Below are 72,089 nucleotides of genomic sequence, written 5' to 3'. Positions count from 1 at the left end.
TTATAGACTTGTTCCTTCTTTATGTAATGCCATTTTTATTAGGAGTCTTGGGCAATGATAACTATCTCTTAATTCCACTTTCTTCACAAAATATGTTAAAATCTCTAGATATAAAACATCCACTTCTATCCGATCTGAAATATTTAATCTTTACACAAGATCATTGTCAGCTCTATTCTTGAATAACTTAAACATTTCAAATGCTTTAGTCTTTTCTTTAAAAAATGCTACCTACATCATTCTAGTGAAATCATCAACACAAATTATAAAGTACCTTTCATAGTAGAATCCTCATGTTCTAGTAGCAGCACTCAAATATGTATGAATAATCTCCAACTTCATTGTGGTGGCAAACTTCTTGTTGGGAAAATAAAATTTCTTTTTCTTAGCCATAATATATTCTTTGTAAATTTCATTAGTAGGCTTCACAATTCTGGGTAGATCTTTGACAAAAAATTTAATACTAGCCTTCACAATATTATCAAAGTTTATGTGATACACATTACATTTGGATATTGTACCAATTCCCATCTACCACATCTATTCTTGATAAGACATGTTCTCTATGAATTGAAACCAATAAAATTTATCAACCAATTGTCCAACACTTAATAGGCTATACTTCAATCCAATTTTTTTTTAAAAAGATCATCAATGTTAGTGTTTTGATGAAGAGTAATAGATCCTATTCCCTTCATATAAAAATTTGCATTGTTACCAACTTTGACAATTCCTCTATCATGATTACTCAAATTAACAAACTTACTCATGTCTATAGTCATATGATGTGAACATCCACTATCTATAATCCAATCAGATTTCTTTTTCAACATGTGAAACTAGAGCTTTTAATTCATTTATTTCTTTTTTAGGATTCTCTTCTTTTATGGCTACAAATCCTAATTCATCATATCTTTCACTCTAAACTCTTTCTTCAAACTCATCATCTTCATTTGCATATACCTAATCTCTAGCTCTTCTAGATTTTAAATTTTTCCTATTTTTCTCTCTTTTAGGGCACTTAGAAGTATAAAAAAAGAATTTATTGCAAGTAAAAATTTTAAAGATTCTCATACCATTTAGTTCTCTTATCACAAGTAGGGCTATTATTTCTTCAATTCTTCTATCTTCTTCAGATTTAGATCTACTATTGCTAGTATAGTCTCCATTAGTGCTTCCATTTATTGATAAAAAAGGATAAACACTCAATGCACTAAAAGTTATTTCCACTCTGGGAAATTCTCTTGATTATTTTAATCTCACTTCTTGATCTAGATTATATAGAAGATCATATGTTTGAAACTATTTTGTTCATGTTTTTCAAAAAAAAAATTCTAAGTCTTTTTAATTGGCTTTTTTGGAGGTCTTCTGCATAAAATTTCCAGTTGAAATTTTCATTGGTCCCTAAAAATGGGAACTCAAAGGCTCATTTTTTTATGGACTGAAATTAGGATTTTAGTTCATCTTTCTAATAGTATAATTGGTTTTGAATTCCAAGCTCTAGGTCAAAAATTATGAGCCAGAAAAGTTTGGGTAATTAAACACCTAGTTTTGTGTAGTTTAGTTAAATATTGTTGCTTTTATTATAGCCACATATAAATTTTAAATGCATGGCTATGGTGACTTTTGATGTTCTATCATTGTATATATTCTTTCATTTTTTAGTAATGTGATGGCTTTTGGTTTGCATAAAACTCCTTTGAGTTTTTTGCAAGCTTTTCCAAAAATTGAACATTGATATCGTAGGTATTTGATTTTCACCAGATATTGTGTTTCAACCCACTTCTTAAAATTAGATTAGTAGTATCAGAGAGGGAATGCTCCTGTATGCCAACTAACACAAGAACTTCCTATCTAATATTAGGATTGGCCACATGATATTTTTCTAAATACCTTCCTTTGTAGTGCACAAAACCAAAGATGTTAGAAAATTTGGAAGATTTTATGAAAAGAATGGTGGAAGAGGCTTTGGTTAGGCAATGAGAAGAGATGATGACTTAGTTTTCAAAAGTTTTGAAGACCTAAAAATTTCCCATTTTAGTAGCACCATTCCATGGAAACACTCCTTTTAAAGTATAGATGAATTTTGATATCCCAAATTTTGAAGGAAAAGTTGATGCTAATGTTGTTGATAATTGATTATGAAAGCTAGATTGGTACTTCTCTGTGAATCATTTCTTTGATGCATAAAAGATAAGATTTTCCCTCTTGAAAGTTGAAACCCATGTCAAACTAGCATGGGAGACAAAAATATTGAATAAAGAAAGCTAAACTGGAGAAGGGTTGGCAATACTCTCTTATAACAAACCCAATTGGGGAGACTTTGTGGAATACATAAAAGAAGCATACCTTCCTGAAGATATATAGATATGAAAAAAAAAAAAAAGGATGATAGTTGTTTTGAAAAAAGAGGGACCAATCTATACAAGGTTACACCAATACATTCCATGCACTCTTTGCAAAACTAGGTATAGAAGATTCATGAAGCATCAAATTTAGAAATATCATAGTGGGCTTCATAGATTTATTCAAAGTGAAATAGAATTCTTGAATATTGAATTATTGGAAACTGCTTTCAAATATGCTACAAAAATTGAATAAAAAATCAAATAGAAAGGAAAAAGAGATTACTCTTCAAAGAATAAGCGAAGGGGTGAAAGCAATAATAAATTTGGAGGAAAAATAGTGGGGAAGGACTTTCGCTAAAATCCACCCAAGAATACTTGGTGGGCTATTAAAAAGACAAAAACAGATACAAGCATGTGGTGTGAGATACATAAGAGCCCAACCCATAATACAAAGGAGTGTCGAAGTATTAAGAACTTGATGACAAAATTACACATCCAGATGAAGCAAAGCTTGAATCCACACCATTAGAAATTTATAACAAACAAAAGAATGACTTGGTGATAGAATTATACCCATATGCCATGTTGTAACTACAAAAGTAGCTCCACATGAAGATGAAGATAGATTGTTCCATTCATAGATATGGGTTAATGGGAAGCCTCTATATTTTATTTTTGATAGTGGTAGCCAAAAGAACTTAATTTCTATGGAGGCAACCAAGATATTAAGTTTTAAAATGACAAGACACTCACAATTATACTATATATGATGGGTTAATGAAGGGAAAGACATTTTGATAAATCAACATTGTTGCCTATAATAATTTATCAAACCATTCAAGGATGAAGTAATTTGTGATGTAGATCCTTTACATGTATATGATTTTTTGCTAGGGTATCCATAAATTTATCAAAGGCATGTGGTGTTTGAATCCAGACTATGTAGTGCCATAATCAAGCTTGATGAAAAGAGATATTGAATACTAGAGGTATACCTAACTCAACCATCTTCTTTAATTAGTGCTAAAAAATGTAAAGGTTTAATTTCTCAAATTAGAACTTTTTTTCTCTTCATGATTTGTTTAGAGAAAAAAAAGTCAATTTTTATTACCACACGCACTAAGGTGACCACAACAATAGACTAGCAAAAGGAGATGGATGAAATTTTGAAAGAATACCATACTGTGTTTAAATCACCAATAGGGTTCTTGAGACATTGTCAAGTCAATAATTATATTGATTTAGTTCCAGGAACACTATAACCACATGAGCCAATATATAGGAAGTCATTTATGGAAAATGATTAAATTAAGAGAGAAATTCAAGAATTGATTGAAAAGGGACACATTAGGCCAAGTGCTTCACCTTGTGGGAGTCCTATTATTTTGGAAAGAAAGAAAGATGGGACATGGAGACTTTGTATTGATTATAGGGAACTTAATAAAATTACTACAAAAAATAGATATCTAATTCTTCAAAATTTTGATCTTTTGGATCAACCTAGGGGGGCTAAGTTCTTTACAAAAATTGACTTTAAATTTGGATGTCACCAAGCACCAATTAATCCAATGGATGTATGGAAGACTACATTCAAGTCCAAGAAAGGTTTGTTTGAATGGTTGGATATGGCTTTTGGCTTCACAAATGCTCCTACTACATTTATGAGGTTGATGAATGATGTGATTAGACCATTCATTGATTATTTTTTAGTTATTTATTTGGATGATATCCTCATTCTTAGAAAAACTGTGTTTGAACATTTGTAACATCTTGAACAAGTGCTTTTGAGTTTGTAGAAACATAAACTTTATGCCAACAAAAAAAAGTTCTATTTTGACATGCAAAGAATTTAGTACTTAGGGTACATAATTGATAGAGAGGGTGTTCATGTGGATCCTGCAAATGTAAAAATAATTAGAGATTGGTCACCTCCTAAAAATTTCACAGAACTTCACAATTTCTTGGGTCTAGCTAACTTCTATTGCAGATTTGTATTTGATTTTTCACATTTAACATGGCCTCTTAATCAATCACTTAAGGCTAGAGCATAAGAAAAAAATTAGTGGACAAAGGAAAAAAAAAAGTATTTGAGAAATTAAAAGGGTATGTGCAGGATCATGGTGTGCCAAAAAGTGGCGATCTGAAAAATATTTAGTTCTGAAATGCCTCAAAGAATTTCAAAATCTATTCCAACTTTTTTCCCACCCATCCTGATACTAAATGAAAACAATTAATACCTTTATAATTCCTACTATATCTTTCGATACCAACCTTATATGGTCATCTTTAAAACATCTTGAAAATGTGTTTTTGGCATGCTTTTATGTGTTTTTTACTTCAAGCATGTAGCTGACGACTTTTTTTAAACCAAAATTTGATGTAATGAAAAGGGTTTCTTAAGAATGTTCTTAACTTTTCATAAATCTAAGGTTTGTCAAGTTATGAGATGAGTAAGTAATTATTACTTATGTTCTAATGGAGTTAGCTACAAAGTGTTGATTGACATACTGGTTGAAAAATAGCTATAACTTTCAAACCATATAAGATTTGTGAAATCCAAAAGATGCGTCACATTCTATGCTTCGACTAGTATAAGAAAAAAAAAAACTTAATTTTGATTGTTTTTGAACTAGTTAAGGTGGTCAGACACGAGAGTTTTTTAATTCTAAAAATAGTATAGTAGGAAATTCATAATTAATTATTTATTTGGAATAAAAATTCCCACAAATATGTGTCACATTCAGGCATGAGTCTACTTTTTATATCTAAAATTATATTTAAAAATATTATCATTTGATTATGATTAAGGTGGTCAGACATACACCTACTTTTTATTTTCGCCCTGAAATTTTTGTAGTATCGCATTAAAATCCAAACTTTTGACCAATCAAATAATTTTTTATCTAGATATGGCCTTGTAGTTTAGAAACTAGATTCAATTTCCTACAGATTATTTTCTTACAAATTTTTGATATAAAGTCTAGAACCACTTTAAAATTATGTGTCAAGTTGACATAACCCTAATTTGCTAGTTTTTCATTGCAACTTAAGGCCATAGTATGGTACATCATGATCCTGCACATACCCAATTTAACTAAGACTATATTTAGCTTTAGTATTGGTCCTTCCAAATTTGCAACAATAATATGAAGTAGAAATAGATGCATCAAATTATGCTCTTGATGTTGTACTCATGCAACATGGGCACCACATTGCATATCATAGTGAGACATTTTCTAATATAGTTCGAAGGTACCCCACCTATGACGAGTTGTATGTCATTTTTTGGGCTTGTAAATAGTGGAAGCACTATATTTGGGGAAAGGAAATTGTGATACATATAGGTCATAAACCTCATCAATTCTTACAAACACAAGAGAAGTTACAAAATAATAGGCATCAAAGGTGGTCAACTTATTTGTAGCAATTTTACCTCAACAATTCTTATAAATAGGGAAGTAGTAATAAAGTAACAGAGTGTTTGAGTAGGCCTTTAATCATAGGCTTGACAATGGTGTTGGATTCTTGCGGCTATCAAACAAAACCTTGAGCTCAACTATATAGTAATGATCCTAATTTTTGTGACATTTATAATGTAGTCTTAGAAGGGAAGCATGTTCTTGAATGTTATATACATGATGGGTTACTTTTTCATATTGGTCACATATGTGTCCCAGAAAGAGAGAAATTGATATGAGAAGCACACTATAGCCAAGTGGCAGAACATTTTGGTATTGGTAAGACTACTACAATTTTCCAAAAGTTTTCTATTGTCAAAAGATGAAACATGATATCATTTTATATATAAAATCCAGTGTTGCATGTGCAATTATAGAGCCTTCAAATAATAAATTGGGCCTCTATCTATGATTACCTATCGATGATAAACCATGGCATTTTATTTCAATCAATTTTATGTCTAGACTTGCAAGTAGTAGAAGGGGAAATCATTGTATATATGTGGTGGTAGATAGATTTTCTAAAACAGCTATCATGGTGTCCTACAAAAGAATGATTTTAGAAAAGGGGACTACCAAGTTATTTTTCGAACATGTTTGAGCTCATTTTGGGTTGCCAAAATTTTTTTTTTTTTTAGAGGGATAATATGTTCCTCAGTAATTTTTGGTATTACATATGGGCTAGATTGGACACAATGTGGATAGAGTCTATAACATTTTGTCCCAAAATAGATGCCCAGGAAGAGGTAGTCAATAGAATGATTATCCATATTCTTCAAATCTACCACTCCAAACACCCATGTACATGGGATTAGAGCATGCCTTATGTGAAACATAGCTACAACTATGCACTTCAAACTACTCTAGGACAAAATCCATTTGAGGTTTGTCTTGGGTATAAACCATTGGAACCTATAGATGTAGCACTACCCATGTTGGTCTTAGAATGATTTTGACATTTGAGTGTCAATACACTTAACCAGTTTTTATATTGAAGCCGAGTACACTATGAATGCAAAGCTAAAGTATGTGCCGAGTCAAAATTCCAATAGGTGCCGAGTGACTTTAGGATCCGAGCATTATATAGGTTTCAAGTCACAATTGATTTTGAGCAAGTCAAAAAGCTTATGACCTCAAGTGAACTAGAATCATACATGTGTTGAGCAAGGCAGAATGCAATAGGTGCCAAGAAAAGAAGGATAGTATATGTGTCAAGCACTAGTAGTCCAATATGTGCCAAGTAACACAGAATTGGCATATGAGTTTGTGCCCTCACAAACTCAGATGTAAACCATTTTTGGAGCCAACATAGAAGGATTCTGAAGGATGATAAGGATAAGAATGAATCTTTTATATTTCCTAGATGCAACCAATCAAAAAAATGGAGAAGGAATGCAACCAATGAGAAAATGCAAGGAATGACCGAGAATTCAAGATTCAATATGGATTGTAGATCCATACGTAACCCTAAGTCTATAAAGTCTTTATAAGAAGGCTCAAACCCCATGATTTTGAGTTGCTGAAGAGAAGTAAAAATGAAATTTCTAAGCAGATAAGAAAAATTGTAGAATAGGGAAAATAGCAGGGGTATTACAAGCTTAGTGAATTAAGCAGCAATTACACATCTAGTTGATCAGAACAGAACAAGGGCTACAAATAGATATTATATCAAGCAAGGATCATATCAAAATGAGTAGTCAAGTGCCTAAAATAAGCAATTGAAGATTGTAAGAAATCAAGTCAAAAGGTTTCTAATACTCTTTAGTCGTTGTATTAGATAATGAAAACCCTATGATGATAGGTTAGCTTAACAACTATTTTGTAGATCCTTTGAAGAGGTGTCTAAATCCTTTAATAGGGTGACACTTCATGTAAAGTGTTTGTAAATCCTTTAACCAGGCCACTATTGACACAATGTAAAGCTTTTAATAGGGCATGTCTTTCATAGGGCAGACCATCAGAAGTGATCAAAAAATTATTGTTGGAGTGATTTTTGTGGGTATCATCCCCAACCCAATTTTATCTTCTTATTCCTAGAGGGTTTTTGGGTTACCAAATTTGGAGTTATGTGTGTTGATGCATGTGTTTACTTTATGCTTATTTAATATGTTTACATGCATGCAGTTTACTTTTAGTTTTTTTTTTAAAGGAGTTAAAAAAAGTCAAAAGTGTGGTACTTTTGATTCACCCCCCCTTAGAAGTACTCTTCCCATTTTGAATATTTCAACAATTGCTATCAGTGCACAAGGTTCTCACAAGGAGAAGCCTAATAGATTAGATAAAAGATCTAAAGGTAGAAGTTTTCAAACTTGGGAAGATCATAGACAATCAGGTGGGTGATGTGCACCTTGCTCTACACAAATTGGAAGAAGCCAGAGAGGAATTGAAAAAGTCCTTAAAAAGAATGAAGGATATAGCCATAGCTGAAAATGACATACAGTACAAGGAGATTGATACCACACAAGTGTTTTCCAACGTTGATTCCAAAGAATTTGATGAAACAATAGCTGAATTGATGGAGAAAAATAGAGCACAAGCTGAAGAAATCATATTACTCAAGCTTGAACAAGAGTCACAAGCCATAATGCTTTGTGAAGTAACTGAACAAAAGAAGAAAACCATTGAAGACAAGGTCATGATAGAAGATGACAAGATAAATCTTACCAATAGACTGGAGAAGAAGATAAGAGTTTGAAAGAATCTCAAACATGCAGTTGGATACCTTAAGTCAGATGATGAATGCTCATCATGAACTAAATATGAAAGACATTGAGATTTCCACCTTGAGAATGCAAAATGAGCAATTGCAGAATGAATTGAAAAGAGAGAAGGTGATTGCAAAAAGCTTCAACAAACCTAATGAGGCTATCAAGTACTTTGAGCAATTACTAAAATCACCAATGGCTATCAATGATACTTTAGGACTTGGTTACACCAGGATTGAGTAAGGAGAATCATCCAAGACTTTAGAAGGAAGAAGTAATAAAGGCAATAATACTAAACCTACTTTTCATTTCTATCATAAAAAGGGACATACCTCTAATATATTGAGGAGAAAGAATAGTCATCAGCATGTTAAGCCTACAAATGCAAGCTTTTGTCACAAGTGCAAAAAGCAAGGACATCAAGCACATGAATGTAGAACCAAGACCATAAGGACACCAAGATTTGAAGGACACTGCTAGAACTGCAAAAAGTATGGACATAGAGCATTTGAATGTAGATCAAAGACTATGTGGACACCCAACCAACCTACAAAGGAAAAAAACCATGGTCATCACTACAATTGGGATTACAACACTAGGTATAGCTATCACTATTGTTAGGAGTATGGACACATTCCTGAAAATTGCATAAGGACACATTTTAGAGGGAATTACAACAACTGGTTAAGTCAAACTACATATTTCAGTTACATGAAGACTAGTCATATCAATAGGAATTGCCCAACAAAGTGAAAAGCACCCAAGATAGAAGTCAACAAAGGAAAAGAGAAGGTTGATATTGAATAGATTAGAGGGCAAATGAACAAAACTCGGAAAAGGAAAGATGATTGTAGCACATCAAATGGGGGGATCACTTCACCCAAAAGGTCAAGTGATCACATCTCATCCAGCTAAGCAAGAATAAGTGTACGAGATTGATATATAAAGCTATATCATACATCAATTCTAAGAGAAAGAAGCACTGCAAAATAGAAATCAGCATGAGCAAAGATACCAAGTCAAATATTGAAGTTTTTGCCAAACTGTCCTTAGATGCCAAGTAATGCTCTAATGGATGCCAAATTTCTAATAGTGACCAAGTTGATAGTTGAAGTTGAGTGAAGTAGAAAACTAGTGGAAGCCAAGTAAACAAAATACAATGGGAGCTGAGTCATAATGAAACCTTCAAGTGACGAGTTTATGGTTGTATGCACTAACCATTTAATGCAAGGTTTTGACAAGTATAAGGTTGAATTTTAATCATTTTCACACCACTTGAACATAGAGCAAAGACAAAAAAAGAGCAAGAGTGATCATACAACAACTTTGAAGCCATTTGCATTGATCACACTATTTTACATCTCTTGCTCTTTCATCCTGATGATGGATCACGTAGTGTGATTCAAAATGTTGATGGCAAAAATTGTTACACAATCTAATCTAGAAACTAAGTAATAAATCCAACATACATTTCGATGGTCTAAGGTATTTAACAAATGCTGAGCTATGCATTGTTAAAGTTCATAATACATTAAAACCATAGTTCGATATAATGGATTCTAGTTCAAGAAACCCAAAAGGAAAGGAAGGTCATGAGGTTAAACTAGTTAGTAATGAGGTAAAACAACCCAAATTTAGGCCAATCTCTTAAGTCACCTACAAAAATAATCCACCTGGAGCATTATCCATTATCCCACCAAAAGTTGTCATGGTACAAGATGTGAGGAAGTGTTATAACTACAAGATAGGTGTAGTAGGTGATCTTGAGATATTCCAAGCATATGATAAACTATGTGAATTTTTTTCTAAAGGATGAATTTCAAATAGTCAAGAAAAAGGGTTTGACTAATGCCCTAGTTTACCCTACAGGTTTCAAAACTAAATGGATATAGATTGTCCTCAGCAAAATTCACAATGGATGTTTGTGGTTGGAAATAGGACTAGTAAAGATTAAAAAAAGGGTAGTGCATAGGGTTACGAGTTTCCCAACCCTAGATTGGCCTAAGAACCTAGGCACTGATTCCAAAGAGATCATTGAAAGGAATATAGGAACCAAATGGAATAAGAGGGGTATGACTATTGATATTGTGACTGATCCTCTTCAAGATTTTGCAGTGAGAGTGATTTCTCATAAATTCTATCAATCTACTAGATTGAAAAATGTGCCATGTATAGCTATTGATGTAGCATACAAATTGGTAAAGAAAGATCACACATATGATCTGTCAGAACTAATGTTGCAACAAATAAATGAAAACCTAGGAGCAATAAGGAGATCAAAAGGTGCTTCATGCAAATTTGGTTCAGTTCTTATGTGTATATTCTTTTGTGTTATGGAAGAGTTTCCTTTTATTGGTAAGGTGAATTGGAACACCAACAAAACTACAATTACACAAATCAATGACTTCATTGATATGATGGGTGAAAATTTTGAGGCCCAAATGACAAGCTATTTTGAAGATTTTAAGAAAAGGGTAAGAATACCAATTTCCTTGGTGGAAAAACACATCAGTGATATGTGTTTTTTAGTTGACATTGATTATACCTACATACAAGCAGCTATTCTAAGAGTAAGATGGCTAAGGCCATTGGGATATGAGCTTGATATAAATGAAGCCTTAGCAGCAATCACAACATTGCTTGTAGAAGAAATAGATATGGTAGCACCTCACTTTGTCATATATGATGTTGTCAACTCAAAAGTTGAAACTAAATTGAAGACAACCTTTGTTATTAAGAGGAAATATAAATTAGTAAAGAAGATAAAGAAGAAATTTGGAGCAAATATTGAAGGAGAAGTAGGTAGTGAAGAAGAAGGAGAAGGAGAAGGAGAAAGTGAAGAAGAAGAAGAGCAAGGGAAAGGCCCAATAGAGTTGACCCAGGGCTTAGGAGAAGACAAGGAGGAAGGTGTCGAGGAAGAAGAAGCCAAGGAAGCACCTACACTAGCGAAGAAAAAGAAAAGAAAGGCTAAAATTCAGCATCCAACTTAGCCCAAACAAAAGAAGGTCACTAAGCCTGCACAAGCCAAGCCAACACCAACAACAAGAGCTACCACAAGGGCATCCACACAAGAGCCCAAAGAGGCAAAAAAATAGGAAAAGAAAGCAATTGAACAACCTGATGAAGTGCCAAAGAAGAGAAGAAAGTATGTGGCATAGCTGGATACAAATGATGAAGAAAGAATAGAATTAGAGGATATCAGCCAATTTAGAGTGGTAAGTCATCCTCCCAAATTTGCTATAGAAAAAATTTATGAAAATGTAAGGAATACAGATTTAAATGACCTGAAAAACATTGATTTCAATAAGATAAGTAGAGAAGATCAAAATAGAATAGAGGAATCAGTATATGCCATGATGGCTAAGTTTAAGAATACACCTCTAGAGCTAGACAATACCATGCCTAGAAAGCTATATAAGATAATTGAGAATAAATGGCATTATTGTCTAAAAATGGAAAAGAAGATCAGAGAATCTATGTTAGCTCAATTAAAGCTTAACCTAACAAGAGGTCAAATAACAATGGCCAATAAGAAACATGGTGGAAATTTTGTACCTAAGTATAGAGCCTTCAACATCCTACAAAACAAGATTGAGAATGTAGTAAATAAATCCACACAATTGTGGAAAATGATTTATAAGATAATTGATGATAAGGAAGAGGAAGCAAATAAGGAAAAGGCTAGTAGTAAGGAAAAGATAGAGGAAAAGAAAACATAAGAGAAGAAAGGAGAGGAACAAAAGTAAGAGGAAGCAATAGCACAAGAAGATGAAGAAAATAATAAAGAGAAGGAAAATAAGAAAGTTAAAGAGGACAAAGAAAAAGGTGTGGAGAAAGAAACACAAAAGGAACAAGATATGTCAACAACTAAATAGTAGTAAGAAGAGGAATAGAGTGTGCAAGACACACAAATGCTACCTCCTAACGCTCCTCATGCAACCATCAAACCTACAGACACAATAACTATAAAAGATGTTCCTCACAATTCAGCTCAGAACATCAATCCCCTAATTGTAGAGGATCTTTCCAAGATTCTTCACCAATCCACTCTACAGGCATAGTTATGCACAAACCCTCTATTAGTGAGTGTAGATGAGCAAAGGCAGTAGCAGAACCAAAACAAGACAAGGTGAAACTAAAGGAACCACCTTTCTCCTATATAGCTAATAGCACTAAAATTTTGATGTGTCCACCACCTACAACAGCAGGTGATACTTCACAAAAGATAAGTACAAAAGAAAGGAAATTTGATGAGAAGGAGGATCCATCAAACAAAAAGGAGTAGGCCACTATATAGACATTGGTAGAACTACCAACGATAGGTACTCCTAAAAAAACTCTTCAGAAGCTGAGCACTGAAGCCATTCCTTTGTAGATCTCCACACTATGCTCAAGCTCAACTAGAGTGGCTAGGGTTCTTCACTATGGAGACCCTAAGCTAGATGAAGACATTGTAATACTTGCTTATGACTCCAAAACTATCACAATGGAGCAAATTACATAAATGCAAGATGCTTTAAAATTAAGGAAGAGGCAGGAAATACTCAGAAAAGAGTATAAACACAACCAAGCAGTACATGAGATTAAGGACATCTTTATGGATGCCTTCAGCTTGTAGTCACCAGATGAAGCAAAGCCCATAATAGAACAACTATCTGATATAGTTGACTAGGTGACTAGTGAAGACCAGGAAACAAATGTTAAACTTATAGATTGACTGAAAGGAAATTTTAGGGGAAGGTGAATGAGAAAATATCAAGTGGTATAGCACTTGAATAGGTAGAGTTAGCCAAGAAAATTGACAAGGTCAAAGCTGTACTTGAGAACATTTTCTCATTGTACAAAAAGTTGTGTGATTTTTCCAACTTCACACAAGAAACAAGTCAAAGAATATTGATTTTGGAGAGAAATTTGAAGATTTCTAGCATGCTACTGCCAAGAGATCCAGCTAAAAGTGATAAGCATTTTGCCCAATTTCTTCACACTCAAAGAGAGTTAGTTACATTTGCTAGTGAAGTGGCCAATATAAAGGCCAGACTAATGCAGATACAATCCTCCGTAACCCCACATTTGGAGGTCCTCCATAAAGAAAAGGTCTATGCTGAAACTATCTTAGAGAAAGATCCAAATCTTTCTACATTATATGGAGTTGTACATCTTGCTACAGAGATTGCCATCCAACACAAGTCACTAGACATTGCTTTGGAGAATTGGGATGCAGCTCTAAAAATGATAATGGAACTAAACAACACATTTTCGGTGAAATATGGTATTACTCCTTAGAACCCTTTGACATGAGTGTCAAAAAGGGGGATAAATAATAATAAAAGGAGATAGGGGGAGAAATAATAGTAAGGAAGTTATATCTAAGCGGGAGAATACTAAGTTTTGATTACATTTTATTCATTCTTTTGGAGAATAAAAGAATTAATTATAGATAGTGAAAAAAGGGGAGACAAGTCATAATTTGTATGGGGGAGATATAATGTTTTGGGGGAGATATGAACAAAATCAGCTAGTACAGATAGAGTAGACAAAATAGTTCAGCACATAGGTACAAGGTGAAGTCAAAGAGTATCAAATACATTAGCACAAGAATTTTGGTTACAAGAATGTCAGGGCACAATCAGCTCATAGGGGAGTTATAAGGTATTTTGAACAAATTTTGAAATTTTGTTGATAAGGTACTCATAAGGATAGATGAATAAATTTCTAGATTAAGTGTTTTTGACACTCATGTCAAAGGGGGAGATTGTTGGTCTTAGAATGGTTTTGACATTTGAGTGTCAATATACTTAACCACTTTTTATATTAAAGTTGAGTACACTATGAATGCCAAGCTAAAGTATGTGTCGAGTCAAAATTCCAATAGGTGTCAAGTGGTTTTAGGTGTCGAGCATTATATAGGTGCTAAGTGATATATGGGTGACCGCAAGAAGTTGGTTCACAATTTCATGGAAGTCAGATCTGCCAAATTGTACTTCTCAAAAATGGGTACCCAATTTTTAAAAAATCAGGTACCCGTTTCTAAAATTAAGCTTCGGGCACCCAAGCCAAATTTTTAAAATTGGGTACCCAATATTGAAAACCAGATCAGGTGCCCAAGCCACTCAAATATCAGGTGCCCACCTTTTTACAAATCAGGTACCCGATTTGTAAAAGTTTATTTAACCTCTTTTTTGGCATTTTTGAGGTCATTTTCCTGACCTAAAAAATGGGAGCCCGATTAGAGACGCATATGGGAGCCCGATTTTCAGCCCTGTCGACTACCCCCTTGCTGCTAGTTTTTGATACACCAGGTATTTTATTATGTTTTATACTATTTTACTTTTTTTTTTCAATTTTCAATTTAATATGTATGTTAATTTATTGTTTTTTTACTTTTAATATACATAAAATTGTAAATTCACATTGTTAATGAACTTAGATGTTTAAATTTTTGTATTTGTTAATTAAAATATAGTTTCGTAAATGTTTATTTAAAAAATTATTATTTTAGATGTTTTGAAATGTATTTAATTTATGTATTTATTACAATTTTGAATGATTATATTAGATGTAAATTCATTGTTTAAACATGTAATTTTACAAATAAATATAACCTCGACCTAAAACCATATAACCTCGACCTTGTTTTAACTATAACCTTGACCTAAATTTATTGGTTAAACTATAATCTCGACCTAACCATATAAATAATACCCTAAACATATATAACTAAGTACTTAATCACATAACAGCCTGCTAAGGGATCCAAACAAAAAACTTATAGTGTTTAAAATGATTTTACTTAAATTGTATTGTACTTTATTTCATGGATAAAAAATGGATGATGTAAACTATTTTATAAATGTATATTCTTTCGGCCTTTCATACCCCGTGACATGTACAGTGGATGATTGTGCATTCCAAATTAATTTGCCAAGTGGCATTCAGAACAAATGTATATAAATTATTTAAATGGATTGAACTAAAGTAGTTAATATTCTTTCATGTGGGTATGTTATTTATTTTACTTTTAGTACTTATAATTATTTTAAAATGAAATGTAAATGTTAGGGTGCACTAATTTCTATTTATCTTGGGTTGGAAGTGCCTAAAAGTTTGTTTTGGAGACTGGAGATTCCCCTATTTGTTTCCTATTTTCCTGTATGGGTAGCCTAAATGTTTATTGCCTTTGCAGAATGGAAGGCCACATAACAAAATATTTCCTTATTCTATAAAAAGAAATACCCACCCCCTAGTGATATATATAGTAAGATCTTTTTCCTAATTTTACTATCAACTTTTTTGGTTAGAAGATGATGATAGTTCAAAATAATTTAGAAGATAGGGATAAAATGAGAACCATCATTCCTAGAATGAAGATGCATTATTCAAAGTGATAAACCCATTTCTGTCATATAAATCAACTCCTCCATCCAAAAAATTAGTAATGAGAAATCCCTACATCAAGTAATCAATGGAGGGCTCATAAAATTGATCAAGTGATCAATGGAGGGCTCCTAAAATCCCTAGGTCAAGTAATCAATTGATCCCCAAGGGGAGATAAGAATCTCATTGAAAATTAGAGACAGGACACTCCTAAATACATATCATACAAAAAAATTATTGCCAAGGTCTTAGCCTCTAGACTAGAAGATATCCTATCCAAGATCATTAACCCTACACAAAAGTGTTTTGTTAAGGATATTTATGCATATTGGAGAACTTGATAACCTATTGGAAGACTTTGGATTGAGAAACATTTCTAGGATAGAGTGTAGGCATGCTCAAGTAATTGATTATGAAAATGTCTACAAAAGGGTGGAATGGAGTTTCACTATGATGATGTTGCAAGCCCTCCATCCACTATTAAATGTCAAATGGTGTCCTCTCTTATGATTGGTTTTAGGGTTTTAGTAAAGAAATTAATGGGGTTAGATCATAATTTTTAGGACTCTCTAGATCAATTATGAAAGGGTGTCCTCTTGCGTCCTCTTTATTTTTTATTGTTGAACATTGACTCATTAAATTATCTCCTTAGAGATAACCAGTTGTCTCTAAAAGTTAGAGGATCTACTCTCCAAATAATTAATAAGTATCTAGCATACATAGTTTTTTGATAATATATTTGTATTATTTTTAAGCTAGAAGAGTGCAACATGAGTCATTTAATGATCAAATTGGACCTCTTTTCTTTGTATCGGGTAGTAAGATTTATGTCTCTACATCTATCTTATTGGGGCTGAATATTGAGTCCCCTATCTTGTGTAGTAAATATGGTATTGGATGGAGATTTCATAATTAAGTGGTTAGGTACCTAGGGATTCCATTTGTAGTAAACCCTAACATATAAATGAAATGTTTCTTTATATCAACGAGAAAATCTTTGGAAAACTCAACAACTGGAACTCTAATTATCTCACTTTGGTTGGTAGAATCCAAGTATGTTAAAAGATTCTCTCCTTGAATATTAGGTGTAAGTTTCTCTTCTTCCTGCTCATTTTATTTAAATCAATTTTGTCTTCTATATAAATCTATTAGGAACATTTTGTGGATAGCCAAGGGATTACTCTGGCAATAAAATGGATAGCCAAAGCTTCATAAGGTAATGAATTATGGATTATGATTCGAATTAGGATTATTATATGATTAGGGATAGGGTTCACATGTATTAGTTCATTACCTTACATGATCTACACTTATAGTTTGCATTAAAAAGTGGATAATAGTTAGGATTCAAACTACAAGCATAAATATTTTTTAATCAAATCATAATTCTATCTCTAAGCTTTCATTAGATAATTGTAACCTTAACTCTTGTCTTAATGCCATCTAATATATATCCTTCCTATAAACAATAGGACCATAATAAATATCTGAAACCTAAATATAATTCTAACTAAAACCATAATCCTAGGTAAGTTCCCTAACATTAAAGGATCACAATCATTATAATAATCTTAAGCTTAGCCATCATGAAAACTGTTAACATAACAAAATTGTAAACCATAACCTTGTCATAATCTTAACTTTGTTTCATCCTAAGATGAACATGTATAATCCATAATGAGTTCATACAATCCCCTAGTGTCACAAAATAAGTGTACATGAAAGAAAAATTAGCTTGGTGGCCCCTATTTTAAGAAAAGAAACCTTGAACTAACCTAGATATATTTTTTTGGACTATTATTTTATGAATAGACTTAAAAATTTAGTATTTAATGTTTAATTTGACTTAAGTGTTTAACTTTATTTATTTAATTGATATGATTTTAATAAAGATGTGCGCATTTATATAGATCTAGTTGATAAATTTTAGATTTAAATTTTATTAAATAGTAATTTTGTCATGTTTTATGTTGTGATGTATTTTTGTCATGTTTTATGTTTTATGCTATTTAAACATATATGCAAATTATATTTGATGGACCCACCGCCACCCCTTCCCCCTCCCATACCCCCACCTCTGCCCCCTCCATCTCCACCTCCACCTCCACCACCCACCACAGATGAGCTTCGTGAGACCATGAGGCGTAACCTCAATGACCTCATGAGTAATATAGAGGATATCCGACGTGAGAGGCATCCACCCCACCCTCACCTACTACATCTTTCAGATAGCATGCAAGGCCTGGTTGACTCCATCCATCATTTTGATTGAGACATTGATTCATTTAGATCATGGAGGGAAAGCATGCATGCCTTCTACTTTGATGGCTTATCATATAGAAAGGTTTATAACCTGCATATAGGTAAAGGGAATTTTCAACATTATTTTGTAAACCCTAAGATGGGTGAACCAATTAGTGATAAGAAGCCTTGCATTTATATTAGGTGGTGTACACATCCACACATAGCGGCACATTTTTGGGAGTAGTGGTGGATGGTATTTGACCATCCACCACACGCTAACCATGAGGTGCCCATGTAGTTCCTTAGGAATTTATGGACTGAGTTTGAGTTGGGTTTGAAACCCAACTATTTTGATATGAAAGCATTTTAGGGGGTTGGTAAAGGGATGCCTCAGGATAGGCCTGGGGCAAAGCTGAGTGATAGAAGGAGAAACCACAGGCAAGCTAAGCCCCTTGTACCTCTTCCTGTGCCTATTGTGCCTGCTCCTCACCATCATCATGTAGTTTCATCTGCTTTTACCCATTTGAGTGCCCTTTCGGGCAATTTAGTATAGCAATGGACATAGGTGATACATGCTCCTCCACTTGGACATGTTTGTACTAGCTATGGAGGCATATGCATAGGCCCCTAGAGCGATCTTGGTGCAGCACACGATGGCCATTATGCTAAGGGTGAAAATTTTGATGATGATGTATACGCTGCCCATGTTGATGGTAGTGACAAGATAGACGTATCATCATTTTTTGACCTCATGCAGCAAGGAGAGCCTGGAGAGAGTCAAGAGCAACAAGTAAAATTTTAATTTCAATATAAATATAAAATGCACATAATTATTTACTTTCTACATACATGTGTAATTGTATTAACTATATTAATTTGTACTTTTCAAATAACAGAAGATGGATGATACCGTTCCTTTTAGGAGGCAGTATAGTCTTTTTTCGAGACCTACTGACATTGGCATCCCTTATATGGTATGCACTTTGAATTACACTATAAAAATGTACATTCAAATTTGAATTTAATAACATATTCTCATATGTTCTTTTTATTTGATTTTGTAGGGATTGTCTGCATCTATACATATTGATGTTAGTACAAGTCCTACTCTAATTACCACTAAGGCATAGCCTCAAATACATGTGGTATGAACTTTTGACTGAAGACAAATAATTTGTATTATTTTTATGTATGTACATTATTATTAACTTATAATCTGAACAATTTTGACTCACATGTATATATATTTTATGTGTTTTGATTTTACGAACAGGAGCCATATCATACTCATCCATACAGGCCTCGGTATAGTCTATTTTTGACTCCATCTTATGATTATCATGCTAGCATACCTGTAGACACATCTATGACATTTGCTACCACTCAAGTATGATATGTACATTATATATACATGTTAAATTTATAGTGTATAAAAAATGTAGTGTACAAATTATGTACTTTGTAATTATTCATGTATATTTAATTTTGACTAAACGTTTATGTATCCATAATTTTAGGACTACGTCAGCATTAGTGTTGCTGAGAGCACAGGACTTAGCTAGATGGAGGTACCTACATCATCATTTGAGGTCAGTATTGTGATTTATGTACATAATGTATAGTTCATTATGCTCTAAAATCAAATTTAAAAATGTATGTATTGTAAATTACAGGACCTCACCACTGGTGCATTTGGTAGTTTGATAGTGTACCTCCTCCTGTTACTGAGGGACACCCATCTCATGTGGTATAATTTATTTTATTATGTAGTGAATATTTAATTTATTTGCAAGCTAGATTTTGAGACTCATTTCAATTAAGCATGTACATGATGAGACGTGCCTCATGTTACATAGGGTGATACATCTACCTCATAGGGTGTCCGACATGACAAGACGACTCATATTATACATGATGATCCATATGAGTCCTCTTGCATGAAGAAAAGAGGACATTCGATCAGATAGATTAGGTCTTATTGAGACCTACAGATTGTGTTTTTATGATGTATATTATTTATGATGTATACACTTTGTGTTAGGATAGTTAAAACTGTATGTTAGACCATGTACTATTTTTTTATGAATTCTTATCATGCTTGTGTATGTAGTACATATATTATTATGTTTCACCATGTTTTAAGTATATTCAAACCATTTTCTTTATTCTGACATATTTTATTCATGAACATATGACACATTTTGTAATTATATATGCAAGATGAACAATAATTTTAACTATCTATAGAGCATTATTGGATAAATATCACATCAAATTTATGCATTGAGATTCATACAAATAAAATTGACCTACTAGATTATAAAATGTATTGATAAGGTACCTAACAATGTATCATAAGTGATCTTAATGTGTTGTTTGGTAATGTAAGACTCATTATTGCCTAATAAGACCTATTATGTGGTAGTAAACATATGAATACCTATCATAACCTATAACATACATAATGACCTATTTGGACTCCCATGTCCCCTTAAGACACACATGTATGGATAACATACCTAACAATGTATCATAAGTGATCTTAATGTGTTTTTTGGTAATGTAAGATATAATCAATACAATGAATACAATGAGTAATGATCTTTAAATTATCATGTGCAAGTGACTTGTTTTTAATATTACAATCAATAGTAATTTGAAACTTCAAACAAACATTAATTTAAACATGCTTGAATGTAAAAGTAATGGAACAAAATAGGAGATCATTACTTAAATTGACAATTAATTTATAATTTGTCAAGTGCACATACCTTTAACTTTCAAATAGAAGTAAACTCTCATTTTTGAATTAGTTTGTACAACATATTTCACAATATATGTAAGACAATGTCAATGATATATTTATAGTTCAATGAACTCATTTGAAACATAAAATTGGTTGAACACATCTCTTCAAATGAGGTCCTATAAAATAAAAATGTAAAACAAAAACACACATGTTAATAAACACATAAATTAATATTCAAGTTATCTGAACTATGTAAATATATGTGTAATTTGTATGTACTTACTATGTGAAATTGCACAAGATGTTGATGTTTGATCCACTTTAACATTTAAATTTGCATAAATTGTAATTGAGACCTGAATAAGAGGTATATAAGTTCTCTAAATTGGTATTGACAACACAAACATATATGTAATTAAATCATATAAGTACATATATATAAAAATAATACAATAATGAAAAAACTTACATGTGTTTGATTTAAATATAGTCATCCCACTATACCATCTGCATCCTCTCTTTTTTGCAATGCATCTATGATTGTCTCGTGCTCGTCCATTGAAATTGTCCATAATACCTTATTGGTGAGTCTCCGTTTGTATCTTTCTAATTTGATATTTGTTGCCACAACCAAATGAGAATAGTGTAAAATCTTATTTTCAGTTTGGTAGTCTTCAAATGCTGGCAAACCATTTCTTCTTGTTAGGTATCTATGTAGCCAAGTGCCAGCTACAACAATAGACCCGATTGGATACTCAAAACCATCATCGTCTACTTGATGACATGTCAATTTTTTCTTAGGTTCCACACATCTAGGTAGCCAATACTCAGTCTGTTCATCATTATCACTAGGTGCAATAATAGCATAAACATGTCCTATAAGATAAAATAAAGTATAGAAACACTTTAATCACATGAGTGTACATATGAAAATTATATAAATTGAAGCATGAAATTGCAAAAAAATCTAATTAAATTGTGCATACCAGGTTCTATGAGGTCTGAAATACGATCATAGTCTTTTGATGCAAAAGTAACATTCTGGCTTTCATTTACTATATCATCTTCAAAATGCATGTTAGTAGGTGCTAATGATCTTTGTTTCCAATTTTCAACCCATTATATATTCTCACATTCTTTCCATTCACCTGCAAGACAAAATTGACAAAAACAAGCAAGCTCCCTAATCCATATAGTCCAAGTGTTAGAATCTAAACTCCTAAATGAATGCCATTTAGCTGACCCACTAATTGTATCACAATCATATCTTGAAGGGATATTATTTTCTTCAACTAGGTAGAAGAATCATTTGATTGTAGAGTTTTGACTTGATCCTTTTTATAAATATTTGTTACACCATTCGACAATCTCATGTGCATTTTTGAATTTAGCTTTTTCCTCAAATTTTAATTGCTCTCTACAAAGAGCTCGCTTCACACATGCACCAGCACCATCATGTTCTCCTTTACCATGTCCAGCCTCAAAAAAACTCCGCACATGTTGGATGTTAGTTTGCTTATGTGTCCTACTCAACCAATAGAACATTCTAGCATTCTTGAATTGTCTTGTAAAAATTATCTGGCCATATCCAATGTTGTATCATTTGAATTTGTCTCTCTTTTAAATTATCATAAAAGACCTTGAAACAATATTGGACAAACTCAGATGAATGGAGTTTATTATCACTTAAATAAAAATGGTACTCTCTTAATAGTTTTTGATCCTCCTGTATACTATCAGGTGCATGCCTATAAACTATATGAGCATAAATTGTTACTTGCACTGAATTGTTATATTGTGGTTGTACCTCTTCTTGTGGTGCAAGCATGTAGTTCTCTACAAAGTCACCAACTGAAAGTATAGTATGAATTGGAAATGTATTCTTACATATGTGAAATTGTCCATCAAGCCATCTAGAATATTGAGAGTGTTTAACATATTTTGGTATGATCACACTCTTAAACTCATCCATAAATGCATGACAACTAACTTTATCTGTAACTAGATCACACCTTCTTCCAATCTTCCCATCCTTCAATGGATATTAAATAGTTTTGAATCTTTTTACCTCAACTAATTGTTGTCCAAAAGTAGTCAAAGCATTTTCATGCAAACATTCATCTAACAAAGAAAGATTGTTGCACATATCACATGTACTAGAAAGACATGCATTGAAAAGAAAGTATTGATCATTAGGTGGCTTACAAAACAAACCTGATATGAAATCTTTTATAGTTTGAGGTGGTATTTTTATACCACATTCTTGCAAAAAAAATTTACTATGCATGGTACCATGTATAGATTGAAATACATCATAATAGTAACGAAATTGAATATGAGTTTTACAACAACATGTGATTCTTTCCTTGTTAATCCTTACATACCATGGTTTACACTTTTCAAAAGATCTTTGACTAATGGTAATATTTAATACCTTACCATCTATAATTTTTTTAAATAATTCAGTTTGAGTCATGTCCAAAAGGTGTTTAGGATGTGGATCACGTATTTTTGACCCAATTCTCAATTTAAGAACATCTCTTGAATTAGGTGATACTCTTGTATTATCATGCCAAAAAATTTCAATCAAACTTTTGATTTCACTAGTAAGTTTCATATTACATCTTGGGAGTCTACCACTAGAAGTCCATAAAATATTTGCTGGATCACATTCAAAGTTAACCCTTCTCTTTACAGCTCTTTCTAAAGTCTTACAATTCACATTAAGATATCCACTTATGTTGGTAATAAATCTTTTGTCAGATGTTGATTTGTTAACTAAAGCTATTGTTATTGCTCATCATGCTATATTCTTATCTTTAGACTGACTTCTCTTTTCGATAACATCAAAGGCACTCGCAATAGTGGATACGACTTGTTTTAAAGACTCATTTTTATTCTTGGGTTTTGCATACATTCCAACCTTCTCATTACTTTTCGCATTTTAGACATTTTAATTAGTTGCAACATTAGCTGACATTGAAACCCAAATTTCTTATTATAAAAAAAATGCCTATACAATCTATTAGCATGTGTCCTAATTTGTCTCCATGAAACCAATCCCTCAAGATTATCTAACACATCATTAGGAATATGAAAATTATATTCAGACACTTTACTATCATCTTGACATTTTTGTTCAATAGTTGGTGTTTCTATGTCTACATTCATGCAATTTTTATTTTTAGACACTTTACTATTTTCACTGTTATTATGGATTTGAATATCATTTTCAAATTTTCTTGGTATTTCTTTCAGGGCAGGCATTTCAATTAGAGTTTTTTGTGCATGATCATTTGATAATTGCTTCTCATGAAGAAAATCTAAATCGTTTAAATCGTAACTTGCTTCTAAAAAATCACCAATTTGATCACGAGAGAAAATTCAAGGGTTTGGAGACACACATGTATTAAATGCATGACTAGAATGTGCACCTGAATTTTCTTGTATTGGGTTCTCTTCTCTGACCCCTTCATCCATCATGGTATCCTCAATGCCTTTCTCCTTTGAAACATTGTTCAAGTCTCTAATTCTCTATCTTCTCTCTCGTTGACATTATGCTTCATTCTCTTTATTTGTTGCAATCTCCTCATCTGTTGGAACTCTTGCTTTCTTCTTTCTTCGTATTTTTAATCCCATGTTTGCACCAATTTTGAATTTGAATCAGTAGCTTGCAAATTATATTAGAGGATAAGAAAATAGAATAAGCATGATGAAATTCAGTGCTGCAAATTGAAACTGTTCTTCAATCATTTCAATCATTGAAATTGGGTCGGTGCGGCAGCTTTTGGGGCCTAATGGGCACATTAAAAACGAGTACCTGATTGCTTAAAAATTGGGTACCCGATTCTTTAAAAATTGGGTACCTAACTTTTAAAAGAATTGGGTACCCGATTTTTTAAATCGGGTACAACGGTTCAAAGAAATCAGGCACCCGATTTTTAATTACAAATTAGGTGCCTAATTCTTGAGACATGAGCAGGAATTTTGTATGGCTCCCAAATTTTGCATGGGGTTTTGCCTTGGGGAAAGGCATGGCATAGGCTTGGTCCACCAAGCCATGCCTTTATGATCCTTCCTTTTTCTAAGACATTTAATCGACAATTTCTAGTATTGTCGTAATTTTTTTATAGTCATTCCCATTGAATTTTTTGACGAGACAAAAACCCATTATAGGTCTTACAGTTATAATTTCAAAAATGTAAATTTTATAGTGTTATTAGTTTATTTTCTATTTTTCCATTATTTATTAATCAAAACTATCTCCTAAACGTTAAAAAGTGACATTCACTAAAACTTTAATAACTTTTTTATTTTATAATTTTTTAAAAATTAATTTATATTTCATCAATCTACATACAATTCTTTTGATGTTAAATTTTTTTTTTGAAAAAAGTGAGATTTTGATCAAATTATGTGGTCTGTACACGAGAGGTTTTAAAATTTACCTTTATAGCCAATTAATAATTAATAATAATAAAATTATTCAATAAAAAATTAAGGAAAAATATTCTCATCAATCTTAGGTGTATTAGGTAACCCCCTTTAAAAGGATTTGCAAAAATTTATTTATTTGTGTCAAATTATGGTGTCCGTACATGAGCATGGTATGGTCCTGAAATAGGCATTTTGAAAAAGTGGTTTTTAAATATCCATACCAAAAAAATAATCTATCATATGGGTGCAAAAATAAATTACATATTCAAAAACTACATTTCAAATACTAAAAATTTTATTTTTGGAGTTTTTTAATATTCAATCTCTAAATACCTCAAATGTAATGTCCCGCCAAGGGATCCAAAGAATTTCACTAAGTTTACCAAACAATTTTATTTTTTATAACATGAAAGTAAAACCATTAATAACATTCGTAGAAGCAATAGTAAAATCCAATCTTTGAATCCAATACAATTCGATCCCAAACCCGATTTAAATCTAAATTATTTCCTAAATTGAAGTTAGGGTTTTTCTATTGTTTTCATCTCAACCAAATAGCATATCTAGATTCCAATTTAATTGTAGATTCAATCACAAAGAATATTCAGACACATATAACAAACATGATGAAGACAGGAAGAGAAGTAGTGCAAAGAGAGTATGCGAATATCATGAGTGCACCTAGACACTAATGCTAAATTTGTCATGCCTCAAAAGTCCATAGAAAATCCCTTCCTTCTCTATCATTCACAATTCCTCCAAGATCCAAGCCAACCAAATCCTCCAATTGACTAGAAGTGCTAGAAGAAGCATGAAAGCATATAGAAGCATATGAGTATGAAGAAGAATATGAGCATGTAAACTTGAAGCTTCCATTTTTAGCTTGAAGCTTTTAGCTTGTAGCTTGTAGCTTCCATTCAGCTTGTCCCAAACACACTAGGAGAGCCTCAATTTAAAGGCCTCTAAGATGCATCTAGAGTGTGTCTAGAAACAACTAGAAGATAAGCATGAAAACCAAGCATGGGTCTTCTCCAACCTTCTAGATGAGTCTTAAGGTTGTAGACACCATGTGCTCAAATAAAATGCTAACTTCTAAGTGTAGACAAATTGTGCATTCTTAGAGCGCAAACCCCAGTGCTGTCTACATGACAACTCTTGAGAATTTGCCAACTCCTATGTGAGAAAATATTAATATAATATTCAATTTACTCTTTCTAATTTTATTTATTTATTTATTAAATCTCATGCACTTACTTTAATAGTTTCACTTTTCAATATTAATATATTTATATTTTAATCACATGAGATTTAGAATCTTTTATTAATTTAAATATATTTTCCACTTTAAATTTCATTTTCCAAAACTTAATTTGCTAAAATATTTATTAGCTTTAATAATATTATTATTTAGTCATTTATTTAAAAATGAGCTCCAAATATATTATTATTAAAATAAATATTGTCACATTCCAACTTTTAAAGTTTAATTATTTTATTTTCAAATTTAATTATTTTATTTAATTAATTTCTCAATTAATTAAATAAAATAAATATTAAAATACCATATTAATTTCCATTTAATTATACCATTAATTAAATATTTTAATTAGGCTTAATTAATAGAAATACATCAACAACTCATAAGGTAAAAATATGAAAATCCATCATAGCCAAAATACATAGAAAATCAAACCAAGGGTTTAAATCACGAATTACATCATCTAACGTATTCAGAGGGTACTCAACTTGGATACTTGTCCTAATTTTCCAATTAGGACAAATGGCTTAAAGGGTTGGGATTTGGACTTGAGAATTTATCTCCTCTCTCTTATCATTGAGATAATATGATAGGGTACGCTCATCCTGCCAAATTCAGGGAAGTCGATACTCGGTACCTGCAACCTGCATAAAAACCATGCATGTACAAACACAATATATACTAAACTAAACAGGCAATGGTAGAAAGTGGTACATCGTGTAGATCCCGACTAGCAGGTGACTACAACTCCCTTCTTTAACCACATCAGACACGCCATACAAATGCAAGTATGGGGTAAGTATCCATAAGAAAACACATATGATAATAAACCATCTAACTAATCATCATTAATAACTGAAAGCAATGTAATCATCATCATCAATAATTGCGAAAATTAAAAATAATCATCATACATACATGAAATGTAGAGTCTAAGTAATCTCACCATATAATAAACTGAATCCATAGCACAATATTTGATAATCTCAAAACAATGTTACTAACCATCAACATAAAACTAGCTCTAAAAGAGTTCAGCAACGATAACAAAATGCGAACCAGGGGCAGGCACTACATCCACCCCCATAGGATTAGGCTTACTCCTGGAAGCCTACAAGAATGAAAAAATCAAGATACTCACTATGCGGGTCCCATTGATCCCTTTTCCTCCATAGGGAGACATGATTCCACTGAAGATATTACAACACCCTTAGAGCAATATGATTTTGGTTTAATGGTAAATTGAAAACCATATCGATCCAACATTCGTTCTTTTAACAACTACTAAAATAGATCCCCTAATACATTCTAAACAAGAGCAATCTAATGCTTGCAAAGATAATCAAAGGCATACTACCTTACAACATAGATAAAATATACATATTTTTGCAACTAGAATAAGTTTCAATTTTCAGTTTTGCCCATGTTTAGGTTCAAGTAGAGTTTTCAGTTTTGAAGGCTAAGTGTTGAAGCATGAAAAATATGCAAGTAACAGTTTTAAGTTCTATTTCAGTTCACCTAGTTTCAAGTTTTTAGTTTGAAAGAGATGCACATCATAGTTCAATATTTTCGATTTGTTCAACTAGTTAACAACTAGTGGCATTCCAATATACCTAGAGCTCCCAATATTGAAACTCAGGCTCTGATACCAAATGTAATGCCCCGACAAGGGATCCAAAGAATTTCACTAAGTTTACCAAACAATTTTTTTTTAAAACATGAAAGTAAAACCATTCATAACATTCGCAAAAGCAATAGTAAAATCCAATCTTTGAATCCAATACAATTTCAACCCAAACCCGATTCAAATCTAAATTCTTTCCTAAATTGAAGTTAGGGTTTTTCTATTGTTTTCATCTCAACCAAATAGCATATCTAGATTTCAATTTAATTGTAGATTTAATCACAAAGAGTATTCAGACACATATAACAAACATGATGAAGACAGGAAGAGAAATAGTGCAAAGAGAGTATGCAAATATCACGAGTGCACCTGGACACTAATGCTAAATTTGCCATGCCTTAGAAGTCCATAGAAAATCCCTTCCTTCTCTATCATTCACAATTCCTCCAAGATCCAAGCCAACCAAATCCTCCAAGTGACTAGAAGTGCTAGAAGAAGCATGGAAGCATATAGAAGCATATGAGCATGAAGAAGAATATGAGCATGTAAACTTGAAGCTTCCATTTTTAGCTTGAAGCTTTTAGCTTGTAGCTTGTAGCTTCCATTAAGCTTGTCCCAAACACACAAGGAGAGCCTCAATTTAAAGGCCTCTAAGATGCATCTAGAGTGTGTCTAGAAACAACTAGAAGATAAGCATGACAACCAAGCATGGGTCTTCTCCAACCTTCTAGATGAGTCTTATGGTTGTAGACACCATGTGCTCAAATAAAATGCTAACTTCTAAGTGTAGACAACTTGTGCATTCTTAGAGCACAAACCCCAGTGTTGTCTACATGACAACTCCCGAGAATTTGCCAACTCCTATGTGAGCAAATATTAATATAATATTTAATTTACTCTTTCTAATTTCATTAATTTATTTATTAAATCTCATGCACCTACTTTAATAATTTCACTTTTCAATCTTAATATATTTATATGTTAATCACATGGGATTTAGAATCTTTTATTAATTTAAATATATTTTCCACTTTAAATTTCATTTTCCAAAACTTAATTTGCTAAAATATTTATTAGCTTTAATAATATTATTATTTAGTCATTTATTTAAAAATGAGCTCCAAATATATTATTATTAAAATAAATATTTTCACATTCCAACTTTTAAAGTTTAATGATTTTATTTTCAAATTTAATTATTTTATTTAATTAATTTTTCAATTAATTAAATAAAATAAATAATAAAATACCATATTAATTTCCATTTAATTAACCCATTAATTAAATTTTTTAATTAGGCTTAATTAATAGAAAATACATCAATGACTCACAAGGTAAAAATATGAAAACCCATCATAACCAAAATACACACAAAATCAAACCAAGGGTTTAAATCATGAATTACATCATCTGACGTATTCAGAGGGTACTCAACTCGGATACTTGTCCTAATTTTCCAATTAGGACAAATGGTTTAAACGGTTGGGATTTGGACTTGAGAATTTATCTCCTCTCTCTTATCATTGAGATAATATGATAGGGTACGCTCATCCTGCCAAATTCAGGGAAGTCGATACCCGGTACCTACAACCTACATAAAAACCATGCATGTACAAACACAATATATACTAAACTAAATAGGCAATGGCAGGAAGTGATGCATCATGTAGATCTCGACTAGCAGGTGACTACGACTCCCTTCCTTAACCACATCAGACACGCCATACAAAAGCAAACACACAAAGCAAAGACCCACACCATACACATGCAAGTATGGGGTAAGTATCCATAAGAAAACACATATGATAATAAACCATCTAACTAATCATCATTAATAACTGAAAGCAATGTAATCATCATCATCAATAATTGCGAACATTAAAAATAATCATCATACATACATGAAATGTAGAGTCTAAGTAATCTCATCACATAATAAACTGAATCCATAGCACAATATATGATAATCTCAAAATAATGTTACTAACCATCAACATAAAACTAACTCTAAAAGAGTTCAGCAACGATAACAAAATGTGAACCAGACTACATCAAATTTTGACATCAATTGACAAAAAATTTCAAAAATAGGAAAAACACTTCCACTTTTTGGCCAAAAGTGAGACCCAACTTCTTGCACTAACCCATATAGGTGTCAAGTCACAATTGACATTGAGAAGGTCAGAAAGCTTCATATGTTGACTGAACTAGAGTTATACATGTGCCAAGAAAGGTAGAATGCAATAGGTGCCAAGAAAAGTAGGATAATATATGTGTCGAGCAACAGTAGTCCAGTATGTGTTGATTAACACAAAATTAGCATATGAGTTTGTGCGCTCACAAACTCATATGTAAACCATTTTTGGAGCCAACATAGAAGGATTTCAAAGGATAATAAGGATAAGAATGAATCTTTAATATTTCCTATGCAATCAACATGCAACTAATAAAAAAAATGGAGAAGGCATGCAACTAATGAGAAAAGTGCAAGGAATGAGCCAAAATTCAAGATTCAATATGGATCATAGATCCATACCTAACCCTAAGTCTACGACGTTTTTATAAGAAGGCTTAGAACCCATGATTTTAAGTTGCTGAAGAGAAGTAAAAAGGAAATTACTAAGTAGGTAAGAAAAATTGTAGAACAGGGCAAACAATAGGGGTATCATAGACATAGTGAATTGAGCAACAATTACACATCCATTTGATCAAAATAGGAAAAGGGCTATGAAAAAATATCAGATCAAGAAAGGATCACATCAGAATGAGAAATCAAGTGCCTAAAACCAGCAATTGAAGATTGTAAGCAATCAGGTCAAAAGGTTTCTAATACTCTTTAGTCATTGTATTAGATAGTGAAAACCCTATGATGATAGGTTAGCTTCACAGCTATTTTCTAGATCTTTTGAAGAGGTGACTAAATCCTTCAACAAGGTGACAATTCATGTAAAGTGTTTGTAAATCCTTTAACCAGGTCACTATTGACACATTGTAAAGCCTTTAACAAGGTAGGCCTTTCACAGGGCAAACCATCAAAAGTGGTCAAACAATTATTGCTGTTGATTTTTGTGGGTATCATCCCCACCCCAGTTTTACCTTCTTATTCCTAGAGGGTTTTTGGGTTACCAAATCTTTAGTTATGTGTGTTGATGCATGTGTTTACCTTATATTTATTTAATATGTTTACATGCATGTCGTTTACTTTCAGTTTTTTTTTTTAAAGGAGTTTTAAAAAGTCAAAAGTGTGGTACTTCTGATTCGCCACCCCCCCCCCCCCCCCCCCCCTGCTCTCAGAAGTAGTCTTCCCATTTTGAATTTCAACAACCCATCTTGCAATCTACTCATCCACTAAATACTAAAAGGGAGGTAGATAAAGAAGAAAATTTTATTGAAAAGATCAAACATTTACAACAAGTTCATGATATTTTAGACATGATCATCATACAACCCCCCATCATTTCTATATTGGTGACAAGGTATGGCTATACCTCTAGAAGGGGTGCATCTAAGGACCAAATAGAAAACTTCATCCTATTCGGTATGCCCATATACAATTAAGAAAAAAGTTGGTGAGAATTCTTTTAAACCTGACTTGCCACATTTTTTTGGATCACATCCATTTTTTAATGTGGAATTGTTGCAACCTTATTTTCCTCTATTATTGGAAATCTCTCTAGTTTTTGAACATATTCATGCTATCGAATTGAATTCATCCACTACTACTCCATTATAGTGTGATCATGTCAGTGAAGTCATGTTGAAATAACTGAGAAATAAGAAAATACCTCTATATAGGGTGGTTAAAGCTGGTAAATTCTCTCATCAAGGAAAGTGGTTAACCAAGGAAGAGATTGGAGCACAGTTCCCTCATCTATTGCAAAGGATTGATGCATTGGGGCCCATTGCCTCTTAAGGGGTAAGGAATGATCTAGATTATATAGAAGATCATATGTTTGAAACTATTTTCTTCATATTTAAAAAAAAGGTTTTGTAGGTCCTTTTAATTGGATTTTTTGGAGGTCTTCTGCCCAAAATTTCAAGTCAAAACTTTCATCGGTCCTTAAGATTAGGCAACCAAAGGCTGCTTGTTTTAGAGATTAAAACTAGATTATTAGTTCTTCTTTTCAATAGTGTAAGTGATTTTGAATTACAAGCTTAGGTCAAAAGTTATGACCCCAACAAGTTGGGGTAATTAAACACCCATTTTTGAATAGTTTTAGTTAAATATTGTTTTTTTATTATAACCATGCATATGCATTTTGAATTCATGGATATGCTGACTTTTGATGTTCCATCATTGTATATATATTTTGTAATGCCCCGCCAAGGGATCCAAAGAATTAATCTAAAATATCACTAAGTTTGGTAGCATTTTTTTTTTAAACATGAAAGTAAAACCATTCATAACATTCATGGAAGCAATAGTAACTATACAAGTGAAAGAAAATGTAAACATACACACATAATAGGTTTCATTCTTTATGGATCCCTTAACGTTCAATCACATCTAAATTAACTATTAATGAATCCATCTAACACTACATTCACATGAAATAATAATGAAAATTCCAACATTCATAAATTACATTTCTGAATGCTCAATCATCCACTGCACATGTCATAGGGTATGAAAGGTTTAAAAGAAAAAATATCTGTCCAAATAAACTACATCATCATACTCACTCTAATCCATGGTGCAATAACATAAATGAACCATAAACAATACTTGATACATCATCACAAAAGATATAAACATCCATCATAAAAGATAACCATATATCACAAAAATAAATAACTAAGTGCACAGTTCCTTCCAACCGTAAATAGCATCATTAGACCATCGTGGATCCTAGCCATCTCTCTATGCGTAACAATCCAAATTATCGAAGAGATCATCGGTATTAACATAGTAGGAATGTCAAACCTAAACATACTACATCATATGCAAAAAGTAATCTAACATGCAAATATAAGAATAAGATAACATCATCTAACATATGCTAATCATCAATGAAAGGATACATATCCACCATCATGAAGGACGCTAAAGCCATGATCTCCCAAAAAAATCTCAAATGATAAGAGTGGAAAAACTCTACCTCCCGATTGCGTGTTACCTAAGTGGTCCACTGCCACCGTGCTAAGGAGATAATCTCAAGTCCCAAATAGGCTATCAAAAACACATAGCATAATACTCTCTAAGTACAGGAATCGTAAAAGTATACTAACTCAAAGGTTCCAACACATAAATCGACATCTAATCCCAAAGGCACAACAATAAGTACACTACCAGAGGTACACAAAATCTATAGAGCAGACTCAAGCTACATACTAGGGAGTGTCATCACATGGCTGCTTGAGTTACCCTGGACTGGTCTCTCATTAGACCCCGGACCCTCAAGTGTTGAGTTACCCCAGACTGGTTACTCTGAACCCAGAACCTCAACGTGGCACATGTGGAAACCAAGATGCCCTCTCAAGAAGACAAGGCACTCATCCCATCCTTAGTCTATACAAGCACTCAAGGCATGGGTGGATCAAGTATCTATAACTTATCTTTTTATTGTGTTTCACCCCATAAATTTTAATTACTAGATTATCACTTATTACATAACTTGCATTAGGTTACCCTGGTAATGACCACTTTGTGCCCCGAACCCCTATGCAAGCCACTCCCATAGTCATGTACCTAGACAACCTCTCCTAAGCTCATAAATCCACAGTTGTGTCCCATACCACAACACTCATAAAGATCAAACTCGGTTCCTTAATAGGAAACTTCATAATAATATGGTTCTCCCGTCCAAGAACACATAAAAGCTCCACAAAATAAACCTCATAAATATAATTTCCAACATAAAACACAATATCCATTAGTTCTCAACAAGCAACCAAAAAGGTATCTCAAAGTAATACTGATCGAAGACTCCAAAATGGTTGAGTCAAAACATGTCACAACATGACATCATATATCAACATTTCAATCCCATCAAGGTGACTAGGAAGTAATCCAAGGATAACTGATCGATGACTCAAAAATGGTTAAGTGAAGTGTCTCAGATACACATAACTCAGCTTCACTCAAGAAGATTGATGAGCAATAACAATCAGTAAATAAAAACATCTCATAGAGCATTCTATCACATAACCGTGGTTGGGTTTAGAAAGATCGAGACCAAATAAGATCAACATACCACCACATCTCATAAACCCCGAGCCTCTGGTAACAACCTAAGACTGGTCAACACAAGAAGCATAGAGAAAACACAATGTAGACACATGTTTTAGTTTACTAAAATCACATAGTTGAATTAAGTGTAGAGGTTTCTAGTTTTCATTTCACGTATACTAAGAGTAATCATTTGACCCACAAGTCAACCCGTTTGTTTCTCCGATAGTATTATCCTTTGATTATTTAAAATAATCTTCTAAGAATATCTTAAGGGTAAATATTTACTCATTAGACTAATCCTCATTAACCCTCAATTAAATACTTTGCTTTATTTTACTAAGATCCATATTCTAATCAAATAACTCTTCCTTAATGATACTTCAACTTTTCAACATAATTAAACGATCATTATTCATTTAATTATAAGAAAGCCAATTTATAACTTTATTAAAATGATCAATTAAATCAACCAATTAACATAGGTACACAATCCATGACTCTTTAACATTCTAATGGTTAAAACTCAATTAAATATCTCTAACACTTAAGCCTCTTAATTATAATCATTATAATAATTAAATCGCCACTAATAACCGTTAAAATATCTAAGTCATTATTCAAGTCATTAGAATAAAAGTTATCAAATTCAATGTAATTACTTTACAACTTTGCTAAAAGAATCATATCAATGAAAAACTCTATTATATAATTAATTATCAATTAAATCTAATTAATTCTAATTAATTGATTTAATTAATAATTACACAACCATAACAATGACCCAATGAATATCAATTGATTAATAACTATCTATAATTTAAAAGTAAACTATAATCCAATTCTCCAATAGTTCAAGCAAGTTATTTTGGAACTCTTTTCAAAGAATACTAACATTCCTTTACAAATTGTATTATCGATAATCATTTAGACCATTATAATATTATTTATTAATAATTTGCTAGACCCAACAAACATTAATAAATAATAAACTCATCACAACTATAAATAAATGATCTTAGAGAAACCTTACAAAAACTTTATTGGTTAATATTTAACTAACTCTTAGTACAATTAAGGTATATCAATAATTTACTACATAGCACAATAACTTAAATCGTAGCAATGTTATAACAATGTTATAATATAACAATGACTCCTTGATAATTAAATCTTAATCCATTATCATTAAAGTCTCTTAATTTAAATCAACATAATATAAATTACCATCTCTTAATTATTTAATACATATATTAAATAATATTTAATATACATTAAATAATTAATATTAAAAGTCAACCATTTTCTAATCCCTTAATATTAATAATTCAATATTTCTTTCTGATTAATAATTGACAAATCGACATTTCATATTCAACAGTTATCGACATGGACATTTATAAAGTATCAAATATTAAAATCAATTAATAGATATATTAATACCCAATAAATAATTTTAATAACAATTTGATTCAGAATCTAAATTATTATTATTATTATTACTCATAAATAATTTATAAATTAAAACTGAATAATTAAAACAAAATAACATATATCATTATCGTATATATATATATATATATATATATAAACCTACAAACAACACTTTAAAATATTAAAAATTTATAACAATAAAATATACTGCCAATTGAATCATTATTTTGAGCGATGTGAAATCGCTTGAGCTTTATAAGCCGTGCAACTGGTCTACCATCTCAGGTACTCTACGTCAGCATAGGTACACTGCGGATAGTGCAGACAATGTAAGAGATAAGTGGAGGGTGGTAGGTACCTGCGAGGTACCTTGAGCATTCATGCGACTTAAATCATTGTAGGAAGATTATGCCACTGACTTCAATAATTAAAGGCCATACGGTCTGTAAAATTGGCATGGCATGGCTTATTTAAAATTTGCCCCCACATCGCAGTAGATACAGTCATGCGTGAGGTCGGTGATTGCCGCCATGGAAAAATGGTAAGTGGGAGATGGGGTGGGGAAAAGCCCGCCCCTCTCAAATTTATTCAATTTTTATTTTATATAACATTTTTTTCATAAAACGTTCATCAATGTGCGATTCAAATTAATAGATTTCTTCCAATGCGATTATATACATATATTTATATATGTATATATATGTATATATGTATATTCGTATATGTATATATATGTATATATGTATATATGTATATTTGTATATGTATATATATATATATATCTATGTATATATGTATATATATATATATCTACGTATATATGTATATATATATATATGTATATATATATATATATATGTATATATATATATATATATATATATATATATATATATATTTAAATGCTGTAAAGCTGATTCATAAATTGTGTGTGTATATATATATATACACACATGAATGTGTGCAGATTTATGACATAAAAGTATATCTATATTTTAAAATAGAAAGGGCTTTCTAATTCCTTAAATCTTAGTTGTCTGAATTTATCCAATAATTCTTCTAATAGGTTTGACTATAAATTTGAAACCATTTTCAAATCTATTTAACAATTTGACTCTAATTCGAACCCAAACCTGAATTAGATCTAATTTCTTCCTTAAATTGAAACTAGGGTTTTTCTATTGTTTTCTTTGCAACCAAATAACATACATATCTAGATTCCAATTTCAAATTAGAGATTCAATCATAGAAAATATTTAGACACATATAACAGACACGATAAAGACAAGAAGAGAAAAAGTGCAAATAGAATATGTGATTATCACGAGTGCACCTGGACACTGATGCTAATTTGCCATGCATCAGAAGTCCATAGAAAATCCCTTCCTTCTCCAACATTCGGAATTCCTCCAAGATCCAAACCAACTGAAATTTCCATGTGACTAGAAGTGCTTGAAGAAGCATAGGAGCATGTAGAAACATATGAGCATGTAGAAGCATATGAGCTTCTCAAATGCATATAAGCTTTGAAGCTTGTTCAAACACACTAGGAGAGCCTCTATTTAAAGGCCTCTAAGATGCATCTAGAATGTGTCTAGAAAGAACTAGAAGATAAGCATGACAACTAAGCATGAGTCTTCTCCAACCTTCTAGATGAGTCATAGGGTTGTAGACACCATGTGCTCAAATAATATGCTAACTCCTAAGTGTAGACAACTTGTGCATTCTTAGAGTGCAAACTCCTGTGTTGTCTACATGAGAACTCCTGAGAATTTGCCAACTCCTATGTGAGCAAATATTAAAATAATGCACCTTAATTAATATAATATTTACTTTACTCTTTTTAATTAATTTATTATTTTTTTATTAAATCTCATGCACTAACTTTAATAACTGCACTTATTTTATCTTAATATATTTATATTTATTTCACATGCACACATCATGCAATTTAAAATCTTTTCCGCTTTTAAATTTATTTTTGAAACTTAATTGCTAAAACATTTATTCACTTTAATAATAATATTATTTAGTCATTTATTTACAAATGAACTCTAAATATATTACTATTAAATAAATATTATCATGTTTCAAATTTTAAACTTATAACTTTTATCTTCGAATTTAATTATTTAATTTAATTAATTTCTCAATTAATTAAATAAAATAATTATTAAAATATCATATTAATTTTTCATTAAATTAAACCATTAATTAAATCTTTTAATTAGGCTTAATTAATAGAAAATACTCCCAAGACTCACAAGGTAAAATACAAAAACCCATCATAGCCAAAATACATACAAAATCAAACCAAAAGGGTTAATATCATGAATTATGTCATCCAACGTATTCGGAGGGTACTCAACTTAGATACTTGTCCTAATTTTTAATTAGGACAAATGGCTTAAAGGGTTGGGATTTGGACTTGAGAATTCATCTCCTCTCTCTTACCATTGAGATAATGTGATAGGGTACACTCATCCTAGCAAATTCAGGGAAGTCGATACCCAGTACCTGCAACTTGCATAAAAAGCATGCATGTACAAGCACAATATATATTAAACTAAACAGGCAATGGCAAGAAGTGGTGCATCGTGTAGATCCCAACTAGTAGGTGACTACGACTCCCTTCCTTAACCACATCAGAAATGCCATACAGAAAGAAAAAAAACACGCACACCATACACATGCAAGTATGGGGTAAGTATCCATAAGAAAACACATGTCATAATAAATCATCTAACTAATCATCATCAATAGCTGGAAACAATGTAATAATCATCATCAATAATTGCAAACACTGAAAATAATCATCATACATACATGAACTATAAGGTACCAAGTAACCTCATCATAAATCAACTGAATCCATAACACAACATCTGAAAGTCTCGAAACAATGCTGCTAACCATCAACATAAAATTGGCCCTAAAAGAGTTTGACAATGATAGCAAAATGCAAACTAGGGGTAGGCACTACATCCACCCCCCCTAGAATGAGGTTTACTCCTGCAAGCTTGCAAGAATGAAAAACTAAAATACTCACTATGCGGGTCCCATTGAACCCTTTCCTCCTGTAGGAGAATATGATTCCACTAAGAACACTACAACACACATAGAGCAATATGATTCTGGTTTAATGGTAAATCAAAAACCATATTGATTCAACATTTATCCTTTTAACAACTACTAAAATAGATCCCCTAATACATTCTAAACAAGAGCAACTTAATGCTTGCAAAGATAATCGAGGGCATACTACCTTACAACATAAATAAAAGATACATATTTTACAACTAGAATAAGTTTCAATTTTTAGTTTTGCCCTCGTTTAGGTTTTCAGTAGAATTTTTAGTTTTTAAAGCTAAGTGTTGAAGCATGAAATATATGCAAGTAGCAATTTTAAGTTCTATTTCAGTTCACCTAGTTTCAATTTTTCAGTTTGAAAGAGATACATATGATAGTTCAAAGTTTTTGTTTTGCTCAACTAGTTAACAACTAGTGGCATTCCCATATACCCAAAGCTCCCAATGTTGAAACTCGGGCTCTGATACCAAATGTAATGCCCCACCAAGGGATCCAAAGAATTAATTTAAAATATCACTAAGTTTGGTAGCATTTTTTTTTAAACATGAAAGTAAAACCATTCATAGCATTTGCAAAAGCAATAGTAACAATACAAGTCAAAGAAAACGTAAACATACACACATAATAGGTTTCATTGTTTATGGATCCCTTACCTTTCAATCACATCTAAATTAACTATTAATGAATCCATCTAACACTACATTCACATGAAATAATAATGAAAAGTCCAACGTTCATAAATTACATTTCGGAATGCTCAATCATCAACTGCACATGTCACAGGGTATGAAAGGCTTAAAAGAATAAACATCCGTGTAAATAAACTACATCATCATACTAACTCTAATTCATGGTGCAATGACATAAATGAACCATAAACAATACTTGATACATCATCACAAAAGATATAAACATCCATCATAAAAGATAACCATATATCAAAAAAATAAATAAGTGCACGATTCCTCCCAACCGTAAATAGCATCATTAGACCATCGTGGATCCTAGCCATCCCTCTGTGCGTAACATTCCAAGTTACCAAAGAGATCATCGGTATTAACATAGTAGGAATGTCAAACCTAAATATACTACATCATATGCAAAAAGTAATCTAGCATGAAAATATAAGCATAAGATAACGTCATCTAACATATGCTAATCATCAATGAAAGGATACATATCCACCATCATGAAGGACACATCAGCCACGATGTCTCAAATGGATCTCAAATGATAAGAGTGAAAAAACACTACCACCTGACCGTGTGGTACCTAAGTGGTCCACTCCCACTGTGCTAAGGAGATAATCTCAAGTCCCAAACAAGCTATCAAAAATACATGACATAATACTCTCTAAGTCTAGGAATCCTAAAAGTATACTAACTCAAAAGTTCCAACACATAAATCGACATCTAATCCCAGAGGCACAACAATAAGTACACTACTAGAGGTACACAAAATCTATAGAGGAGACTCAGGCTACATACTAGGGAGTGTCATCACATGGCTACTTGAGTTACCCTGGACTGGTCTCTCATTAGACCCCGGACCCTCAAGCATTGAGTTACCCTAGACTGGTTACTCTGAACCCCTGACCCTCAACGTGGCACATGTGGAAACCAAGAAGCCCTCTCAAGAAGACGAGGCACTCATCCCATCCTTAGTCTATACAAGAACTCAAGGCATGGGTGGATCAAATATCTCTAATTTATCTTTTTAGTGTGTTTCCCCCCATAAATTTTAATTACTAGATTATCACTTATTACATAGCTTGCATTAGGTTACCCTGGTACTGATCACTTTGGGCCCCAGACCCCTATGCAAGCCACTCCCATAGTCATGTACCTAGACAACCTCTCCTAAGCACATAAATCCACAGTTGTGTCCCATACCACAACACTCATAAAGATCAAACTCGATTCCTTAACAGGCAACCTGATAATAATATGGTTCTCCCATCCAAGAACACATAAAAGCTCCACAAAATAAACCTCATAAATATAAGTTTCAACATGAAACACAGTATCCATTGGTTCTTAACAAGCAACCAAAAAGGTATCTCAAAGTAATATTGATCGAAGACTCAAAAATGGTTGAGTCAAAACATGTCACAACATGACATCATATATCAACATTTTAGTCCCATCATGGTGACTAGAAATTAATCCAAGGATAACTAATCGATGACTCAAAAATGGTTAAAGCATGTGTCTCAGATACACATAACTCAGCTTCACTCAAGAAGACTGATGAGCAATAACAATCAGTAAATACAAACATCTCATAGAGCATTCTATCACATAACCATGGTTGGGTTTAGAAGGATCGAGACCAAATAAGATCAACATGCCACCACATCTCATAAACCCCAAGCCTTTGGTAACAATCTAAGGCTGGTCAACACTAGTCAACCCAAAAACCCAAAACAAGAAGCATAGAGAAAACACAATGTAGAGACATGTTTTGGTTTACTAAAATCACATAGTTGAATTAAGTGTAGAGGTTTCCAATTTTCATTTCACGTATACTAAGAGTAATCATTTGACCTACAAGTCAACCCGTTTGTTTCCCCGATAGCATTATCCTTTGATTATTTAAAATGATCTTCTAAGAATATCTTAAGGGTAAATATTTACTCATTAGACTAATCCTCATTAACCCTCAATTAAATAATTTGCTTTATTTTACTAAGATCCATATTCTAATCAAATAACTCTTCCTTATTGATACTTTAACTTTTCAACATAATCAAAGGATCATTATACGTTAAGTTATAAGAAAGCCAATTTATAACTTTATTAAAATGATTAATTAAATCAACCAATTAACATAGGTACACAATCCATGACTCTTTAACATTCTAATGGTTAAAACTCAATTAAATATCTCTAACACTTAAGCCTCTTAATTATAATCATTATAACAATTAAATCGTCACTAATAATCGTTAAAATATCTGTGTCATTATTCAAGTCATTAGAATAAGACTTATCAACTTCGATGTAATTACTTTACAACTTTGCTAAAAGAATCATATCAATTAAAAACTCTATTATATAACTTAATTATCAATTAAATCTAATTAACTCTAATTAATTAATTTAATTAGTAATTACACAACCATAACAATGACCCAATGAATATCAGTTGATTAATAACTATCTATAATTTAAAATTCAACTATAATCCAATTCTCCAATAGTTCAAGCAAGTTATTTTGGAAATCTTATTAATAATCTATAATGACCACATTCATCACTCTTTTCAAAGAATAATAACATTCCTTTACAAATTGTATTATCGATAATCATTTAGACCATTATACTATTATTTATTAATAATTTGCAAGACCCAACAAACATTAATAAATAATAAACTCATCGCAACTATAAATAATTGATCTTAGAGAAACCTTACAAAAACTTCATTGGTTAATATTTAACTAACTCTTAGTACAATTAAGGTATATCAATAATTTACTACATAACACAATAACTTAAATCGTAGCAATGTTATAACAATGTTATCATATAACAATGACTCCTTGACAATTAAATCTTAATCCATTATCATTAAAGTCTCTTAATTTAAATCAACATAATATAAATTACCATCTCCTAATTATTTAATACATATATTAAATAATATTTAATATACATTAAATAATTAATATTAAAACTCAACCATTTTCTAATCCCTTAATATTAATAATTCAATATTTCTGTCTGATTAATAATTGTCAACTCGACATTTCATATTCAACAGTTATCGACATGAACATTTATAAAGTATCTAATATTAAAATCAATTAATGGATATATTAATACCCAATAAATAATTTTAATAAAAATTTGATTCAAAATCTAAATTATTATCGTTATTATTACTCATCAATAATTTATAAATTAAAACTGAATAATTAATACAAAATAACATATATCATTATCATATATATATATAAACCTACAAACAACACTTTAAAATATTAAAACTTTATAACAATAATATATACTGCCAATTGAATCATTATTTCGAATGATGTGAAACTGCTCGGGCTTTATAAGCCATGCAGTTGGTCTACTATTGCAGGTACTCTACATCAGTGTAGGTACACTATGGATGGTGTAGACGATGTCAGAGATAAGTGGAGGGTGGCAGGTACCCACAAGGTACCCTGAGGATTCATGCAACTTAAATTGCTATAGGAAGAATATGCCACCGACTTCAATAATTGAAGGCTATGCAGTCTATAAAATTGGAGTGGGGTGGCTTATTTTAAACTCGCCCCCACATCGCAGTAGATACACTCATGCGTGGGGTCAGTGACTGCCGCCATGGAAAAATGTTAAGTGGGAGATGGGGTGGGGTAAAACTCGCCCCTCCCAAATTTATTCAATTTTTATTTTATATAACAATTTTTCCTAAAAACATTCATCAATACGTGATTCGAATTAATAGATTTCTTCCAATGCGATTATATACATACATGTATATATGTGTGTGTGTGTGTGTGTGTGTGTGTGTGTGTGTGTGTGTGTGTGTGTGTGTGTGTAGTTTATCAATCAGCTTTATAGCATTTAAATATATATATGTATGTATATACATCAATGTGTGCAGACTTATGACATAAAAGTATATCTATATTTTAAAATAGAAAGGGCTTTCTAATTCCTTAAATCTTTGTTCTCTAAATTTATCCAATAATTCTTCTAATAGGTTTGACTATAAATTTGAAACCATTTTCAAATCTATTTAACAATTTGATTCTAATTCGAACCCAAACCCGAATTAGATCTAATTTATTTCTTAAATTGAAACTAGGGTTTTTCTTTTGTTTTCTTTGCAACCAAATAACATACATATCTAGATTCCAATTTCAAATTACAAATTCAGTCATAGAGAATATTCAGACACATATAATAGACACGATAAAGACAAGAAGAGAAAAAGTGCAAATAGAATATGTGATTATCACGAGTGCACCTAGACACTGATGCTAATTTTCCATGCCTCAAAAGTCCATAGAAAATTCCTTGCTTCTCGAACATTTGCAATTCCTCCAAGATCCAAGCCAACCGAAATTCTCACGTGACTAGAAGTGCTTGAAAAAGCATAGGAGCATGTAGAAACATATGAACATGTAGAAGCATATGAGCATGTAGAAGCATATGAGCTTCTCAAATGCATGTAAGCTTTGAAGCTTGTTCAAACACACTAGGAGAGCCTCTATATAAAGGCCTCTAAGATGCATCTAGAATGTGTCTAGAAAGAACTAGAAGATAAGCATGATAACTAAGCATGAGTCTTCTCCGACCTTCTAGATGAGTCATAGGGTTGTAGACACCATGTGCTCAAATAATATGCTAACTCCTAAGTGTAGACAACTTGTGCATTCTTAGAGTGCAAACTCCTGTGTTGTCTACATGACAACTCTCAAGAATTTGCCAACTCGTATGTGAAAAAATATTAAAATAATGCACCTTAATTAATATAATATTTACTTTACTCTTTTTAATTAATTTATTATTTTTTTATTAAATCTCATGCACTAACTTTAATAACTGCACTTATTTTATCTTAATATATTTATATTTATTTCACATGCACACATCATGCAATTTAAAATCTTTTAATAATTTTAATATCTTTTCCACTTTTAAATTTATTTATGAAACTGAATTGCTAAAATATTTATTAACTTTACTAATAATATTATTTAGTCATTTATTTAAAAATGAACTCTAAATATATTACTATTCAATAAATATTATCATGTTTAAAATTTTTAATTTATAACTTTTATCTTCAAACTTAATTATTTTATTTAATTAATTTCTCAATTAATTAAATAAAATAAATATTAAAATATCATATTAATTTTCCATTAAATTAAACCATTAATTATATCTTTTAATTAGGCTTAATTAATAGAAAATACTCCAAAGACTCACAAGGTAAAATATGAAAACCCATCATAGCCAAAATACATACAAAATCAAACCAAAAGGGTTAATATCACGAATTACATCATTCAACGTATTCGGAGGGTACTCAACTTAGATACTTGTCCTAATTTTCAATTAGGACAAATGGCTTAAAGGGTTGGGATTTGGACTTGAGAATTCATCTCCCCTCTCTTACCATTGAGATAATGTGATAGGGTACGCTCATCCTGGTAAATTCAAGGAAGTCGATACTCAGTACCTGCAACCTGCATAAAAAGCATGCATGTACAAGCACAATATATACTAAACTAAACAGGCAATGGCAGGAAGTGCATCGTGTAGATCTCGACTAGCAAGTGACTACGACTCCCTTCCTTAACCACATTAGAAATGCCATACAGAAAGAAAACAAACGCGCACACCATACACATGCAAGTATGGGGTAAGTATCCATAAGAAAACACATGTGATGATAAATCATCTAACTAATCATCATCAATAGCTGGAAACAACGTAATAATCATCATCAATAATTGCAAACACTAAAAATAATCATCATACATAAATGAACTATAAGGTACCAAGTAACCTCATCATAAATCAACTGATTCCATAACACAATATCTAAAAGTCTCAAAAGAATGCTGCTAACCATCAACATAAAACTGGCCCTGAAAGATTTCAACAATGATAGCAAAATGCGAACTATGGGTAGGCATTACATATTTTCATTTTGGAATAATATGATGGCTTGTGGTTTTCATACAACTCTTTCAAATTTTTTGCAAGTTTTTCCATAGATTGAACATTAATACCACATGTATTTTTTTCTCACCAGATATGATGTTTCAGCCCATTTCTTAAAATCATATCACTTTTGTTGGTTCCAATCTTCCAATTAAATTTTCTTTAGTAAACTTCTCAATGAATGGCATCACTTTCTCAAACATCTACACTATTTTTTCAAAAGGTGGTGTCAATATTTTCAAAATTTTCCATATAATCTCATCTTCTTCTTTAGATCCTCAACAAGACTTAATTCCTATAACAATCTCTAATATTATACCAATATAGATTCTCACAAATTCATCTTCCATCATTTTAGCATCTTTAAACAAATATATCCAATTTTGTAGTCTGATTCTTTTAGCATTTTTATCACCGTCTAAAGTAGATTCTAAGGCTATCCAAATTTCATGAGATATCACTAAGGGTTTTCCTTGGCTATATTCATTCTCATGAAGAGTTATCAATAATGCTTCTCTAGCAAGAATATTACATATAAACAAATATCTTATAGTTTCACTACATACCTCAAATTTTCTTTCCTCCATAATATCCTTTTTCCTTTTTGTCATTGGCCAATATCCTTGATCCATACAAAGGAAACGAGTCTTCATTCTCTCCTTCTAGTTATCATAGTTAACTACATAAAATTTAGTACTTTCTTTGATGAAGTAACTTGCCATAGATCTCCCAAATTTATTAAGCTTTTTCTTCAAGGACCTCATGCTTTGACACCAATTGTTAGAATGTAAAGTCCACCAAGATAACTAGAAGGGGAGGGGAAATCAGTTATCCAACTATTAAAACACTTATCAACCTTATCAATCCTTAAGCATGTGAATAATATAATCAACAACCATAAGAATATATACATACACAATAACACTAGATATGTTAACTTGGGAAACCCTTGATTGGAGGGAAAACCCTAGTGGGGATGATACCCACAAAATGATGTACTAATATAAAAGTGACTTGTTAGAGGATTGACTCTGGTAGGAGCCAATGAAGTACAATTAGTACATATCAATCCCTATTAGGAGACTTTGAATCCTTGTTAGGAGATTCAAACCCTATCAGGAGTTGTGCGAAACTTATTAGGAGGTGTAGAAGGTAGATGGACCCAATGCCCAAGCAACTTTAGGGGAAAGACTACCAAACTCACTATCTTAATGGTCTCTATATTATTCCTTATAGACTAATAGAAATGAAACAATCTTAGTTCCTTCTCTATCCTTTTAATCAGAAAAAACCTCTTCTGATCTTGATACCAGATCACCAACATTGCATCCAATAATCCTTGGGACTGCTAAATGGCATTTACATAATACTTCACATATGGCACACTTGAATGCATCACAAAAAATAAATTTCCTTTATACCATGTGCTCAAAAATAATTCCTTGAGTCGTCCTTGATCCTTTCCCAATTGATTATAATAGGACCTCTTTAAAGTAAACAATTAGTTTACAATTACACAACACTGTCACCTCATAGTCTTCACATATTTTCACATGTACAAATTTTGAACTTGCACACTTGCCAATGTCATCATCAAGCTATCCAATATCACTCCATAACTTTGCATATCAATATTAAATTCTTGTTAGTAGATATAATCCAAAAATCAGAAATAGTTTCTTGACCTCCTCATCAATACATAGTCTACACAAACTCATTCTTTGTCTACTAATCTTCCAGTCTTTACAAAATCAATACTATGTTGACATCAATGACCAGCATAGTCATGAATGTAATATGTCAATCATAAGAAATCTCTCCAATGCTTAGGATGCTCCCCCAAAGAAATATCATCAACATTCATGCTAATAGGGAGATATTGTTTTTAAGGCATAACTGAAGACTGCTTATTTAAGTTGTGTTGAAATATTTTTGTAGACCTATTGATCCTTTTTGGAGTAAAAATAAAAGAATCTTGAGGAAATTGCACCTTGTTGTAATTTCGTATGTCATCTAGAAGAATGAATCTTTAGAGGTTGGAGAACATGGTTGAATAATTCAATTTTGAGATGAGGAATGAAATCCAAAATTAATGGAATTATTTGAGATGAAATAATGAAAGAGAATATTAATATATTGAAGTTCTCGAAGATCTTGAAGAACATAAGGTAGGAATAGATGTAGAAGATGAATGATTGTTGAGAGCTATGCAAAAGTTTGGTAAGAGTCATAGAATGGAAGTTTTAAAATATTTTTAGTTCTTTAAATCCTAAGAAATCTTAAAGAACTTTAGAATTACTTTAAGGTTTAAAATATTGTAAATGCGTAGAGGGTTAGGTGAGAAAAACCTAAATTGCAAGCTCATGCTACCTTATGGTGGAAAGAATTGCATAAGGATGCATAAGATAATGTGAACCTAAGATTAGTAGATGTAAACCCATTATTTCTAGATTAAAAGATTAATTCATTTCCAAAGACTATTAACTTGAATGTTTAAAGAAGCTGTATAAATTTAAGAAGAGATACATGTTTATAAATAATGACACTGAAGAATAGTACAAAATAGAAATCATGTATGAGAACCATGAATTTTCGTAGGAAAAAGGTTTCAAGGCATGTTAGCTATTTGAAATTCAATTTTTAGGATGTTAAAACTTAGTTATATTGAAGATGCTTAAAAGTATGCATTAAAGGTTGAATAAAAGTAGGGAAGAAAGAAGGTAAAAAAGTGAGTAAATTTGATAAGGGTGAGAATTTTTCTATGCAAATAATTTTTCATTTGAGGTACTTATTTTAAATTTTGTAAGGGTGGACACCATGCTTTTGAATGCCCTAGTTCAAAATTTGACTATATTCTATAAGAAAGTGAAATGTGTTTATATTGATTTGGTTTCATCTAAAGCTAGATGATATATTTTGATGAGAGAAATCATGTTGGATAAGCATAATGTAGAACTAGTGAAAATAAGAAACTTATTCTGAACTACTTGTAGGTTTGGAGGTAATTATTGTAAGGTTATTATGGATGGAGGTAGTAATAATAATCTTTTTATGAAGAAATAGCTAGAAAATTTGGTTTGAAATTATTGAAATGCACTACTCCTTATGGTATCATTTGGTTTTATGATGATAATTGGGTGTAGGTTAAAGAAAAATACTTAGTTAATTTCACTATTGGACCTTTCAAGGATAAAGGTTTATGTGATGTAGTAGACATGAGTACTTGTAATGTTTTACTTAGAAGACATTAGAAATTTGACAAAGGAGCTATAGGGTATGTGCAGGATCATGGTGTGCCAAAAAGTGGCAATCTAAAAAATTTGTAGTTCTAGAATATCTCAAACCATTTCAAAATCTATTCCAATTTTTTTTCCACCCACCCTATTACTAAATAAAAACAATTAATATCTTTATAAGGTCTAATATATCTCTTGATACCAAACCTATATGGTCAACTTTAAAAACATCCTTAAAATGTGCTTTTGGCCTATTTTTATGTATTTTTATTCCAAGCATGTAGCTGACAACTTTTTTTTCACAAAAATTTGATGAAATGAAAGGGTTTCTTAAGAATGTTCTTATCTTTCCATAAGTTTAGTAAATAATTATTACTTATTTTGTAATAGAGTTACGTATAAAGTGTTGACTAGCACACTACTTGAAAAAGAACTATTACTTTCAAATGGTACAACATTTTATAAATCTAAAAGATGCATCACATTCTATGTTTCTTCTACTATAAGGAAAAATAATGAAAAATTAAATTTTGCAAAGTTTTGAATTAGTTAAAGTGGTCAGACATGACAAATTTTTAATTCCAAAAATACTAAAGTCAAAAATTAATTAATTATTATTTATTTAGAATAAAAATACCCAAAAATATGTGTCACATCTAGACATGAGTCTAATACTTATATCTAGAATATTAATAAAAAATATTATCATTTGATTTTGATTAAGGTGGTCAGACATACATCTACTTCTTATTTTTGTTTTGAAATTTTTGTAATATTGCATTAAATTTCAGAATTTTAACCAATCAATTTTTATTTTTTTGAGATAAGTCCTAGTAGTTTAGAAATTATATTCAATTTTCTAGAGATTATTTTCTCTCAAATTTTTCATATAAAGTTAATAAAAAGTAGAAAATTGCACGTCAAGTTGACATAACCCTAATTTTTTTTTTTTTATTGCCACTTAACAGCATAGTTTGGTTGACCATGATCTTGCACATACCCTATACATGATTCCAAAAAAAATATTATTATAATTGATAAATATGGTTATAAATTTGTTTTAAATCCTTTTAAAGGTGAGGAAGATAGCATGGAAGAGAATCTTGGTGTTTTCAACACTTTTAGTTCGAGGACAAGAAAACCTATACTAAGGGTTCCTATTGATAAAGGATAATTTGACATGAATTTATCTAATGTTGTCACTAAAAATAGAAATAAAGAAAATAAATATTCTAATTAGATAGAGGCATGCAACATCAATTATTTGTTTAATCTTTGATATTTTGGCAGCATTAGTAGATTTGAAATATTTGATAGAAGAGTCTGTATTGACAATGGGTTTAGAAAGACTTCTACATTGATTATTGAAGAGGATTTATGGATCAAGAAAGAGTGTAGAATTAATGCTCTAAATTATCTTTTCTATTCATAAGACCTTATGCAACTTCTTTTTTCATCTTAAGTGTCTAATGCAAAAGCATCCTTTGGTTGTTGGAAATCTTGCATCAACCAAAAAGATATTTGCAATTTTTTTCAATTTATCTCTCAACAATTTTTTTATATTGAACCCTTGTTATCTATATTGTATTATTAGGCTTCCTATAATAGAACTTTTAAATTATTTTTTCATTCTTTAGAGTAGTTATAAATTTTAAAGTTTTCTTTGATGCATACTAGATAAAGTGAAGTGTGTATTTTTTAAGTTGTACCACATAATAGTGTTCTCATAAATGTTGAACATATTTCTCATGGAGAGATTGTTGTAATTATTTGGGAAGACATTTTTGGTGTTTGTTTCTTGGATTAATTTATTATATATTGAGTTCATGACTTGATTTTTTATTTATTGGAACACGTATGTATTATGGCTATGACAACCAATGTTGCATAGGAAGAATTTTTTAGAGAAGTCATAGTTTGAAAATTTATATTCTATGTAGGCAAGAGCCTACAACACAATGGTAACTTGTTAGCCTCTCATGTGGGAGGTCTTCGGTTCAAATTCATTGAACACATAAAATATAATTAATTACAAAAAAAAATTAAAAAAATAAATCTAGGCTTTGGTTGTTTACCAATAAAATAAAATAAAAATTACATTCTATGTACTTAGAAATATTTTAATGGACAAATATAGATTCTATATCTATGTCTAGCAAAAATGATTATACAGATTGTATGAGTTTTGGTTGGATGTGTGAAAACTAGTCACAAAGTAGTACATGAGAAAAATATTTATTGGTAAATCAATTTTATTAGTTAAACAAGATGGAAATCAGTTAAGCTAGTATAGATTATGGTTGAAAACATTTTTTTGATGATGATTTAGAAGTATAAGAGTTTAGAGTTGACTTGGTGAAGGCTACTAAATGATAACTTGTTATTTATGCACTATTAGGCTTTAGTTGAGTTTTTGGTTATGTTACTTTGGCATGTGTAATTGTAATGCAACAAGTGATATAATAACATAATGAGGTTATATATTATTCATTGTACATTGAGGAATCCTCAAGTTAAACTCAATTAGTTATTAGGACAAGGGATACATGATTTTTATTCCTTAGTTGCAATTATCATTATGAATTGTCATTATTATTTTATTTGACATATTGATGTTGAAGATGCACACTTGATGATATCAAAGTAGAAGAAAATGGTGGAAATGTGTTCATAGGTTCATAAAAACTATATTAGAAAAGAAGTTTTTGTATTAGTTAGTTTACCATTGGATATGTTATGACTAGAGATCTATTAAATTGTAGAATAATTCCAAAGTAATTTGGAGAGTGGTTTTAGTTGACTTCCTATTAGGTCCTTATAGGGTTGGAAGAGCTCCTAATAATATTGTAATCTTCTAGATGGGATTTAAAGTCTCCTAATAGGGACTCTTATATATTGTTTGTCTATAATTTTATACCAATGTGATCACCATTTTAGATGGAATTTTAATTTTAATTTTAATTTTAATCATGTTTTGGGAATCATTCCCATTGGGGTTTCCCATATGGTCAAGGGTTTACCTTTTTAACAAATATTGTAACATGTTATGAATGATTCTTATCTTCTAGTTTTTGAAAATATTGGTTATAATAATTAGACCTGATAAGGTAAATTTAAGTTTTTAAATACCGAGTTGTGTTGGCAAATTTAAGTTGTTTAATGCCAAGCTATTTAGAATATTTTATTGCATGCTTTTCTCTATTACATCCCCTCCCTGTCCTCCCCATTTCCCTTTTATGTTGTTTTGGTAGTTTTTACTTTCAAACAACTTGTATCAAAGTATCAAAGTATAGAGTTCTTGATCAAGAATTTTAACCTCTTCATGAGATCCATCCCATATAGTAAGTAAAGTATAATGTTTGATAGAGACAACTATGATAGATTGAAGGAGAAAATAAAGACACATTTTCTGTTTTTGGGAATTGATTATTTGTTGATCACAAAGGATAAGAAGATCATGTTTCAAGGCAAACATATGGAATCACATTTTTCTAAATAGAATAGACTATTCACATTTAACATGTATTTTAGGGAGGCATTAAGCACTACATTACCTAAATGAGAATTTGTTGAGGTAAAGAACTTACAACTTGGTGATTATATTTGAATTATATTACAAGATCTTTTTGAAGGTTATAAATATGAAAAGAATTCTAAATTTTTTTGGAAGGATATGCTTGATAGCATTAGAATGTAGGAAGATGATTCTATAAGCTCATAATTTCAAAGAGTAGTAGAGATTATTATAGGAATTAATCTTGTACTAGTGAAACCATTACAAAAATGTTGTGGTATGGAAAATTATGAAATCATTTCCAATGGCTTATGAGAATAAGGTAGTAGTTGTGGAAGAGATTGTCATGTTGTTACACCTTGATTTAATAGAAAAACATTGTTTACAAAGCTGCAAGTATTTGAGAAAATTCTAAAGGAAAATGAAAATTAGACTATAATATCCATGAAATTATTGCTTCTAAACAAATCACTGGAGTCTTTTGTATCCTATGAAAATGTTTGTGTGCCTCCAAAATTTTCCTCTAGACTTAGAATGATGTTAAAATATCCTCCAATGCATAGTATTTCTATTTGATTGTTTTCTATAAATGTGTTGATCTGGTTCCATGCTTAATTTTTCTCCATGTTGATGTTGGTCCATACCCATTTATGAGTGTCAATTGTATGTTTCTCTTGAAAATTTGATTCTCCCACCCATCCGGTTTTTCTTTATCACTATCTTGCTAAATTTTTATTTTCTTGGATACAAAATCAATCCAATACCTCCTGAAACCCCTCTATATTATTCTATTTCCAATTTCCAATGTCCATGTTTCTTCTTTAATTTTCTTTCCTCTTCTTTTTTTATTTTGGTTTCTTGTATTAGTACTATTTCAAATTCAAATAGTGTTAGATTGTGCTTTAATAATCACTTTTTGTTAGGGGCATTCATTCCACTATCATTCCATGTTGTTACCTTCATTGTTCATTGGGAAGGAACTTTCCCTTCCCTATATTAAGGGATTTGTATATCTTTTTATGATTTTCTACCTTTCCTTTTGCAGATCTCAATTTATCCTATGACTTTCAACCTCTCTTCTTCTTTTTTTGTGATATTTTTGCAATGGTATTCCTTCTTGGTTGATTACTAATCCTAGTTTATCTATGTTCCCATTTGCATTAGTTAAACTTGTTGCAATTATATATTCTTCTATATCTTCTTCATTTTCTACAAGTTTTTTTAAAACATGCTCATATATGTATGTTTTCTCATTCTCATCATCCTTTATGTTTTCTTCTTGTATTTCATTTGTGTTGGGTTTCTTTCTTTCTACCTGTTTTTCTAGTTCATCAATTATGCCAAATTCTTCACATGTTGGAATCTTTTCTATTTTTGAGTTTCTATTACTATTGCTTTCCAAGTTATTATTATGGATCCTCATTTTGAAAGCCATAAGTTTATTTATAAATGTTTCTACTTCAATTGGTACAAATTTTCCTTTTCTACCTTCATTTTTAGTGGTCTTCATGTTTATCTTTAGATCCATATTTTCCTCAAATGGATCCCTTCCATCCAATTTTATTTAACATAATTTATACAAAATCTATTTCTTTTACCTTTTCCTACTATGATATCCCCCAAATGTTATGATGATGCCAGCGGAATCGAGTTGTGATTTGTATGTTCCTCTTTTATCTTAGTTTCCTCTATATTTCCTTTCTGATAGTCTTGGAGATTTGTCTCTTCTTATTGTTCCACTACTTGATTTGATAGTTTCTCATCTTCTTTGAGAATTGTCTCTTTCGTTCTTCCATTTTTAATTTCTACTTGATTGTTGTCTTGGACTTCTATTTGGGCCTTATCCATTTTTATATTATTCTTACTTTTAGCCATTGCATTTTCCTGGAATGACTCTTCCCTTATAGAGATTTATAGATTCCTCATTTTCTAGTACTTTTTTATCTTTATTTTCTTTATTTTCTTTTGATAAGGTACTTTGTACCACTTTTTAAGTTGGATTCTTTTTTGCATCTTTGTTTACTTGAAAAGAGTGTCATAATTTCTTGTTTCCTTTTTGTTGTCTCCAAGTTCTTTAACTTTATTTGATTCAAGTTTGTTGTGAAATTCCATCCCATCCTCTACCTTCCTTTCCATTTTGTTTACTTCTCTCACTTCTATTACCTTAGTATATTTTTGTTGAGCTAGTGCTTGTATCGAATGATTTTGTCTTTTATGTCATTATGAGATAATAGTAATTCATAAGCTAACCTTTTATATAAATGCATGTTAGTTTTGACCTCTTTTGTATATATGTTATCCTTTTTACATTGTTCATAGTTTAATATCGTTGATATGCTTTTCTTAAATTCTATAATAGTTTCTTCCACCAATTTTTCTATTTGTATTGTTTCTCCCACTTCAATATTTATTTGTTCTTCCTTGTAATGGTCATTTATATCTATTATATTTTCTATTAGAACTTCTTCCCTTAGCTCCACTTCCTCTAAATCTTTCTCCCACTCACTTGTACTTATGGTATTCTTACTCTTGATGTCCTTAGTTGTTCTTTCATTCTGTCCTGGGCCTTTATTCTTATTCCTTTGATATATCATATGAAGGGATTCTTTGATGTCCAATGTCTTTTTTAAATATTTAATAGTTTTGAGTGGAATTATTCTTTAGATTTTATGAAATTTCCCTTCATATTTAGTTAATTGCAATTTTTATATTGATTTGTTGGTTATAATTTATTTTTATTGGTCCAAACTGACCTATCTCCATCTTTAATAAAAAAATGATATCATTTGATTTATTATTATCTTCTTCTATTCCTATTATTTCTCTTCGATCTTCTCTTATACACTTAAGAATATTTATATTATTTAATTCTAGGGGCATAGTTTTGTATTCCATCCAAATTAGTGCTTTTAGTTTCTTGATAATGTTTTCTTTCAAATTAGGTTGTCATCTTATGAATTAATTGAGTGTCCTTTGAAGAAAAAATATGATGCTAAAAGAAAAACTTCTCTATTTTATTTATTTTTATATTGGATAAATAAAATATGAGAAGATACATAGTAGATACTTACCTTGTTTTTGCCAAAACCATATGGCCATAGATCTTTAATTATAAGCTTCATTCCACTCCAGAGGGCATAGAATTGTAGGTATTCATAATCTATCCATATTATTTCATTGTATATATTGATAATTATTTTTATGTCCTCCAATCTAGCTTGCCACAATTTTTTATTTTGTTTGGATTTCTTGTTTATTTTAACATCTAAAGGGATTGTTCATTTATTGTGATATTGAGTTTGGGTGGTGTGATCCTTTCATATGGTAACAAGAAGATTAGTTTTTATGTGAGGTGGGATATACAAATCTACATTTTGAAGTGAACAAATTGGTGGGAAAGAACCATCGACATCTTGTGAGATGTTTGTAACTTCAATTTTGGGGTTTTGATTATATCCTCCTACTAGAATGCTATTAGCTATAGAAAAGAATTTGGGCTACATATTGTTATGGTTAAGGTTTTTGACACGATCTAAATTGATAACATAATTTAAATTGGACAAACAAGTTACATTTTTAGTAGCGTGAGATATTTGGGAAGATTTGGGTCTTGGTATAGAAGTAGGGTGTTTACTTGTGGATGTTTCTTTTGTTGGTTGAATTTATCTAGTTTTGGAGAAGTAGATCACCTGTTATCATAGCCATCTTTCTCTCTGATCTCGTGTCTTTTCGAGGAGCTTGAATTTTGAATTTTCTACCATGGATTAACTTGTCACCCTCTTATTGATCATGCACTCCCACTCTTTTTTCCCCTTCTTTGCCCATTCCATCTATGGAATTTTTGTTTTTAAAATTTTCTATGATTGTTGATTTAGGCCAGTTGATTGATAGGGTGAGTTTGGAAATGTCTTTCATTTTACATGGCTTGGAGATTTAATCTCCTTTGGTATTACATAAGATTTTTAAGGACTTCAAAATTATTCATACATTTGATTGTTGGATTCAATCTCTTTTTGATGGGGGTTGTTGGATGATCTTTGGACAATTGAAGTTGACCATTCTTTTGGTTGACCATGGAGTTTTCTCTACATGGCTAGGGTTTTTTTGAAGATCACAGTCGAAGGGAGGGGCTTATTCATTACAAATTTTCTCTTCTCTACTTTCCTCACTTTCCATGATTGCTTTGCCAATTTTTTTAAATTTTCATTTATTTAAAATATAATAGTTGAAGTCTATAAAATAGGATTTGAAGGACCATCGAGATACAGTCTATAGAAAAATGAATTTGAAAATATGGAGCATATTTTGTTTAACTGCCCCTTCCACAAGATTTTTGGTATTGGGTTAAGAATAAATTGAATTGGACATCCCCTATACCTCATGATATCGAGGGATTTCTTAGGGGTTAGCTAGTTAAGAATAGGATTAGCGTCTATGAGAAATTATGGAATATTACACCCGAAATCATTATGTGGTAAATATGGAAGGAAAGAAATAGATGAATATTTCAAAATATAGAACTTGGTAAGATAAAAATTTTCAATAAAATTGAGGTAGCCATCATAGAAGTTATGAATTGCCATCTCAGGTACACACCCAAGGCGGAAGGTACATTCTTAGCATGGGATGAGAATATGAGGAAAAAATGGCTACATTTGATTAATCCCCCCTTAGTTTATCCCAAAAAGGATACTATAGCCATGAAAGAATGTAAATGGGTTGTACCTTCGATAGGATGGAAGAAATTAAACTTTGATGGAGCCTCTAGAAGGAATCCTAGGAAAGCAAGATTAGGCTATATAGTTAGATCGAAAAAAAAGAGAATGGATATTAGAATGAGCTAAACCATTAGGTAATGTAACTAATCATATAGTTGAATTGGAAGCATTAAAAGAAGGATTAAAATTAAGCATAAAAGTAAATATTAAAAAGTTAATTATTGAAGGTGATTCATAAATTATCCTAAATACAATTAGAAAGCAACAAACATTGAATTGGATATTAAATGCTAAACTAGAAAGTGTACTTAATCTTTAAGACCAATTGAGGAGATTAGAATACAACATACTTATCGTGAAGGGAATTTAGAAGCTGATAAATTGGCAAATAGAGTGAAGGGAGAAGACTTTGTATATTTAGCAGGATAGAGTTAAGTTAAGTAGAATACTAAGATTAGAGCTTTAAGCAAAGCAAAGTGTTTATTGATTTCCCTACTACTAATTATTTTAAAATCTTAGTTAGGAAATATGAATGAATTCAAGTTGGCTACTGATTCAGACTTCCCCTCTTAAACTCATAAGTATATGATAAGAACAAGTAGAATCAATGAACATCTAAAATTATTGAATTTAGTTAATATAATCTAGATTGATCTATTTATTTGAACTAGATAAGGAACCTAAAAATCTAATCCACTCTAAGTATAAAATATAAACTGAATAGGTAATGGGATGAGTGTCTAGATAAAGATTCACATAAAGCATATAATAAAACTCTTCTGAGTAACTCCATTGATAAAATCTAGGATTCTTACTGTATGAAGAGTCTGTTAGTATGTTGATTGGTCTTTTTACTCCTCCCATTTTTATGATCACATTGATTTGCTACTAATCTCATCTTAGAAGGTAGTTGTATTATGTCATGTAGATGGTTGGTGGATCAATTCTTCATGGTTGGATCCTTACTAAATTTTGTCTAGAACCTTGCCTCTCTTTAGAATATGTTCCTTTTTCAAAGGAAGTCTATTATTATTAATTGCTTCATCAAATTTTGCATAACCATGTATGAAGTTTCATATAAACAGGGGTATGCCCCTTTTAAATTGTATAATATGGGACTTCAGTCCCAAGCAAGACTAGAAATTTTCTTGCTTCGTTCTTTCCTACTAGTGCCCATTTGAATGTAGAATTCTATAAGTTCAATTTTAATTTATTCAATATAGCACATGGCTTTGGCCATTTACCATTCAAATATATATATATAAAACTATATAGTTAAATCTATGTACAAGTAATATTTTATTGTTTTCAATTCCCCATACAAGGTTGAATAGATCTATTTTTGTTTCTCCTTTGATTGTGGATCATTGGTCATTTTCATTATTCTATTAATCAAAATTCTATTCATTAACCTTTACATGTTGAGGTTGGTAGAAAATGGAGGAGGTTCTATCATCTCAAGTTATCTTACCCATTAAGGATGATTATCTTTATTGAATACTTTTGGACATTTTTTGTATTATACTTTGGTTTTCTTTCAAATGTTTGAAAATTAAAGAATGTGTGTCTTGTAAGAACACTTTTGGAGATAAGTTTGAGATTTTATATCATGCTCAATATCAATTATTTTCTAACGATCTTCAAGGTATATGAACAATAATTATATCCATTTGCAATCTCTTAAAAGTTATAGAGCTATTTAAAATCTCTAAAGAAAAATTATTAAACAATTCAAGATTCTATGAGTTCAAGAGTTTGAGTATAGGAAATTAATAACATAATTCAAAGCTATGTCTTTCTTAGTGTCAAGATATTACTTGATGCATATTTTCTTGGTGCAAGATTTAGTACGCCAAAAGATTTTTTTTTAATAAATATGTATTTAGGTAATGCAATATCTTGTTTTATTATATAAATCTTAATACTTATGTTTATGGAGAAAATTATTTTATGATAATTTAGCATAAATTTATTAAGAATGATTTTTTATGATAATTATATATTGATAGATATTTAGTTGTATAGTTTGGCATGCTTGTGACTAGTATGTAACTACAACTATTTATTTCCAATATTTAACTATTCTTTTCCCTCCTTGTATAGAAATTATCTTTGACTAGATTAGAAATAAAAAATTCATCATCAACCAAAAAATATGATGAACTAAGAGAACCAGAAACTTCACCTAATAAGAATATGAATAAAATAATAAAAAATAGAAACAAATAATTGTACACATGCATAAAATATGTCACCACCTAAAAAATAGAAATGATTACAAAAAGTTTTTAAAAATTTAAAATATATAGAATTTGAAATGATTTTTTAAAATTATAAATAAACTAAAATCATAGAGCATGCACTATAATAATTTCTCAAAATAGATAACAATTTGATAAAATTCAACAAAAAGTACATTATTACATGATAATCTGATTACATGACTTGATAAAGCATTAATTATTATAAAAAGGTGCTACATAATAGCTTAGTACTTGCCTATAGTAAATGTAGTTAATAATAATTTTAGTTTTATATGCAAATGTAATTATTAATGATTTATTTCTATTTTAAGCTTAAAATATATTAATATTGTAATTATGATTTGTTCTCAATTATATTCCAAAATTCACCAAATTATTTGCACAGGTTATTAATGTATTTAATAATTTCTTATTATTGAGAAAAGCATGTTATCCATCTTGACAATGATGGGAGAAAAGGGGTTGGACATTTAAAAAGGTTTTGATTCATAATGCAATATTTAAACATATAATATTGAGAAATAGAAGAATTCTTAGTATATTTTGTATCCTATAAGTATATATAAAAAATTAATAATATAATTTTTAATATTAATAGTGTGTTTTTATAGGAGTTGTATATTCAAGGTTTGATGAAGATTATATAAGTGAACTTTTCTATTTGTGTTATTTTTATGAGAATTTTAAGGATTAAATATTATTGAAAAATAATTGGGAGAAAATCTAATTATAGAGTCTAATATTCCCAATAACTTATGGATTCATGTATAGTAGAATTTTATATCCATAAGAAAAATAACACATTTTTTTGAGCATGAAATCTAACATAGTCAATGTTTTGTAGTTGTACATAATCCACCCAAATTACTAGTTTATTATTGCTAGTCCCATAAAATTTGATTATTTATTTTTTGAATAATCATAGTAAGATCATGTTTTAAATTGTTAATATTTGTTTGATTATGAATTTTTTTGAATTTATCATAGATGTCCAAAGTAAAAGAAATTTTACTTGTATGTCTAAAGGATAAATCTAATTTTAATAAACATTATACCTTAGATCATAAGCTAACTATGGACATAACCAATGTAAATTTTAATAACATCTATGTATATGTTAAAGGATAGCCAGGAGGAGGAGCCGAGCCAGGAGGAGGCCAAGTTTCTAGTTGGGTCCCATGTTGAAGATTGTGCGAGCATCCTCCTCAAAGGAAAAAATAAGAGACAACCTAGTTGATACCCTATTTCTTTATGGTTATGTGTTTCTAATTCTTTTACGAATTTGGACTTGGCCAGGTTTAACACTATGATGCCTTTGTTTATAAAAAAAAACTCTTGTCTTTTAGCAGTTTGGTTACAGGTTATCTTAGATGGATGCCTATTAGTTACTTTACCTTTTTGTATGCTATTACTATGTTTTTAGTTCCTATTTTTTGAGTGCTAATGAAGGTTAGAGGTTGTCCCTTTTTGTCAATGGTAATACACTAATAGCCTGCTAGTTTGTTCTATATGGGTCAACACCTTGTTTTGACTACTTAACATTTCAAAAATATTTGTGAAAAATAGCATACAAAATTGCATGTACATGGTTCTTTTGATAACTTGGATTTTGGCCTATAAGATAGCTAAAAAATAATTTTTTAAATTTATAAATAAATGTGTTTGAATCTACACAATATACAATAGTGATTATATGACAATATTTTTTTAAAAAATCAATTTCAAATGGTTGAAGAAAGTATTGTTAATCACTAGATAAGAAATAGTGAATACAATAGTACTATGCCTATGACAAGTACTAATAAAGAAGTCCTACATAGTTTAGTACTTGCCTATAGTAAATATCATTAATAATAATTTTAGTTTTGTATACAAATTTAATTATTATTGAATTATTTCTATTTTAAACTTAAAATATATTAATTTTGTAATTATGATTCATGCTCAATTATATTATAATATTCACCAAGCTATGTGCACAATTGATTAATGTATTTAATATTTTCTTATTGTTGAGAAATGCATGCTATCTTGATAATGATGGGAGAAAAGGGGTTGGACATTTAAAAAGGTATTAATTCATAATGCAATATTTATTTATAATATTGAACAATAGAAGTAGTATTAGTATATTTTGTATGCTATAAGTATACATAGGAATATAGTAATATAATTTTTAATATTAATAGTGTGTTTTTAGAAGAGTTGTATATTCAAGGTTTGATGAAGATTATATAAGTGAACATCCTATATCTATTATTTTTATGAGACTTTTAAGGATTAAATATTATTGAAAAATAGTTCAGGAAAAATATTATTATAGAGTCTAATATTCCCAATAACTTATAGATTCATATATGGTAGAATTTTATATTCATTAGAAAAATAACACATTTTTTTAGTATCAAATCTAACAAAGGTAACATTTTGTAGTTGTACATAATCCACCCAATTTACTAGTCCACTAGAATTTGATTATTTATTTTTTGAACAAACATAGTAAGAGGGAAAGTAAAATTTCTTTTACTTCTATGTCTAAAGGATTAATTTATTTTTGTAAACATTATACCTTAGATCATAAGCTAACTATGGAGGTAACCAATGTAAATTTTATTAGAACAATTTACATATGTGAAAATTGCCCACAAAATTTCATATACATAGTGCTTCCAATAAATTTGTTTATAAGACCTAAAGATTTTTTTGGATTTATATGTATATTTTTCATCTATACAATATAAAATAGTGATATTATGAATAATTTAAAAAATAATCAATTTCAATTCATTGAAGAAAGTATTTTTAATTACTAGATAAGAAAAAGTGATTACAATAGTACTATGCCTATGGAAAGTACAAATAAAAAAGTGCTACATAGTAGCTTCGTACTTGGCTATAGTAAATGTAGTTAATAATAATTTTTTTAAAATATGCAATTGTAATTTTTAATGAATTATTTGTATTTTAAGGTTAAAAAATATTGATATTGTAATTATGATTTGTGCTCAATTATATTGTAAAATTCACCAAATTATTCACATAAGAGATTAATGTATTTAATAATTTCTTATTATTGAGAAAAGCATGTTCTTCATCTTGATAATGATGAGAGAAAAGAGGTTGGACATTTAAAAAGGTTTTCATTCATAATGCAATATTTAAATATATAATATTGGGCAATAGAAGGAGTATTAGTATATTTTTATGCTATAAATATATATAAGAAGCTAATAATATAATGTTTAATATTAATAGTGTGTTTTTAGATACCTTGAATATTCAAAGTTTGATGAAGATTATATAACTGAACTTTCTATTTCTGTTATTTTTATGAGACCTTATATGATTAAATATTATTGAAAAATACTTTGGGAAAAATCTTATTATAGAGTCTAATATTACCAATAACTTATAGATCCATATATAGTAGAATTTTATATTCATTAAAAAAATAACACTCTTTTTTAAAGTATGAAATCTAACATAGTTAACATTTTGTAGTTGTACATAATCTATCGAAATTACTAGTCTATTATTGCTAGTCCACTACAATTTGATTATTACTTTTTGAACAATCATAGTAAGATCAAGTTTTAAATTATTGATATTTATTTGATTATGATATATTTTGAGTTTATCATAGATGGAAAGTAAAAGAAATTTTACTTGTATGTCTAAAGGATAAATCTAGTTTTATAAACATTATACCTTAGATCACAAGTTGACTATGGAGGTAACCAATGTAATTTTTATTAGGACAATTAATATCTGTGAAAATTGTCTACCAAATTCCATATACAATATTTTTGGCCAATAAGAGAGTTGAAAAGTAATTTTTTGAATTTATAAATTTTTTTTGTGCATCTATACAATATAAAATAGTGATTATATGATTTTTTTTTTAAATAATCATTTTCAATTGGTTGAAGAAAGTATTTGGAATCACTAGATAAGAAATAGTGATTACAATACTACTATGCCTACAACAAGTACTAGAAAGGGTGATTATCCTGATGTCGAAATCAACAAAAGAATTATTTCACACCCTAAATGCCATGCTAGGAAAATGAATGAGTGACCCGATACAAATGACAAATGACAATATTTAGAGTTTCTAGTGAAGTTAAAATGTCTTGGATAGTAAATCAATCTTGTATGCAAGATGATGATTATATGAAGAAAACTATAATAATAATAAAGAGAGGAAAGGCACCAGCTGAACCCCTATGAAAATCTTATGATAAATTACATACAAAAAAAAAAATTACCTAAGAAATCTACCAATATATATTTCTTATATGACAATATGCCTCCTTGCAACCTACGAACCTTGTCTAAGAAGTTTCCATACCTCTAATTGAGTATATATCAAAGCTTCCAAATTATTGTTTTGTTAAAGAAAGATGTGGAAGTAATAACTTGATAATCACCTCCAATATAAATAGAACACACCTTGTAATGTAAAGTTAATATTATACCATATAAAATAGCATGTATTATTACTATGCTCTTTACCCCATTAAGGATATGCTAGCAAATGAAACTAATTTTGTTTTTATAGAAAAGAAAAATTTCAATTTTCTTTTTCTTATTTTTCTTATATAGAAATTATGATATATTGATCTTTATTATATATATATATATATATATATATATATATATATATATATATTTGTAAATAAAGTTTGATTATCTAATTAGAATTAAAGATAAACTTTTATTCAAAAATCTCATGCAATGACTAAGTTTTAACTATATGAGAACTAGTCTAGAAATAATTAAGTAGTATAGGGAGTTGTAACTTTAAACTTGAGGAGATCCAAAGGTAAAAAAATGAGTTGACAAAGATATATAGAGGATGCATTGAATCTTTATGTAGAAAAAAAAATCAAGTATGTTGAAACATGCAAAGAAACAATAAATTGGGGGTGGAGGAAGGCCATTAACCAAATTTTTTTTTAATTTTTTATGGAGTGGATGTTAAAATTATTACAATGGTTCTCTTTTATTATGATCTATTTGTAAAATTTTCTATATACATAATGTGTAATTTTACATTTGTTTCATTTTCAATTTATGTTCTTGTTACTTTGGTGGTACTAAGCTAATAGACATGTATCTTTAGTCAATTCTATGAAGGTTAATCGATACATGTGGTGTATATGATGAATTGCATTATATTGGTAAGAGAGGTTGAAAGATATAGGAAAACAAACCTATTTATTTCATAGTTTTTTTATTAAAAAAATTATGTGTCACAAATTGATTGAATTTTGAGAAGACCTTTTTGTACAAAAAAGAATGTGAAGAAAAGAAGGATATAATCTTTGAGTAATTTATCACAAAGATAATAGAAAAGAAAGTTAGACATAGTAGAGAAAATGTCACAAATTTAAAGATAAGATTTGACAAGACAAGAATTTCAAGGAGAAATGATATTGCTTATAATATATTTAGATAGTTGTAAAATTGTAATAAATAATTTCCTTAAGGAGAGAAGATATACATATTTTTAGTTATGACCAATGAAAAAGAAGGCACAAAGTGTTTAGAAATGAACAATACTAGGAATAGAAGAATGTAGAGGATAGTTTTCTTAAGGGCCAAAGATGAAATTATGAGGAAAATACCAATGGTTTGATTAAATAAAAGTTTTCAAGAGTCAAATTTACAGTAGAGTAGAGGAAGGAGGCTATCATTATAGATAACATGATGCAAAGTATAAATAATGGAGAAAAGAGTTCAAAAGGAAAACATTAAAGAGAAAAATAAAATAAAGAGTGAAAAACTCCATGACTGAGAAACTTATAGATACATTTTAATCTCTCATTTCATTTGTTAATTTTATATTTGATGATTTGGATATAGATATATAAGGAATTTGATAATGAAAGTTAAGAATATGAACTTTAAATGATAACAAATAGACTAATTATAGAACCAAAAGAAATAAATAAATTTGAAAAAGTGGTGACATGAGTTGTGGCCTAATACTAAGAAGTTTTTAAGTAAACATTTCAAATATTGGTAAAATACATAATATAAAAGAATGAATATAGGAATGATATAGATGTTAGAATATAAGGTTCACCAATATAACTAGAGGAGGGGAGTGAATCAGTTATCCAACTATTACAATAATTATCAACCATATTAATACTTAACCATATGAGCAATATAATGAACAACCATAACAAGATACTCATATACAATAACACTAGATATGTTAACTAGGGAAACCCTTGATCAAAGGGAGAACCAGAGTGGGAATGGTACCCACAAACTAATGTACTAATATAAATATTTCTTGTTAGAGGATGGAACCTATTATGAGTCAATAAAAAGATTTAGTACATATTAGTCCCTATTAGGAGACTTTGAATACATGTTACTAGATTCCAACCTTGTTAGGTGTTATAGAAGATAGATGGATCCACTATCCAAATAGCTTCAAGGGAAAGACAAACAAACCCACTTTCCAAATGATCTATGTGTTATTCCTTGTAGAATAATAGAAATGAATTGTACTTATAGTTCCTCTCCCTCTTTCCTTTTAACTAAACTACTCTTCTTATTATTATCTTGATACCAGATCACAAACTTTGCATCAAATAATCCCTTGGATCTCTTTCTTGCATTTACCAAATCCTCTACTCTTGATCACACACTCTCAATCACAATCTGGATACTTATAATCAAGCAAAATATATTCCTTTATACCAAGTCCTCAAAATAATTCCTTGAGTTTGCCTTGATGTTTCACCAATTAATTATAATAGGACCACATAAAATAATTAATTATTTCGTAATAGAAAAATATTGTCGGCTCATAGCCATTATAAATTCTCACATTTGTGGCTCCACAATATGTGCACTTGCTGACATCATCATCAGGCTATCGTCTATAACTGTATAACTTTGTACATCAGGATTCTATCTCTAATAGGAGATACAATTCAATAATCAAAAATTTCTTATCAGGTACTTTGTCTATTTACTGCTTTTTACCTTTTATTTATCTTTGACTTACTTCATGAGCACCTAGACTCATCGTTAGGACATAGTGTAGAACACATCCTTAACCACACTTGGCTTGATCATCTATACATTGTTCATGTATAACCTCATTCTCTATTTGCTACTCTTCCATTCTTAATTAAAACTATATATCTTGTCATCAATGACAAATATGGTCATGAATTTAGCCTATCATTCATGTTACCAATGTCCACATGCTCTAGCAATTCTTAGGATGATCCTACAAAGGAATACCATCATTATTCATGCTAACAATATAAGATTTCTAGTGTAGTATCCAAGATGTAGACAATGTACTTATGTATGAATATGTCTTAGAAATTGTAGATGTAGGAGAAATTTTCTATAAAGAAGAAAGTTAAGAAAAAGTTGAAATATTTCTTAAAATATTGGAAATTGTATTTAATGGTCCAATTCCATTCAATTGTGACTTTTGGGGATTTAGTGATCTTGTGGAAAAGATTAAAAGTTAAGGTCTCATGAAATATACTAATGCTAATTAGATATTGGTAAAAATTAACATAGCTAAACTTTTCTTCTTTCTTCCGAATGTTTATAGGGCAACATAAAGTACCAAAAAAAAATTTTTTTTTTTCCTTAACACAATTTATTTAAAAAGTTGGAGTTGAAAAATATTATTCATCATCAATTTCAATAGAATGTTGTCATCTACTAACAAGAAAGGTGGTATTTATCTGCCTCTAAATTTAGTATTATAATTAAAAGAATTTATATCCCAAAGTGGATTATATGATTGCTAACTTTTAATGGTCAAAGTAACATGGAGAAAAATAAACAAAGGAATCCTACATATATTACAAATAGGTTAGATAGGTCATTACATTACAAGATGTGGTTTTTGTTACACAGAAATATCAATATTTCACTAATTGATACAAGCATTAGACATATAGACCATATAATATGCCCAATTTATGTTACAAATCCTAAAGGGGAATGTTGGTAGTTAGTTTAGTAACCAATCTATGGTACCACTTGCTAAAGGCTAGGGTTTGTTCTCATATCAAGATATTGAGTTAATGTCTAATAAAACCACTAGATCTATATTAAAAAAACATGGAGTTAAAATTTTATGAATTTTGTATGGCCTACATACAATCCCTACTTTTTGTGAGATGAAATTCTAGTCTTTCCATGCTTAAGATAAGTTCCTTTACTTTTTTTTAGTTCTTCGGTATTTGGAATTTCACATTCCTTGTCCAAGATATAGATCCATTCAATAACAAAAAAAAAGGTTTTCATCCCTGGGGAAAGATGTAAATACTCCCAAAAGGTTATTCTTGGACTAAGTGGGAACTTTTCTCATGTTTCTTCAACATTAGGAGGAACTTTATATGGTCTTAAGGATGTACATGTAGCAATTCTCATTTATTAAATGAAAGTGTACAATTAATGCACCCTTTAAACTACCATAATAAAGATGTTATTTAAGGAACCTAAAGGGGTTAATCGTAACGTTTCTCATTATTCAAAATTGTGCTCTTCAAGTAGTCACTAGTTTCATTGCCCTACCTAGAAATGGTTTTGGTTTTGCAATTTCGCAAAGTCAATTTGTGTTGTAAGTTTAGCTCTGATTCATATGTGAATTAGGACATACTTTGGTACCATAGTGTTCTTCATTTTTTATCTCCCAGGTTGGTATTCACATTTGGCCCTTCTCGTGGTGTTCTCTTCTTTTGCAGGTAGTGTTCACCTGGTTACTTTTTGTGGGCTCTTTCGTATTTCCACATTCCTATTGTATTTTTTTTTCACCTTTTAGCATGGTATTTTTGACATATGATTTTTTTGTTAGTCTACCCATACCCATTTTTTCTTTTTCTTTGGTTTTTTTTGTGTGGGTAGAGTCATTTTGGCTCCACCCCTGACATGTCATCAAACTAGTTTTATAGCCCATTAGTGCAATGAACTTAATAATAGGAAACATGAGTTACTATAAAATTAGGAAACTAGGTTTAGTGGTGGAAAGCTTATCTCACTTAGGGGAGGCATTAGTAATCTCTTGTTTAGGGTATTTCGTTTGATGGTGCAATCCATGTTTTCAGAGCCCTTGCTCTATTGGTGGATGATCTCTGTCATTTGGGCACTATCTCTAGAGTGTCTCTTTTTATTCCTCATGTTTGTGTGAGGTAGGATCTCATTGGTCAAGTTTTTTCTTACATGGACAATGAAATTACATGTATGCCTTCCTTGGTGCCTAGGTGGTATTTTTTCTAACTCTAAAAGATGAAATGTAGAGATAAAATATCACTATTACATCCACACAAGTGACCTCAACTATGATGGAATGAGTGGTGGCTTTCTTGGCATTATGCTAGCGACTCTATGACATTCTATGTGGTGACAATTAGTGGTTTTTCTACTCCTCTCACTAGCTTGGGTACAACATTCTTCCTCAAGTTGAGTGTCTTGTGTCATGCCTGGTGTATTTGTTGGTATTTTGATATTTAAATTATTGTTACATCAAAATTAGTTAGCACTAAATAATCACATGTGTCCCACGAGTGGATATTAAATAGTGGTCTTTTCAGTGGTGTAGGGACAACTCAGTGGCATTAGCCATGTCACTAGAATTTTGGTTCGGGTAGCATACTTCTTAAGTTTTTGAGATAAGAGAAAAATAAAAATAACTTTGGTGTCTTGAAAAATTCTATATTTAACATTTCTAAAATTGTAGGTTCTCTAGATTTGGGGATTCTTCACCTCATTACTAGTTAGATACAATTTTAATGTTCCTAAGATATGGCTTTCAGTTACCTTTGTTTTTCTCTTTTATTAGTCAAAATACTTGTTCGGGATATTGGGTTTCACTTCTTCTCCCCATGTGACATGTTTAATCTATTACAAGGATGGGAAGGGAGAAAACCCATAGAATTCCAAAAATCCTAAAGCCTGATAAATGAAAAATCATTTAAAAGAAGGATCACAATTCTAATGAATGTTTGGTGTCCATAGGACTAATGGGTAGTGGTTTTGGAGGACCATAAAAAGTGTTCAGGCATCTTGACTAGAAAAAAGATCTGTGAAAATTATGGAAAAGGGAGACCATCTAGAGAAATGGTTATCTCCAAAGAAAGATAAGAAAGTGATTTCCCATTGGGTCTAGGTCAACCAAATCCTAAGATCCGAACCATGGAAGAATTAGCTATTAACACAAGAGGTGAGATTTCCCAAAACTAGAATCCTTGGAAATAACGAGGTGGCAAAGGAGGAGGCACTTGCACATTTGACACTCCTCAAAGGTGGACCCAAGATGCCTATCCACCTCACTCAATGAGGCATCCCCTTCTATTTCTAACCTCTTTGGTGTCATGAGATGGGAGTGTGCATAATGACGACTCTCCTACAAAAATAGATTTTGAGCATATAGAGTTTCTTTTTGCTAGCTTCAATACTTGCTTAGTGGCATTTTCACTTACTTCCAAGGGTGCCACAATTTTACAAAATGAAACGCTGTGTCCAAGGATTTATTTTCCCTATGACTTATTTAGGTGAGATTTCATTATATGATAGTTGGTAATTGGTGTTCCTTTCTCAAAGGTTTTGGAACTTCACTTCTTTTGAAGCGGGAATGGATGTATAGAGATTCCTCTTGAATCTTGCCTTCTGTCATTGTTGTGCTTGACATACATCTTAATATTATGGTGGGAAGTTAATAATGGTAGCTAAAGAACAATCTTTTATAAACTACACACTTCCCTACACACCTGATGCATTTAAGGTTTTTAGAGAAGTGGAGTGCTCTTATCAATTTGTGGATGCCCCTAGGAGAAAATTGACAAAGCTGTGACAAAGAAAGTGTCTCAAGATTGGTGCTCATGGACCTCATCATCTTTGGGAAATCCTTCTCCTTATTCCCTATTTATTTATCTCTTCCTTTCATGCCTTTCTAAATTTAATTGCCTCTTTCAACATTTGTCATTGTGTGAAGATTGTAGGAGATTTAATAGATCTTGAAACTAAAGGTGGTAAGGGAATTAGTTAGGTTGAGAAGTTTTCTTCCCATCAAAGACCGTAGGAATTAATCTATAAATTAGATGATTTCATACTATTCTAGGGTGAGTAAAATTGATTATTTTATCTTCCATTTCATTGTAACACCATTGTTATTATTGAAGTAGTATCACCCACTTTTGCAATTTGGTTTCCTTGGAGCTTTGTTTGGCCTAGTGCATGCTAGCATTTTAAGCTATTATTAGAGTAGGCACATTTGAGAGTGATTTCTATGGCATATATTTATCTTCAAAACTAGTGAGATTTGTGTTTTTTGTTACTATTATCCTCCTTGGCTTGGACAAAACTAAATGATCCTATTTACTTTGGTACTATTTAAATTGCAACACTTTATAATGTTGGAATGAATGATCGAACATGTATTCAAGTTATCTTACCATTCAAGCATGTATTATTGATAATAACAAAAAAAAATAGACTATAGGTAGATTAAATATCTAACTCTAAAGTCTCTTTACATTCTATTATTTTCTTTCAGTACCCTCTTTGGTTTCATAGTATGATGCCTATCCAACTCTGTTCACATGACCCTATGTTGAAATCTAATACACACAAAGACTAGCTATAGATCATGCCTAAATTATTATAAATATAGTCATCTCCCTCATCCAAATTTTCTTGTTCCTTGTAAGGTCAAGATTTGACTTACAAGAGCTTGGGAGCATAGAGTTACTCCCTCTAATCTTTCAGGTGATATTGGTCGAACATTCTAGTCCGATAACAATGATTACTATGATGGCAGCGTACAAAAGAAAGTTCTAGATATCACCAAAATCCTAAAGGAGAATGTTGATGATTATTTTAACATTGAATTTCATTTTGAAATCCTAGAAAAGGATTTTTCAAAACTACAATCACCAAATTATTGAGATTGGATCATGAACCCCATGTGTTTGACATCTATTTGTGTGTCCAAACAAAGAATTCAAACTCGCACCTCAAATTTTAACAAATATTATTGAGTGATCCAACTTTTATGCCTCTCTTATAAAATGGTGGATGAAGGCTCCTTTGATTCTTAGTTTTCTAGTGCAATAACTTAGTAAACAACCAGTCTTTCTCAAGTGCTACATTAAAGGGTGGAGCATTTTTTGTTAAAAAATATTTAACCATGATATTTTTATTTATGATCTAGTGAATTCCATAAACAAAGAGATTATTCATAATGGCATATCGTAAAAAAACATATAAGATTGATAATAATACGCAAGGAGACCTAGATGAAGCAATATTAAGAGAAAAATATTTGGAGTCAAAAAGCTTATTAGGATTGGCTCAATGCCAAAGATATGAATAAAAAAGTCCTTCAATCTTGATATAAGATTAAACATAACTAAAATATAATTTTTCCAAATCTATTAAAGATCATGAAGTTACTAGAAAAATATATAACATTGAAGAAGAAGTTGTTTCATACTTTTGAGGCCTTATTCCATCCCACCAAGGCTGTAATACTTCATGTTACCCCTCTCCAATCATCAAAAAAATATTGTGGCTTTTATCAATTTAAAAAATATTCTCATCAATTATATCTTCACACTATATGAAATGAAGTGGTCTTTTATTGTCTCCAAATAAGGGTTCTAAACTGAATGTAATTTATGCACTATTTTTGAAATATTGTGATGCTATTTTATTGATATTACTATATACCTACATTTATTATAATCTAGGAAAAGTACATCAATATTAATATAATCTAATA

This window comes from Cupressus sempervirens, chromosome 8 (assembly GCF_028749045.1).
Source record: "Cupressus sempervirens isolate cs-2001-9-10 chromosome 8, ASM2874904v1, whole genome shotgun sequence".
NCBI classification, from domain to species: domain Eukaryota; kingdom Viridiplantae; phylum Streptophyta; class Pinopsida; order Cupressales; family Cupressaceae; genus Cupressus; species Cupressus sempervirens.
The sequence above is the reverse complement of the archived record's forward strand: the minus strand, read 5'-3'. Positions refer to the sequence as shown.